This window comes from Arachis hypogaea, chromosome 13 (genome assembly GCF_003086295.3).
Source record: "Arachis hypogaea cultivar Tifrunner chromosome 13, arahy.Tifrunner.gnm2.J5K5, whole genome shotgun sequence".
Classification (NCBI taxonomy): Eukaryota; Viridiplantae; Streptophyta; class Magnoliopsida; order Fabales; family Fabaceae; genus Arachis; species Arachis hypogaea.
The window spans coordinates 79,950,516-80,022,604 of NC_092048.1; the positions used below are offsets into that span (position 1 = coordinate 79,950,516).

At 38.3% G+C, this 72,089-nt stretch overlaps 2 non-coding genes across 2 annotated transcripts; one reads left to right on the plus strand and one right to left on the minus strand.

The window, feature by feature from the left end:
* Positions 1-13,321: 13,321 nt before the first annotated feature.
* On the minus strand, positions 13,322-13,425 carry LOC112739102 (small nucleolar RNA R71). Its single transcript, XR_003170042.1, has one exon. It is a non-coding gene; the product is annotated as a small nucleolar RNA R71 (small nucleolar RNA).
* A 12,306-nt stretch (positions 13,426-25,731) lies between these two features.
* Positions 25,732-25,839, plus strand: LOC112739026 (small nucleolar RNA R71). Its single transcript, XR_003169968.1, has one exon. It is a non-coding gene; the product is annotated as a small nucleolar RNA R71 (small nucleolar RNA).
* The last annotated feature ends 46,250 nt before the right edge of the window (positions 25,840-72,089 follow it).

Below are 72,089 nucleotides of genomic sequence, written 5' to 3' on the forward strand. Positions count from 1 at the left end.
TTACAAGAAATTATAATTCATTCACTTAAGATTGCCAAGGAGATCAATGAGTGCATTGATTAAGGAAGAGATAAAAATGAGATTGATCCGGAGAATGCAACATCTCCTAAGCCCAATGAACTCCCCATTTCTGATCTTACCCATTCTCTTTAATTTCTGTCATTTACATTTGTGATCAATTCCCCCATTCCCATTTAAGATTCTGCAATTTACTTTCTGTCATTTACTTTCCCGCATTTAACTTTCTGTAATTCTCAACTAAATTTCCGATTCGCTCAACTAGAACATTCCTCTAATTAAAGTTGCTTGATCAATCAATCCTTGTGGGATTTGACCTCACTCTATTGTGAGTTTTTACTTGACGACAAATTCGGTACACTTGCCGAAGGAAATTTGTTGCGAGACAAGTTTTCCGTGCATCAAGTTTATGGCGCCGTTGCTGGGGATTGATTGTGCATCAACAATGATTAGATTGGAGGATAACTAGATTGAGCATTTTATTTTTGTTTGATTTAAATTTCTGTTTGAGTTATTTACTTCATGTTTCAGTTAATTTCTTCCCTTCCCCCTACTTTTTCTTTGTTATTTACACTTCATCGCACTAACCCACTAATTGTTTGATATATTGCATCACTCACACTAACAGTAATTCTGACAGATATACTTTCTGCACCTATTCTCTTTGCTTGTACTTGTTGGTTGTATGACAGGGAGAAGAAGCGGGGCTTCAACTTCCTTTGATTCTGAACCTGAGAGAACCTTCCTTAGACTAAGGAGGGAGGCAAGAGAAAAACGTGTAGTAGGTGGTGAAGAAGAGGAGGAACACTTTGAGGAATACTTTGAACCAAACATGGAAGAAAACATGGAAAACCATCATGAAGAAGAGGCTCACAACCATGGCGGAAGAGGTCGAGCAAATCATGCTGGGGAGGATAGAAGAGTTTTAGGCTCTTACATCAATCCAAACCCAGGAAACTGTGGAAGTAGCATGATGAGTGGATATTTTATACGCTTTTTGGGGTTAATTTCATATAGATTTTAGTATGTTTTAGTTGGTTTTTCGTTTATTTTCATTAGTTTCTAGGCAAAATCCACATTTCTGGACTCTACTATGAGTTTGTGTGTTTTTCTGTAATTTCAGGTATTTTCTGGCTGAAATTAAGGGAGCTGAGCAAAAATCTGATTCAGGCTGAAAAAGGACTGCTGATGCTGTTGGATTCTGACCTCCCTGCACTCAAAATGGATTTTTTGGAGCTACAAAACTCCAAATGGCGTGCTTCCAATTGCGTTGGAAGGTAGACATCCAGGGCTTTCTAGAAATATATAATAGTTCATACTTTGCTCAAGGATAGACGACGTAAACTGGCGTTCAACGCCAGCTCTCTGCCCAATTCTGGCGTCCAGCGCTAGAAACAAGTTGCAAGTTGGAGTTTAACGCCAGAAAAGGATCCAAAGCTGGCGTTTAATGCCCAAAACAGCCCCAGACACGTGAGAAGCTTTAGTCTCAGCCCCAGCACACACCAAGTGGGCCCCAGAAGTGGATTTTTGCACTATCTGTTATAGTTTACTCATTTTCTGTAAACCTAGGTTACTAGTTTAGTATTTAAACAACTTTTAGAGATTTATTTTGCATCTCATGACATTTTTTAGATCAAAACTTTATACTCTTTGACGGCATGAGTCTCTAAACTCCATTGTTGGGGGTGAGGAGCCCTGCTATGTCTCGATGAATTAATGCAAGTATTTCTGTTTCCCATTCAAACATGCGTGTTCCTATCTAAGATATCCATTCGCGCCTAACTATGGAGAAGGTGATGATCAGTGACACTCATCACCTTCCTCAATCCATAAACGTGTGTCTGACAATCACTTCCGTTCTACATCAGATTGAATGAATATCTCTTAGATTCCCTAATCAGAATCTCCGTGGTATAAGCTAGATTGATGGCGGCATTCATGAGAATCCGGAAAGTCTAAACCTTGTTTGTGGTATTCCGAGTAGGATTCTGGGATTGGATAGCTGTGACGAACTTCAAACTCGCGAGTGCTGGGCATAGTGACAGACGCAAAAGGATAGTAAATCCTATTCCGGTACGACTGAGAACCTGCAGATGATTAGCCGTGCGGTGACAGCGCACCTGGACCCTTTTCACTGGAAGGATGGATGGTAGCCATCGACAACGGTGATCTACCTACACACAGCTTGCCATAGGAGGACGTGCGTGCATGAATCAGAGGACAGAGGAAAGCAGAGATTCTGAAGACAAAGCATCTCCAAAACTCCAACATATTATCCATTACTGCATAACAAGTAACCTTTAATCCATGCTCTCTTGTTTATTCGCAACTCAACTGATAAATATAATTGACTTCCTGACTAAGAATGGCAAGTTACCATAGATTGCTTCAAACCAACAATCTCCGTGGGATTCGACCCTTACTCACGTAAGGTATTACTTGGACGACCCAGTGCACTTGCTGGTTAGTGGTACGAGTGTGAAAAGTGTGATTCACAATTCGTGCACCAAGTTTTTGGCGCCGTTGCCGGGGATTGTTCGTGTTTGAACAACTGACGGTTTATTTTGTTGCTTAGATTAGGAAAATTTTTCTTTTTGGTTTAGAGTCTCTTATTATTGTTCGTGGTTAAAATTTTATACTTCTTCAAAACAAGTATTACATTTACTGCCCAATTGGCTAGAGCGTTGGTCTAAGTCCGTGGCAGTTTGGTATACTCTTTTTAAAAATCTTTTTCAAAAATAATAATTTCTTTATTAAATTTTGTGCCAAACTTTAAGTTTGGTGTTTTCTTGTTGATTTCCCTTTTGGTTTTCGAAAATTTTAGTTTAGTTTTCTAAAAATTTTAAGTTTGGTGATCCTTGGTGTTTTCCCTCCAAAATTTTCAAAAATAAGGAGCATCAGATCTAAAAATCCTAAATCTTGTGCCATCTTATTATTTTTCTCTCTCCTCTTTAAATTCAAAAATATCTTTTCTCTCTATTTTAATGCAAATTTTTGAAATTTACCTTTAAAAATTCAGATTTTTTTATTAAAATTTAAAACCTTTTTCAAAAATCATCATATCCTTTTTAAAACTTCCTAACCGCTTTCTCTCTCCTCATTTTTTTGAAAATTTTCAACCATTTTTGTTTATTTTATTTTAATTTATTTCATTTTCGAATTAAATAAATAAATAAATAAATAAAAATAAATTTTTCTTATTTGACATCATCTCCCTTTCTCCATTATGGATCTAAGTGGAAATGAACAGTCTAGGAGGACTCTGGGGTCATATGCTAACCCCTCTACTGCTTCATATGGGAGTAGTATCTGCATACCCTCCATTGGAGTCAGTGGCTTTGAGTTGAATCCTCAGCTCATTATCATGGTGCATCAAAGTTGTCAGTATTCCGGTCTTCCACAGGAAGAACCTACAGAGTTTCTGGCACAATTTTTACAAATTGCTGACACAGTACATGATAAGGAAATAGATCAGGATGTCTACAGACTATTACTGTTTCCATTTGCTGTAAAAGATCAAGCTAAAAGGTGGTTAAATAACCAACCTAAGGCCAGCATAAGGACATGGAAACAGCTGACAGAAAAATTCCTGAATCAATACTTTCCCCCAAAACAGATGACACAGCTAAGGCTGGACATCCAAGGCTTTAAACAAGGAGATAAGGAATCTCTTTATGATGCCTGGGAGAGATACAGAGAGATACAACAAAAATGCCCCTCTGAAATGTTTTCAGAGTGGGTTCAGTTAGACATCTTCTAATATGGGCTTGCAGAAGGAGCTCAGATGTCTCTAGATTACTCAGCTGGTGGATCTATCCACATGAGAAAGACAATTGAAGAGGCTCAAGAGCTCATTGATACAGTTGCCAGGAGTCAGCATCTGTACCTAAGCAGTGACCCTTCCATGAAAGAAGAGGTTAAAACAGTAACTGCTTAACTCAGCCCTGTAAAACAAGCTGCTGAATTCAATCAGCAATTGGACTTTCTAACAAAGCAGTTAGCCGAATTCAAGGATAAACTACAAGAGACAAGGATGGCTAATATAAATATGGAAGAACAATTGAAGCAAACAAAGCAGCAGCTGTCAAGACAAATAACAGAAGAATGCCAAGCAGTTCAATTGAGAAGTGGGAAAACATTAAATACCCCACCTCAAGGCAGCAAAGAGCCAAGGAATGAGCAAACCACCCAAAATTCACCTGAGGACAGTAAGAGCCCAGGGAAAAGTAATTCTGGCATTAAAACGCCAGCAATCTGGTGGAAGACTGGCGCTGAATGCCCAAACCATGCCCAAGACTGGCGTTCAACGCCAGAAACAAGCAAGGATCTGGCGTTGAACGCCCAAAATGGGCACAGTTCTGGCGTTCAGACGCCAGGAACAGACAAGGAGTTGGCGTCTAACATCACTCCAGCTTCTAACTCTGGCACTCAATTGCCAGTGAGGGATCAGACACACACAAGTGCTGATGACAACCCCTCTAAAAGGGCTTCTTCAACCACCTCTGTAGGCAATAAACCTACAGCAACTAAGGTTGAGGAATATAAAGCCAAGATACCTTATCCTCAAAAACTCCGGAAAGAGGTGCAGGATAAGCAATTTGCTCGCTTTGCAGATTATCTCAGGACTCTTGAAACAAAGATTCCATTTGCAGAGGCACTTGAGCAAATACTTTCTTATGCCAAGTTCATGAAAGAGATCCTGAGTCATAAAAAGGATTGGAGAGAAACAAAAAGAGTTCTCCTCACTGAAGAATGCAGTGCAGTCATTCTAAAAAGCTTTCCTGAAAAGCTTAAACATCCTGGGAGTTTTCTGATACCATGCATATTAGAAGGTAATTGCACAAAGACAGCTTTATGCGATCTTGGGACAAGCATCAACCTAATACCTGCATCCACTATCAGAAAGCTTGGCTTAACTAAAGAAGTTAAACCAACCTGGATATGTCTCCAACTTGCTGATGGCTCCATTAAATACCCATTAGGCGTGATTGAAGACATGATTGTCAGAGTTGGGCCATTCGCCTTTCCCACTGACTTTGTAGTGCTGGAAATGGAGGAGCACAAGAGTGCTACTCTCATTCTAGGAAGACCCTTCCTAGCAACTGGACGAACCCTCATTGATGTCCAACAAGGGGAAATAACCCTGAGAGTCAATGATGATGAGTTTAAGTTGAATGCTGTCAAAGCCATGTAGCATCCAGACACATCAAAAGACTGCATGAAAGTTGATCTTATTGACTCTTTGGTAGAACAGATCAACATGGCTGAGAGTCTCGAATCAGAGTTGGAAGACATCTTTAAAGATGTTCAGCCTGATTTGGAGGATTCAGATGAGATGAAAGAGCCTCTGAAATTTCCTCTGGAAGAGGAAAAACCTCCTAAACCCGAGCTCAAACCATTACCACCATCCCTGAAATATGTATTTCTGGGAGAAGGTGACACTTTTCCAGTGATCATAAGCTCTGCTTTAAATCCACAGGAAGAGGAAGCACTTATTCAAGTGTTAAGGACACACAAAATAGCTCTTGGGTGGTCCACAGGTGACTTTAAGGGCATAAGCCCAGCTAGATGCATGCACAAAATCTTATTGAAAGATAATGCTAAACCATTGGTTCAACCACAGAGGCGGCTAAATCCAGCCATGAAGGAAGTGGTGCAGAAAGAGGTCACCAAATTACTAGAGGCTGGGATTATTTATCCTATTTCTGATAGCCCCTGGGTAAGCCCTGTCCAAGTCGTCCCAAAAAAGGGAGGCATGACAGTGATTCATAATGAAAAAAATGAACTGGTTCCTACAAGAACAGTTACAGGGTGGCGCATGTGTATTGACTACAGAAGGCTCAATACAGCCACCAGAAAGGATCATTTTCCTTTACCATTCATAGACCAGATGCTAGAAAGACTGGCAGGTCATGATTATTACTGCTTTTTGGATGGCTACTCAGGCTATAACCAGATTGCAGTAGATCCCCAGGATCAAGAGAAAACAACATTCACATGTCCATCTGGAGTGTTTGCTTATAGAAGGATGCCATTTGGACTGTGTAATGTGCCTGCAACCTTCGAGAGATGCATGCTCTCTATTTTCTCTGATATGGTGGAAAAATTTCTGGAAGTCTTCATGGATGACTTCTCAGTATATGGAGACTCATTCAGCTCCTGTCTTGATCACCTGAAACTTGTCTTGAAGAGATGCCAAGAGACCAACCTAGTCTTAAACTGGGAAAAATGTCACTTCATGGTGACTGAAGGGATTGTCCTTGGGCATAAAATCTCAAACAAGGGAATAGAGGTGGATCAAGCAAAAATAGAGGTAATTGAAAAATTACCACCACCTGCCAATGTTAAGGCAATCAGAAGCTTTCTGGGGCATGCAGGATTCTATAGGAGGTTTATAAAGGATTTTTCAAAAATCGCAAAACCTCTAAGCAATCTGCTAGCTGCTGACACGCCATTTGTGTTTAACAGAGAGTGTCTGCAGGCGTTTGAAACGCTGAAAGCTAAGCTGGTCACAGCACCAGTTATTTCTGCACCAGACTGGACATTACCATTTGAGCTAATGTGTGATGCCAGTGATCACGCCATTGGTGCAGTATTGGGACAGAGGCATGACAAGCTTCTGCATGTCATTTATTATGCTAGTCGCATTTTAAATGATGCCCAGAAAATTACACAACCACAGAAAAAGAATTACTTGCAGTGGTTTATGCCATTGACAAGTTCAGATCATACTTAGTAGGGTCAAAAGTGATTGTGTATACTGACCATGCTGCTCTTAAATATCTACTCACAAAGTAGGATTCAAAACCCAGGCTCATCAGATGGGTGTTGCTTCTGCAAGAGTTTGATATAGAAATAAGAGACAGAAAAGGGACAGAGAACCAAGTGGCTGATCATCTGTCCCGGATAGAGCCAGTAGAAGGGACGTCCCTCCCCTCTCTTGAGATCTCTGAGACTTTTCCGGATGAGCATTTATTTGCCATCCAGGAAACACCATGGTTTACCGATATTGCAAACTATAAAGCTGCAAGGTTCATACCCAAGGAGTACAACAGGCAACAAAAGAAAAAATTAATCACTGATGCAAAGTACTACTTGTGGGATGAACCCTATCTCTTTAAGAGATGTGCAGACGGAATAATCCGTAGGTGTGTTCCTAGAGAAGAAGCGCAGAGGATCCTATGGCATTGCCATGGATCTCAATATGGAGGCCATTTCGGGGGTGAACGAACAGCCACCAAGGTCCTCCAATGTGGCTTCTATTGGCCCACACTCTATAGAGATTCTCGAGAGTTTGTACGTAACTGTGACAGTTGCCAAAGAGCTGGTAATCTGCCCCATGGTTACGCCATGCCTCAACAAGGAATCTTGGAGATTGAGTTGTTTGACGTATCGGGAATTGACTTCATGGGACCTTTCCCACCATCATTCTCAAACACTTATATTCTGGTGGCAGTTGACTATGTATCAAAATGGGTTGAGGCCATTGCCACACCCACCAATGATACTAAAACAGTGCTGAAGTTCCTCCAGAAATATATCTTTAGCAGGTTTGGTGTCCCTAGAGTACTGATCAGTGATGGAGGCACTCACTTCTGCAACAAACAGCTTTACTCTGCCATGGTTCGGTATGGGGATTCGCCACAAGGTAGCTACTCCATATCATCCACAAACTAATGGGCAAGCTGAAGTCTCTAACAGAGAATTAAAGAGAATCCTAGAATGGACAGTAAGTACCCGTAGAAAGAATTGGGCACGGAGCTTGGATGATGCTCTGTGGGCTTACAGAACAGCATTCAAGACCCCTATAGGGACCTCTCCATACCAACTTGTGTATGGTAAGGCATGTCACCTGCCCGTGAAACTGGAACATAAATCCTACTGGGCAGCCAGATTCCTAAACTTTGATGCCAAATTAGCAGGAGAAAAAAGATTGCTCCAGCTGAATGAGCTAGAGAAATTCAGATTCACTGCTTTCGAAAATGCCAAGCTTTATAAAGAGAAATAAAAAAAGTGGCATGATAGAAACCTGTCATCTAGAATCTTTGAACCAGGACAGAAAGTTCTACTGTTTAACTCTAGACTCAGGCTATTCCCCGGGAAACTGAAATCCCGGTGGAGGGGACCATATTTGATTACAAGTGTATCACCATATGGTTATGTGGAGCTTCAAGATATTGATTTTGATAAGAAGTTCATTATCAATGGACAGAGAATCAAGCATTATCTTGAAGGCAACGTTGAGCAAGAGTGCTCAAGGCTGAAGCTAGATTAAAAGCTCAGCAAGGTCCAGCTAAAGACAATAAAGAAGCGCTTGCTGGGAGGCAACCCAGCCATGGGGCATCAATCCTCTAAGCATTTTGCCCTATTTTTATTTTTATTTGTTTATATAAAGTTCATTAATAACAAGGTAAAAAATCAATTGCATAAGTTCACAGGGTTACAGAAGGAATCTGCACACAAAACAGAGAAAAAGAGTTCACTGGCAAGAAAACGCCAGTAAGAGCCTGTTTTGGGCGTTCAGCGCCCAAAAGAGGCATCCAGTGGGCGCTGAACGCCAGTAAGGATAGCAATCTGGCGTTCAACGCCAGAAAAGGGCAACAACTGGGCGTTGAACGCCCAGGAGAGCAGCATTTGGGCGTTGAACGCCCAAAACAGGCAGCGTTTGGGCGTTCAAACGCCAGGATGATGGGACGGAGGTAAATTCGTTTCTTCTTCATATTTTTCATTCTAATTTTAATTTCCATGTTCCAAATCATGATTTCTTGCATACACATGTTAAGAACCTTGATTTCTAAAATCCTTAATTTCTAAAAATCCTACTTTAAAAATATCAAATGTATCTTAATCCATAAGCACAAATCCTCTTTTTCAATCCAATTCAACTCTTTTCCAAAAATCTTTTCAACTCATCAATATCTTTTTCAAATCTCCACATTATCTTTTTCAAAATCTAGATTTATCTTTTTCAAAAATTTTTCATATCTTTTCAATTTTAAACTATATCCTCTCTTATCATATCTTCTATCTTATCTTTTCCAAATCAATCTTTTTTATCATATCTTTTCTAAATTTTTGAACCCACCCCCCTCCCTTTAAATATGGGTTCGGCTTCCCCCCCTCCATCAACAATTGCACCTAGCTCTCCTTCTATCCCTCTTCTTTCTTTTCTTTTGCTTGAGGACAAGCAAACCTCTAAGTTTGGTGTGTTTATCCGTGATCACTAAGATCATGGCTCCTAAGGGAAAACAACCCACTTCAAGAGGCAAGAAAGAGAGCGTTCCAAAACCACTTTGAAATCAAGGAAAGTTCTTATCTAAAGAACATTCATACCATTATTACAAAATAATGGGTCTAAGATCAGTGATCCCGGAAGTTAGATTTGATCTGAAAGAAGACGAATATCCGGAGATCCAGGAGCAAATTCGAATCAGGAACTGGGAGGTCCTAGCTAATCCCGAGACGAAAGTGGGAAGGAATATGGTCCAGGAGTTCTATGCTAACATGTGGCAGACAGACAAGCAAAAACTATCTGGAACTGCTTTCTATGAATATCGGACCGTGGTCAGAGGAAAGATTGTTCATACCAACCCTGACAAGATTAGGGAGATCTTAAAGCTACCTCAGCTGAAAGATGATCCAGACTCTTTCAACAGGAGAATGATGAGAACAGACAAGGGCCTAGATAAGATTCTAGAGGATATATGTATCTCTGGAGCCAGGTGGACCACCAGCACGAAGGGTGTCCCAAATCAACTCAAAAGAGAAGATCTCAAACCAGTCGCCAGAGGATGGCTGGACTTCATTGGGCATTCTCTGCTGCCCACCAGCAACCGTTCTGAAGTCACTGTTAAAAGAGCAGTGATGATCTATTGCATCATGATGGGAAAAAAAGTGGAAGTTCATCAACTGATTTCAACTGAATTCTACAAAATTGCTAATAAAAATTCTAAAGAGGCCAGGTTGGCTTACCCAAGCTTGATTTCTCTGCTCTGCAAGGACGCTGGAGTAAGGATGGGAATAACTGAGTATATCTCAATTGAGAAACCAATCACCAAAGTATCAATGGAAAAACAACAAGCACAGGATGACCCCATCAAGAAGAAAACACAGGAATTTCTCCCAGAAATTCCTCAATCTGAATATTGGGAGTATCTTGAAACATCAGTTACCAAGATGCAAGAAGCTATGGAACAAATAATAAAGGAACAGAAGGAACAAAGTCAAATTCTTTGCTATTTGATTAAAGAACAGGAAGAGCAAGGGCGTGACTTGAGGGAATTGAAGTGCCAGAAATGATCTCTTGAAGGACCAAGCACCCCACAAATCCGAGGAACATCCACTTCCCAGAACAAAGGTTGTTAAATTCCAATTTCTGCTTTAACTTTGTGATAGTTGTCGTTATAAGAGTTTACCTTAGGAGTCATATAGTAGTAATTAGTGTCTATTTTGATTTTACCTCCAATTAAGTTATAGTCTATTTTTCTCATCATCAGCAAACATGAATAAAATAGTAGATCTTTTGAATAAGAGGCAATAAAATTCAAGTTTTTAATAAGAAAAATTCTAATTAGTAACATGTGGTGGCAATGCTTTCTGTCTTTTGAATGAATGCTTGAACAGTGCATATGTCTTTTGAATTTGTTATTTAAGACTGTTAAATATGTTGGCTCTTGAAAGAATGATGAACATGAGACATGTTATTGATAATCTGAAAAATCATAAAAATGATTCTTGAAGCAAGAAAAAGCAGCAAAGAACAAAGCTTGCAGAAAAAAAAAAGAGAGAGAAAGAGAAAGCAAGCAGAAAAAGCCAAAGCTCTTAAAACCAAAAGGCAAGGGTAATAGAAAGGATCCCAAGGCTTTGAGCATCAGTGGATAGGAGGGCCTAAAGGAATAAAATCCTGGCCTAAGCGGCTAAACCAAGCTATCCCTAGCCATGTGCTTGTGGCGTGAAGGTGTCAAGTGAAAACTTGAGACTGAGCGGTTAAAGTCAAGGTCCAAAGAAAAAAGAAGAGTGTGCTTAAGAACCCTGGACACCTCTAATTGGGGACTTTAGCAAAGCTGAGTCACAATCTAAAAGGGTTCATCCAATTATGTGTCTGTGGCATTTATGTATCCGGTGGTAATACTGGAAAACAAGGTGCTTAGGGCCACGGCCAAGACTCATAAAGTAGCTGTGTTAAAGAATCATCATACTGAAATAGGAGAATCAATAACACTATCTGAATTCTAAGTTCCTATAGATGCCAATCACTCTGAGCTTCAATGGATAAAGTGAGATGCCAAAACTGTTCGGAAGCAAAAAGCTACTAGTCCCGCTCATCTAATTAGAATCTGAGCTTCACTCAAAAACTCTGAGATATTATTGCTTCTTGACTTATTAGTCTTCTATTTTATTTGTCTAGTTGCTTGAGGACAAGCAACAGCTCAAGTTTGGTGTTGTGATGAGCGGATATTTTATACGCTTTTTGGGGTTAATTTCATATAGATTTTAGTATGTTTTAGTTGGTTTTTAGTTTATTTTCATTAGTTTCTAGGAAAAATCCACATTTCTGGACTCTACTATGAGTTTGTGTATTTTTCTGTAATTTCAGGTATTTTCTGGCTGAAATTAAGGGAGCTGAGCAAAAATCTGATTCAGGCTGTAAAAGGACTGCTGATGCTATTGGATTCTGACCTCTCTGCACTCAAAATGGATTTTCTGGAGCTACAGAACTCCAAATGGCGTGCTTCCAATTGCGTTGGAAAGTAGACATCTAAGGCTTTCCAGAAATATATAATAGTCCATACTTTGCTCAAGGATAGACGATGTAAAGTGGCGTTCAACGCCAGCTCTCTGCCCAATTCTGGCGTCCAGCGCCAGAAACAAGTTGCAAGTTGGAGTTCAATGCCAGAAAAGGATCCAAAGCTGGCGTTGAACGCCCAAAACAGCCCCAGGCACGTGAGAAGCTTTAGTCTAAGCCCCAGCACACACCAAGTAGGCCCCAGAAGTGGATTTCTGCACTATCTGTTATAGTTTACTCATTTTCTGTAAACCTAGGTTACTAGTTTAGTATTTAAACAAATTTTAGAGATTTATTTTGCATCTCATGAAATTTTTTAGATCAAAACTTTATACTCTTTGACGGCATGAGTCTCTAAACTCCATTGTTGGGGGGTGAGGAGCCCTGCTGTGTCTCGATGAATTAATGCAAGTATTTCTGTTTCCCATTCAAACATGCGTGTTCCTATCTAAGATATCCATTCGCGCCTAACTATGGAGAAGGTGATGATCAGTGACACTCATCACCTTTCTCAATCCATGAACGTGTGTCTGACAATCACTTCCGTTCTACATCAGATTGAATGAATATCTCTTAGATTCCCTAATCAGAATCTCCGTGGTATAAGCTAGATTGATGGCGGCATTCATGAGAATCTGGAAAGTCTAAACCTTGTCTGTGGTATTCCGAGTAGGATTCTGGGATTGGATAGCTGTGACGAACTTCAAACTCGCGAGTGCTGGGCGTAGTGACAGACGCAAAAGGATAGTAAATCCTATTCTGGTACGACTGAGAACCTGCAGATGATTAGCCGTGCGGTGACAGCGCACCTGGACCCTGTTCACTCGAAGGATGGATGGTAGCCATTGACAACAGTGATCCACCTACACACAGCTTACCATAGGAGGACGTGCGTGCATGAATCAGAGGACAAAGGAAAGCAGAGATTCTGAAGACAAAGCATCTCCAAAACTCCAACATATTATCCATTACTGCATAACAAGTAACCTTTAATCCATGCTCTCTTGTTTATTCGCAACTCAACTGATAAATATAATTGACTTCCTGACTAAGAATTGCAAGATAACCATAGATTGCTTCAAACCAACAATCTCCGTGGGATTCGACCCTTACTCACGTAAGGTATTACTTGGACGACCTAGTGCACTTGCTGGTTAGTGGTACAAGTGTGAAAAGTGTGATTCACAATTCGTGCACCATAGCATTCAAAAGCCAACCATCCATGCCAACAATTTTGAACTGAAGCCACAGCTCATCACCCTTGTACAGAACAACTGTTCGTTCGGAGGAAGTGTCCAAGAGGACCCAAATCAATATTTAACCACCTTCCTGAGAATATGTGACACAGTGAAGTCTAATGGTGTTCATCCTGACGCCTATAGACTACTCTTATTTCCATTCTCACTCAGGGATAAGGCAGCCAAGTGGCTGGAATCTTTTCCAAGGGAAAGCTTGACAACTTGGGAAGACGTGGTGAACAAATTCTTAGCAAGATTTTACCCACCTCAAAGAATCAATAGGCTGAGAGCTGAGGTCTAAACCTTCAGGCAACAAGATGGTGAGACTCTATATGAAGCATGGGAGAGGTTTAAAGACCTGAGAAGGAGGTGTCCACCTGACATGTTCAACGAATGGGTGCAGCTGCACATTATCTATGAAGGGCACTCTTATGAGTCAAAGAAGGCCGTAGACCATTCATCCGGAGGATCTTTGAACAAGAAGAAAACCATTGAGGAGGCTATAGATGTCATTGAAACAGTAGCAGAGAACGACTACTTCTATGCTTCCGAAAGAGGGAACACAAGAGGAGTAATGGAGCTAAACAATGTAGATGCTCTGTTGGCCCAAAACAAGCTCATTACCCAACAGCTGGCTGACCTCACCAAGAAGATGGAGAGGAACCAAGTGGCAACAATCTCCACTTCATCAACAACCCAAGAAGGAGTGAATGAAGAAGCAGAGGGTAGTCAGGAGCAAGCCAACTAGATTGGGAATTCACCTAGGCAGAACCATGATCCTTACTCCAAGAACTACAACCCTGGATGGAGGAATCACCCAAACTTTGGGTGGGGAAATCAACAAGACCAAAGCCTTGATCAAAGGCGCCCAAATCCAAACAATGCATCCCACCAACACTTCACCTCTAGACCATATCAACATCCCAATAACAACACCTCTCCACATTCATATCAAGGCCAGAACAACCCTCCTCAACCTGACCTATCATCATTTGATGAAAGAATCTCAAGGATTGAAAATCTAGTTGAAGGTATATGCAAGGACATCCAGGACAGTAAAGCATTCAGAGAGGAAGTGCAGTCAAATATGCAGAATTAGGATCCTGCCATCAAGAAACTTGAGACACAAATTGGCTATTTATCCAAGCAAATTCCCAGCCACAACCTTCGCAGTAAAACTAACTCAACCAAAAGGGAGGAGTGTCAGGCTATCACCCTTTGGAGTGGGAAGGAACTAAAGGAAACCCCCCCAGAAACCACAAGAAGAGGACTCAAATAAAGAGGAAGAAGAGCAGGACGAAGCTCAAGTTCTGACTTTGAGTTCACAAAAAGGGGGAGGAGTGCCGAAACCAGACATCCCAAGAGTCCCATACCCTCAGCAACTAAAGAAGAAGGGAGATGACAATCAGTTTTCGAGATTTTTGGAAATCTTCAAGAAGCTGCAAATCAACATACCCTTTGCTGAAGCAATAGAACAAATGCCACTCTACGCCAAGTTCTTGAAGGAGCTCATGACTAAGAAAAGAAGTTGGAAGAACAACGAGACTGTGATACTAACAGAAGAATGTAGTGCTATCATTCAGCACAAACTGCCCCAAAAATTGAAGGATCCTGGGAGTTTTCAGATCCCTTGCATTATAGGGGAAATCACAGTGGAGAAAGCCCTTTGTGACTTAGGAGCCAGCATCAACTTGATGTCAGTAGCTATGATGAGGAAGATGAAGATAGAGGAGGCTAAACCAACAAAAATGGCCCTACAGTTGGCAGACAGATCGTTCAAGTTCTTGCATGGCGTCGTAGAAGATTTGCTGGTGAAAGTGGGAGATTTTATCTTCCTAGTAGACTTTGTAGTGCTGGACATGCAGGAGGAAGCCAAGGCTTCCATCATCCTGGGAAGGCCGTTCTTGGCCACAGCTGGAGCTGTCATTGATGTGCAAAAAGGTGATCTTACCTTAAGACTACACAATGAAAAGATGACATTCAATGTGTTCAAGGCCATGAGTTACCCACAAGAACAATTAGGGGAATGCATGAGGTTAGATGTACTTGAGGAGGAAGTGCAAGAGAATTTTGGAGAAGAAGAACCTGAAGAACCTGAGAGATTGGTAGATGAGGAATCTGAATCAATTGAAGAGGTTGCAACAGCAGAGATTCATATACAAGGTGCACCAAAGGAAGAAAACGAAAAGTCAGAAGCACCCAAACTTGAACTTAAAGCACTACCACCCACTCTCAAATATGCATACTTAGGAGAACATGAAAGTTACCTAGTGATCATAAGTTCATGCCTCAGCCAAGATCAAGAGGAAGAATTGCTCAAAGTACTGCGACAACACAAAGATGCCATTGGTTGGACTCTTGCTGACTTAAAGGGGATAAATTCAGCCATATGCATGCACAAGATACTGCTGGAAGATGATGCCAAACCATCCATTCAATCCCAAAGAAGGTTGAACCCTATCATGAAGGAAGTAGTACAGAAAGAAGTTATGAAGTTATGGCAGGGAGGGGTGATCTACCCGATCTCAGACAGCCCCTGGGTTAGCCCCGTGCATGTTGTCCCAAAAAAAAGGAGGAATCACCGTGGTTCCCAATGAGAAGAACGAATTAATTCCTACAAGGACAGTCACAGGATGGTGGATGTGCATAAACTACAGGAAGCTCAATGAGGCTACACGAAAAGACCATTTCCCCCTTCCATTCATGGATCAGATGTTGGAAAGACTTGCAGGGCACGCATATTATTATTTTCTCGACGGTTATTCAGGATATAACCAAAAAGTGGTTGATCCCAGAGATCAAGAGGAAACCTCATTCACTTGCTCATATGGAGTATTTGCCTACAGGCGCATGCCATTTGGGCTATGTAATGCACCTGCAACTTTCCAACGCTGCATGCTTTCTATCTTTTCAGATATGATAGAAAAATTCATTGAAGTTTTTATGGATGATTTCTCGGTATTCGGAGATTGCTTCCCTAGTTGTCTACATCACCTCGCCTTGGTATTGAAAAGATGCCAAGAGACCAATTTGGTCTTGAACTGGGAGAAATGTCACTTTATGGTGACAGGAGGAATAGTCCTGGGTCACAAGGTTTCTAACCAAGGCATTGAGGTTGACAAAGCTAAAGTAGAACTCATTGAAAAAATGCCTCCACCCAGTGATGTCAGGGCAATTAGGAGTTTTTTGGGGCATGCTGGTTTCTACAGAAGATTTATTAAAGATTTTTCAAAGATAGCCAAGCCCTTAAGCAATCTCCTTATATCTGATACACCATTCATCTTTGATGAAACATGCATGTTAGCCTTTGAAAATTTGAAAATGAGGTTGTCCTCTGCTCCTATCATTTCCCCACCTGATTGGAATTTACCGTTTGAATTGATGTGTGATGTATCTGATTTTGCAGTTGGGGCAATGTTAGGACAGAGGAAAGACAACTTAGTCCATGTGATATACTATGCTAGCAAAGTTCTTAATGATACTCAGAGAAATTATACTACTACTGAAAAGGAGTTACTAGCAATAGTTTTTGCATTTGACAAGTTTAGATCATACCTAATTGGTGCTAAAGTGATTGTTTTTACAGATCACACAGCACTTAAATATTTGTTTGCCAAGCAAGAATCAAAACCAAGACTAATAAGATGGATCTTATTGTTGCAGGAATTCAATATTGAAATCAGAGACAAGAAAGGAGTGGAAAACAAGGTAGCAGATCACCTATCCAGGATCCCTCATGATAAAGGTGGAGCACATGATACAAGTGTGAACGAACTCTTCCCAGATGAGCAGTTGATGACAGTTCACAAAGCACCATGGTTCGCAGACATTGCCAACTTCAAGGCATCTGGAGCATTACCTCCAGAGATAAATAAACATCAAAAAAGGAAGCTCATGAATGATGCAAAATACTTTGTCTGGGATGAGCCATACCTCTTCAAGAAGTGTTCAGATGGGATCCTTAGAAGATGTGTTTCAGTAGAAGAAGGACGAGAGGTCCTATGGAATTGCCACGGCTCATGTTATGGAGGACATTTTAGAGGAGATAGAACTGCAGCAAAAGTGTTACAAAGCGGATTCTTTTGGCCTACCCTTTTCAAAGATGCAAAAGAACTGGTAAAGAGCTGCAATGAATGCCAAAGATCTGGAAACTTGCCCAAAAGAAATGAGATGCCACAGAATTTCATCTTGGAACTGGAACTGTTTGATGTGTGGGGAATTGATTTCATGGGACCATTCCCAACCTCATATGCAAACAATTACATTTTGGTGGCAGTAGATTACGTCTCCAAGTGGGTAGAGGCTATTACAACCCCAACAAATGATAACAAGGTTGTCATGAACTTCCTCAGGAAGAATATCTTTAGCCGGTTTGGAGTCCCACGAGCACTCATCAGTGATGGAGGGAGCCATTTTTGTAACAAACCACTAGAAGATCTTCTCCTACGATATGGGGTAAAACATAAGGTAGCTATACCATATCATCCCCAAACAAGTGGACAAACTGAGATATCCAACAGAGAGCTAAAGAGGATTCTGGAAAAGACTGTGGGTGCATCAAGAAAGGATTGGTCGAAGAAGCTAGATGATGCTCTTTGGGCATACAGAACAGCATTCAAAACACCACTGGGGATGTCCCCTTATCAACTGGTTTATGGGAAAGCTTGTCACTTACCACTGGAGCTGGAGCACAAGGCTCTCTGGGCTATCAAGATACTAAACTTTGACAGCATTGCTGCTGGTGCAAAGAGGATCTTGCAGCTGCAAGAGATGGAGGAATTCAGGTCACAAGCCTATGAAAACACCAAGATGTATAAAGAGAAGGCAAAGAGAAGACATGACCTGCATCTTGCACCTAGGAGTTTCAAAAAGGGGCAACGAGTACTCCTCTACAATTCCAAATTGAGACTATTCCCAGGAAAACTCAAATCAAGGTGGTCCAGACCTTTTCTTGTCACAAAAGTTTCACCTTATGGACATATCGAAATCATGGATGAAGGCTCTGAAAGGACTTTTACAGTGAATAGACATAGACTCAAACATTATCTGGGCAACATGGGGGAACACCCCAGAGTAAATTACCACCTCAAGTAAAGGAGGAACCGTCGAGCTAGCGACGATAAAAGAGCGCTCTGTTGGGAGGCAACCCAACCTCAGGTAGTTTCCTTTTCATCTATATTTCAATAAGGATCACAAGTTGTTTCCCCTGGTATTGTGAGGAGCTAAGTTTGGTGTTCCACACCAAAACAAGTCAAGAGTGAAAGTGTGATTCTAAGTTTGGTGTTCCACAAAAGACATTAGAATTACACCCCACTCCCAAAACACATTGCTAGCTCCAACCAATCAAGGGAAACCACTTAGATGTAGCTAGACTTTAGTAATAATTGTTATATTAATAACAAGATATGAGGTTCTCTGCATATATGCAATGTTTTGTACTGGGCAAGGAACTAAGTTTGGTGTTCGCACACCAAAGTAAGTTCAACAGCCACAAGCACACATACAAGCTAACTATGTCTCAAGTGCTTTGGGAACAAGCAACTTCCAATAACTTTACAGGAATCTTATGAGGAAATAGTGCATCTTCACCCAAGGAAGTGAAGTAGCAAGGACTAGGATGATGACAAAGAAAGAGAGCAACTAGATATCATCACCCGAAGGTTGTATTGTCACTTAATTCCATTATACTCAGAATTGTTGAAAATTGGAAGTCCGAATGCACTTTTCATTAGTAGATACTCGTAGTTGGAACCTTTTTCAATTCTGTCTTTTAAGTTTTTGGTGTTGAAGAAGGTCTCTGTGTGCTAGTCTTTATGTTACCACATCATCTCCCTACTTAATTGTATGTTTGTCCCTTTAAATCAGATGAAAAAGAGAATGAGTGTGTTTCAAAAAGACCAGAGTGGAGTTCATAATATGGAAGTGCATTCATGAGTTTTTGGTGTGATCATAAGTTAGCTAAGTTAGTTCAACCATAAGGTGGGAAGACAACTATCTGTCATGAATACTGGTATGCGAAATTGTTACTCAGGTTGTGAATTACTGTTCGAAATTGATTCCCTGGCGATGGCACCAAAAACGGATGCACATAACTATGGTCTAAACATATCTTCACAACTTCGCATAACTAACCAACAAGTGTACTGGGTCGTCCAAGTAATAAACCTTACGTGAGTAAGGGTCGATCCCACGGAGATTGTTGGTATGAAGCAAGCTATGGTCACCTTGTAAATCTCAGTCAGGCGGATATAAAATAGTTATGGAGTTTTCGAAATTAATACTAAAATAAGGATAGAAATACTTATGTAAATCATTGGTGAGAATTTCAGATAAGCGTATGGAGATGCATTCATTCCTCTGAACCTCTGCTTTCCTGCTGTCTTCATCCAATCCGTCTTACTCCTTTCTATGGCTGGCTTTGTGTAAGGATGTCACCGGTGCCAATGGCTACTTTCAATCCTCTCGGGAAAATGGTCCAAATGCTCTGTCATAGCACGGCTAATCGTCTGGAGGCATCACCCTTGTCGTTGGTTGCATCCTATTCCTCTCTATGAAAATGGTCCGATGCGCTGTCACTGCATAGCTAATCATCTTGGAGGTTCTCGATCATACTGGAATAGAATTTACTATCCTTTTGCGTCTGTCACTACGCCCAGCACTCGCGAGTTTGGAGTTCGTCACAGTCATTCAATCCCAGAGTCCTACTCGGAATACCACGGACAAGGTTTAGACTTTTCGGACTCTCATGAATGCCGCCATCAATCTAGCTTATACCACGAAGATTCTGATTAAGAGATCTAAGAGATACTCATTCAATCTAATGTAGAACGGAAGTGGTTGTCAGGCACGCGTTCATAGGGAATGATGATGATTGTCACGTTCATCACATTCAGGTTGAAGTGCGAATGAATATCTTAGAAGCGAAATAAGATGAGTTGAATAGAAAACAGTAGTACTTTGCATTAATCTTTGAGGAACAGCAGAGCTCCACACCTTAATCTATAGAGTGCAGAAACTCTACCGTTGAAAATACATAAGTAATGAAGGTCCAGGCATGGCCGAATGGCCAGCCCCCAAACGTGATCAATAGATCAAAAGATAATCCAAAGATGATTCCAAAGATGATTCCAAAGATGATAAATATAATAGTAAAAAGTCCTATTTATACTAAACTAGTTACTAGGGTTTACAGAAATAAGTAATTGATGCATAAATCCACTTCCGGGGCCCACTTGGTGTGTGCTTGGGCTGAGCTTGAAGTCTACACGTGGAGAGGTCATTCTTGGAGTTGAACGCCAGCTTTTATGCCATTTTGGGCGTTGAACTCCACTTTGCAACTTGTTTCTGGCGCTGGACGCTAGAATTGGGCAGAGAGCTGGCGTTGAACGCCAGTTTGCATCATCTAAACTCGGTCAAAGTATGGATTATTATACATTGCCGGAAAGCCCTGGATGTCTACTTTCTAACGCAATTGGAGGCGCGCCATTTTGAGTTCTGTAGATCCAGAAAATCTAGTTTGAGTGCAGGGAGGTCAGAATCCAACAGCATCAGCAGTCCTTCTTCAACCTCTGAATCTGATTTTTGCTCAAGTCCCTCAATTTCAGCCAGAAAATACCTGAAATTACAGAAAAATACACAAACTCATAGTAAAGTCCAGAAATGTGAATTTAACATAAAAACTAATGAAAACATCCCTAAAAGTAACTAGATTCTACTAAAAACATACTAAAAACAATGCCAAAAAGCGTATAAATTATCCGCTCATCACAACACCAAACTTAAATTGTTGCTTGTCCCCAAGCAACTGAAAATCAAATAGGATAAAAAGAAGAGAATATACTATAAATTCCAAACTATCAATGAAACATAGCTCCAATTAAATGAGCGGGACTTATAGCTTTTTGCCTCTTGAATAGTTTTGGCATCTCACTTTATCCATTGAAGTTCTGAATAATTGGCATCTATAGGAACTCAGAGTTCAGATAGTGTTATTGATTCTCCTAGTTCAGTATGATGATTCTTGAACACAGCTATTTTATGAGTCTTGGCCGTGGCCCTAAGCACTTTATTTTCCAGTATTACCACCGGATACATAAATGCCACAGACACATAATTGGGTGAACCTTTTCAGATTGTGACTCAGCTTTGCTAAACTCCCCAATTAGAGGTGTCCAGGGTTCTTAAGCACACTCTTTTTTTGCTTTGGACCTTGACTTTAACCGCTCAGTCTCAAGTTTTCACTTGACACCTTCACGCCACAAGCACATGGTTAGGGACAGCTTGGTTTAGCCGCTTAGGCCAGGATTTTATTCCTTTGGGCCCTCCTATCCACTGATGCTCAAAGCCTTGGGATCCTTTTTATTGCCCTTGCCTTTTGGTTTTAAGGGTTATTGGCTTTTTGCTCTTGCCTCTTGGTTTTAAGAGCTTTTGGCTTTTTCTGCTTGCTTTTTCTTTTTCTTTCTATTTTTTTTCTTTTTTTTTTCGCCTATTTTTTTTTCTGCAAGCTTCGTTCTTTGCTGCTTTTTCTTGCTTCAAGAATCATTTTTATGATTTTTCAGATTATCAAATAACATGTCTCCTTGTCATCATTCTTTCAAGAGCCAACATATTTAACATTCTTAAACAACAACTTCAAAAGACATATGCACTGTTCAAGCATTCATTCAGAAAATAAGAAGCATTGTCACCACATCAATATAATTAAACTAAGTTCAAGGATAAATTCGAAACTCATGTACTTCTTGTTCTTTTGAATTAAAACATTTTTCATTTAAGAGAGGTGATGGATTCATAGGACATTCATAACTTTAAGACATAGTTACTACTACTAATGATCATGTAATGAAGACACAAACATAGATAAGCACTTAACATATAGAAAACGAAAAACAGAGAAAGTAAGAACAAGGAATGAGTCCACCTTAGTGATGGTGGTGTTTCCTTCTTGAGGAACCAATGATGTCCTTGAGCTCTTCTATGTCTCTTCCTTGTCTTTGTTCCTCCTCTCTCATTGCTTTTTGATCTTCTCTTATTTCATGAAGGATGATGGAGTGCTCTTGATGTTCCACCCTTAGTTGTCCCATGTTGGAACTTAATTCTCCTAGGGAGGTATTGATTTGCTCCCAATAGTTTTGTGGAGGAAAATGCATACGAGGCATCTCCGGGATCTCATGGTGATGAGGTTCCTGCGCCTCTTGAGCTCTATGAATGGGCTCTCTTGCTTGCTCCATCTTTTTCTTAGTGATGGGCTTCTCTTCCTCAATGTGAATGTCTCCTTCTATGGAAGCTCCAGCTGAGTAACATAGATGGCAGATAAGATGAGGAAAAGCTAGCCTTGCCCCAGGAGAGGGCTTTTCGGCTATTTTGTAGAGTTCAAGGGAGATAACTTCATGAACCTCTACTTCTTCTCCAATCATGATGCTATGGATCATGATGGCCCGATCCACAGTAACTTCAGATCGGTTGCTAGTGGGGATGATGGAGCGTTGGATGAATTCCAACCATCCTCTAGCCACAGTCTTGAGGTCCAATCTTCTTAGTTGAACCGGCTTGCCTTTGGAGTCAATCTTCCATTGAGCTTCTTCCACACATATGTCCATGAGGACTTGGTCCAACCTTTGATTAAATTTGACCCTTCTAGTGTAGGGGCATTCATCTCCTTGCATCATAGGCAAGTTAAACGCCAACCTCACATTTTCCAGACTAAAATCCAAGTATTTCCCCCGAACCATTGTAACATAGTTCTTTGGATCCGGGTTCTTACTTTGATCATGGTTCTTGGTGATCCATGCATTGGCATAGAACTCTTGAACCATTAGGATGCCGACTTGTTGGATGGGATTTGTTAGAACTTCCCAACCTCTTCTTTGAACTTTATGTCGGATCTCCGGATACTCATTTCTTTTGAGTTTGAAAGGGACCTCGGGGATCACCTTCTTCTTGGCCACAACATCATAGAAGTGGTCTTGATGAGCTTTGGAGATGAATCTTTCCATCTCCTATGACTCGGAGGTGGAAGTTTTTGTCTTTCCTTTCATTTTTCTAGAGGATTCTCCGGTCTTAGGTGCCATCAATGGTAATGGAAAAACAAAAAGCTTATGCTTTTACCACACCAAACTTAGAATATTGCTCGCCCTCGAGCAAGAGAAGAAAGAATAATATGAAGAAGAAGAAGAAAATATGGAGAAGAGGGGGAAGGTGTGTTTCGGCCAAGAAGAGAAGAGAGGGTTGTGTTGTGTGAAAATGAGGAAGAATGGAGGGCTATATATAGGGAAGGGAGGGGGGTTTAAGTTTCGGCCATATGGGTGGGTTTGGGCGGGAAATTGATTTGAATTTTGAAGGTAGGTGGAGTTTATTGGGTAGGTTTATGGGGAAGAGTGGGTGGATGTGAATGGTGAAGGGTTAATAGGGAAGAGTGTTTATTAGGAATAGAGGATGATTGAGAAGAGAGAAGAGAGTGAGTGGAGGTAGGTGGGGATCCTGTGGGGTCCACAGATCCTGAGATGATTCCGTGGGGTCCACAGATCCTGAGGTGTTCAAGGATTTACAACCTTGCACCAAATTAGGCATGTAAAATGCCCTTGCACACAACTCTGGGCGTTCAGCGCCAGGTTGGTGCCCATTTTGGGCGTTCAACACCCATTTGTTGCCCATTTCTGGCGTTGAACGCCAGAACCATGCTTGTTCTGGGCGTTCAGCGCCAGCTCCTCTCCAGGGTGCAATTCTGGCGTTCAGCGCCCAGATGATGCCCATTTTGGGCGTTCAGCGCCCAGATACTGCCCATTTTGGGCGTTTAGCGCCAGAACCATGCTCTGTTCTGGCGTTGAACGCCAGGCAGGTGCTTCCTCCAGGGTGTGATTTTTCTTCTGCTGTTTTTAATTCTGTTTCTAAATTTTTCGTTTATTTTGTGACTCCACATGATCATGAACCTAAGAAAACATGAAAAATAAAAATAAAATTAGATAAATAAACATTGGGTTTCCTCCCAACAAGCGCTTCTTTAATGTCAATAGCTTGACAGTGGGCTCTCATGGAGCCTCACAGATTTGTAGAGCTTTGTTGAGACCGCCCAACACCAAACTTAGAGTTTGGATATGGGGGTTTGACACCAAACTTAGAGTTTGACTGTGGGGGCTTTGGTTGACTCTGCTTTGAGAGAAGCTTTTTCTGCTTCCTCTCCATGGATGCAAAGAGAGATCCTTAAGTTGTAAACACAAGGTTGTCCTTATTTAATTGCAGGATCAATTCTCCTCTGTCCACATCAATCACAGCACTTGTTGTGGCTAGGAAAGGTCTTCCTAGGATGATGGATTCATCCTCTTCCTTTCCAGTATCCAGGACTATGAAATCAGCAGGGATGTAAAGGCCTTCAACCTTTACTAACACGTCCTCTACTTGTCCATAAGCCTGTTTTCTTGAATTGTCTGCCATCTCTAATGAGATTTTAGCAGCTTGCACCCCATATATTCCCAGTTTCTCTATTACAGAGAGGGGCATGAGGTTTATTCCTGAACCAAGATCACACAGAGCCTTAAAGATCATGGTGCCTATGGTACAAGGTATTATGAACTTTTCAGGATCCTGTCTCTTCTGAGGCAATGTCAGTTGATCCAGATCACTTAGTTCATTGGTGAACAAGGGAGGTTCATCTTCCCAAGTTTCAATACCAAATAATTTGGCATTTAGCTTCATGATTGCACCAAGGAACTTGGCAGCTTGCTCTTCAGTAACATCCTCATTCTCTTCAGAGGAGGAATATTCATCCGAGCTCATGAATGGCACAAGGAGATTCAATGGAATCTCTATGGTCTCTAGATGAGTCTCAGATTCCTTTGGTTCCTCAGAGGGAAGCTCCTTATTGATCACTGGACGTCCCAGGAGGTCTTCTTCCTTGGGATTCACGTCCTTCTCCTCTCTTGTGGGTTCGGCCATGGTAATTAATTCAATGGCCTTGCACTCTCCTTTTGGATTCTCTTCTGTATTGCTTAGGAGAGTACTAGGAGGGATTTTAGTGATCCTTTTACTCAGCTGGCCCACTTGTGCTTCCAAATTTCTAATGGAAGACCTTGTTTCATTCATGAAACTCACAGTGGCCTTAGATAGATCAGAGACTAAATTTGCTAAGTTAGATGGATTCTTCTCAGAAATCTCTGTCTGTTGCTGAGTGGATGATGGAAAAGGCTTGCTATTGCTAAACCTGTTTCTTCCACCATTATTAAAGCCTTGTTGAGGCTTTTGATCCTTCCATGAGAGATTTGGGTGATTTCTCCATGATGGATTGTAGGTGTTTCCATATGGTTCACCCATGTATTTTAACTCTGCTATTGCAGGGTTCTCAGGATCATAAGCTTCTTCCTCAGAAGATGCCTTTTGAGTACTGTTGGATGCAGCTTACATTCCATTCAGACTCTGAGAACTCATATTGACTTGCTGAGTCAATATTTTATTCTGAGCCAATATGGCATTCAGAGTATCAATTTCAAGAACTCCCTTCTTCATAGGCGTCCCATTACTCACAGGATTCCTCTCAGAAGTGTACATAAACTGGTTATTAGCAACCATGTCAATGAGTTCTTGAGCTTCTGCAGGCGTTTTCTTTAGGTGAATGGATCCACCTGCAGAAGTATCCAATGACATCTTTGGTAGCTCAGATAAACCATCATAGAATATATCCAGGATGGTCCATTCTGAAAGCATGTCAGAAGGACACTTTTTGGTCAGCTGCTTGTATCTTTCCCAAGCTTCATAGAAGGATTCACCTTCTTTCTGTCTGAAGGTTTGAACATCCACTCTAAGCTTGCTAAGCTTTTGAGGAGGAAAGAACTTGGCTAAGAAAGCCGTGACCAGCTTGTCCCAAGAGTTCAGGCTATCTCTGGGTTGAGAATCCAACCACACTCTAGCTCTGTCTCTTACAGCAAAAGGGAAAAGCATGAGCCTGTAGACTTCAGGATCTACTCCATTAGTCTTAACAGTATCACATATCTGCAAGAATTCAGTTAAGAACTGAAAAGGATCTTTAGATGGAAGTCCATGAAACTTGCAGTTCTGCTGCATCAGAGAAACTAGCTGAGGTTTCAGCTCAAAGTTGTTTGCTCCAATGGCAGGAATGGAGATGCTTCTTCCATGTAAATTGGAATTAGGTGCAGTAAAGTCACCAAGCATCCTCCTTGCATTATTATTATTTTCGGCTGCCATCTCATCTTCCAGTTCGAAAATTTCTGAAAGGTTATCTCTGGATTGTTGTAATTTAGCTTCTCTTAGTTTCCTCTTCAGAGTCCTTTCAGGTTCTGGATCTGCTTCAACAAGAATATTCTTGTCCTTGCTCCTGCTCATATGACAAAGAAGAGGGCACAGAAAAAATAATAATAATAATAATAATAATAGGGATCCTTTATACCACAGTATAGAAGTCCCTGTGTGAGTGGAAGAAAGGAAGGGGACAAAGAATGTAATGTAAGGAAAGAAACACAAGGGTGAGGAGAGCAGAGATGTGAGATGAAGAGGAGTGTTAGTAGATGAATAAATAAATAGAATGAGATAAGAGAGAAAGGGAATTTTCGAAAATAATTTTTGAAAAAGAGTTAGTGATTTTCGAAAATAGTTTTTGAAAAAGGTTAGTAATTTTCGAAAATTAAAATAAAAAAAATTAAAATAATTAGTTAATTAAAAAGAATTTTCGAAAAAGAGGGAAGATATTTTCAAAAATTAGAGAGAGAGAGAGTTAGTTAGGTAGTTTTGAAAAAGATAAGAAACAAACAAAAAGTTAGTTAGTTAGTTGAAACAAATTTGAAAATCAATTTTGAAAAGATAAGAAGATAAGAAGTTAGAAAAGATATTTTAAAATCAAATTTTGAAAATGATAAGGTAAGAAGATATTTTTGAAGAGATATGATTGAAATTAGTTTTGAAAAAGATTTGATTTTAAAAATCACAATTAATGACTTGATTCACAAGAAATCACAAGATATGATTCTAGAACTCAAAGTTTGAATCTTTCTTAACAAGTAAGTAACAAACTTGAATTTTTGAATCAAAACATTAGTTGATGATGTTATTTTCGAAAATTATGATATAAAATTAAGAAAAAGAATTTTGAAAAATATTTTTGTAATTTTCGAAGATAACTAAGAAAAATGAAAAAGATTTGATTTTTGAAAAAGATTTTGAAAAAGAGAGGATTTTTAAATTGAAAATTTGATTTGACTCATAAAAACAACTAGATTTTCAAAAATTTTTGAAAAAGTCAAATCTAATTTTCGAAATTTTGAGAGAGAAAAAGGGAAAGATATTTTTTTGATTTTTGAATTTTTAATGATGAGGGAGAAAAAACATGAAAATGATGCAATGCATGAAAATTTTGGATCAAAACAATGAATGCATGCAAGAATGTTATGAATGTCAAGATGAACACCAAGAACACTTTGAATGTCAAGATGAACACCAAGAACATATTTTTGAAAAATTTTTAATGCAAAGAAAACATGCAAGACACCAAACTTAGAAATCTTTAATGCTTAGGCACTAAGAATTCAAGAATGCATATGAAAAACAAGAAAAGACACAAAACATGAACACATCAAGATCAAACAAGAAGACTTACCAAGAACAACTTGAAGATCATGAAGAACACTATGAATGCATGAATTTTTCGAAAAATGCAAGATGAATATGCAATTGACACCAAACTTTAAATCTGACTCAAGACTCAAACAAGAAATACAAAATATTGTTTTTTATTTTTATGATTTTATGATTTTTTTGTATTTTCTTTTAATTTTTTTCGAAAATCATTTTGAAAAAGAAAAATAAGGATTCCAAAATTTTTAATATGAATTCCAGAAATCTTATGCTCTTTAGTCTAAAGCTCCAATCAAAGGGTCAGGCATGGCTTAATAGCCAGCCAAGCTTTAGTAGAACTTTACATTCAGCAGCCAATTTGCTAAGAAAGATAAAGAAGCTCTTCTCTTGAGTCCAAAAGAATTGAGACATGGCTTTACAGCCAGCCAGGCTTTAACATGCTTCATGAAACACTAGAATTCATTCTTAAAAATTCTGAAGAAAAATATATTTTTGAAAACAATTTTTTTATTTTTTTCGAAAACAGATGAGAAAATTTTTTGAAAGATTTTTGAAAATTTTTTGAAAAGAAAACAAAAAGAAAATTACCTAATCTGAGCAATAAGATGAACCGTCAGTTGTCCAAACTCGAACAATCCCCGGCAACGGCGCCAAAAACTTGGTATGCGAAATTGTTACTCAGGTTGTGAATTACTGTTCGAAATTGATTCCCTGGCAATGGCACCAAAAACGGATGCACAGAACCATGGTCTGAACATATCTTCACAACTTCGCATAACTAACCAGCAAGTGCACTGGGTCGTCCAAGTAATAAACCTTACGTGAGTAAGGGTCGATCCCATGGAGATTGTTGGTATGAAGCAAGCTATGGTCACCTTGTAAATCTCAGTCAGGCGGATATAAAATAGTTATGGAGTTTTCGAAATTAATACTAAAATAAGGATAGAAATACTTATGTAAATCATTGGTGAGAATTTCAGATAAGCGTATGGAGATGCATTCATTCCTCTGAACCTCTGCTTTCCTGCTGTCTTCATCTAATCCGTCTTACTCCTTTCTATGGCTGGCTTTGTGTAAGGATGTCACCGGTGCCAATGGCTACTTTCAATCCTCTCGGAAAAATGGTCCAAATGCTCTGTCATAGCACGACTAATCGTCTGGAGGCATCACCCTTGTCTTGGTTGCATCCTATTCCTCTCTGTGAAAATGGTCCGATGCGCTGTCACTGCATGGCTAATCATCTTGGAGGTTCTCGATCATACTGGAATAGAATTTACTATCCTTTTGCGTCTGTCACTACGCCCAGCACTCGCGAGTTTGGAGTTCGTCACAGTCATTCAATCCCAGAGTCCTACTCGGAATACCACGAACAAGGTTTAGACTTTCCGGACTCTCATGAATGCCGCCATCAATCTAGCTTATACCACGAAGATTCTGATTAAGAGATCTAAGAGATACTCATTCAATCTAATGTAGAACGGAAGTGGTTGTCAGGCACGCGTTCATAGGGAAAGATGATGATTGTCACGTTCATCACATTCAGGTTGAAGTTCGAATGAATATCTTAGAAGCGAAATAAGATGAATTGAATAGAAAATAGTAGTACTTTGCATTAATCTTTGAGGAACAGCAGAGCTCCACACCTTAATCTATGGAGTGCAGAAACTCTACCGTTGAAAATACTTAAGTAATGAAGGTCCAGGCATGGCCGAATGGCCAGCCCCCAAACGTGATCAATAGATCAAAATATAATCCAAAGATGATTCCAAAGATGATTCCAAAGATGATAAATATAACAGTAAAAAGTCCTATTTATACTAAACTAGTTACTAGGGTTTACAGAAATAAGTAATTGATGCATAAATCCACTTCCGGGACCCACTTGGTGTGTGCTTGGGCTGAGCTTGAAGTCTACACGTGGAGAGGTCATTCTTGGAGTTGAACGCCAGCTTTTATGCCATTTTGGGCGTTGAACTCCACTTTGCAACTTGCTTCTGGCGCTGGACGCCAGAATTCGGCAGAGAGCTGGCGTTGAACGCCAGTTTCTGTCATCTAAACTCGGCCAAAGTATGGACTATTATACATTGCTGGAAAGCCCTGGATGTCTACTTTCCAACGCAATTGGAGGCGCGCCATTTTGAGTTCTGTAGCTCCAGAAAATCTACTTTGAGTGCAGGGAGGTCAGAATCCAATAGCATCAGCAGTCCTTCTTCAACCTCTGAATCTGATTTTTACTCAAGTCCCTCAATTTCAGCCAGAAAATACCTGAAATTACAAAAAACACACAAACTCATAGTAAAGTCCAGAAATGTGAATGTAACATAAAAACTAATGAAAACATCCCTAAAAGTAACTAGATTCTACTAAAAACATACTAAAAACAATGCCAAAAAGCGTATAAATTATCCGCTCATCAAATACTATACTTGAGACACACCCCATGAGACTAAATAAATAAGAAGATCCTAATAAGAAAAAGGGAAAGAACAATCAAAGTTGAGGAATAAAAGAAAAAGACTAAGCAATAAGGCTAGGCACCAATGGTTTTAAATCTTGAAGCATGTGTCTGTGGTGTTCCTGTGTGAGGGATCTAATTGGATGAATAAGCTCTTAGGGGTGCCTTATCACTTGGTAACTTGGGTTAACTAACTAGAGATTATCAGCTGAAAGTCCACTATCAAGAGTAACCCTCACCACAGAACATTTAGTAACCGAAAGAGGTGCTGGACACCAAGTCCTCAAGAAAAGAAAATGAATAAACTATATGCCTGTGGTGTGTATGTATGGGGGAGAGACTTGAGGGAGTAAGTCCTTAGGGGTGTCTCAACACCTAGCACCTTGAACCAACTGGTTCGGGAGTGTTGGCTGAAAGCTTATCTTAAAGAGTTGCCCCCTTACAGAACACTTAGCCTGAAGAACACCAATAAGCCCTGAAATGACAATAAAAGGATCAATGAATAAAAGTCTCATGGGATGTAAGCAAAGTGAGTATTGTAGGGCATGATAAAGGTCTGAAAGCCAGGAATGAACCTAAGTTGCTATGCATGAAACCACCATAAAATCAGTGACATGACTTCCACAAGAATGACTCATTTCTCTTGGCATTTCATTCATCATTCTCTTGTTCTAGTACTTGCTTAGGGACAAGCAAGCTTTAAGTTTGGTGTTGTGATGCCAGGGCATTTTGGCCAGTTTCACTGACCTTTTCTTTACTGTTTTTAGGGTAGTTTCATGCATTTTCTTAGGAAATAAGCTAGTTTTGGGTAGATATTCACTTACACCTGGATTCAAGCATACATTGTGCATTTTACATGATTTCATGAGGATTTTGAATGAGTTTAGTGACAAATTGTATGCTGCATTACCCATGACTTGGACTAGAACTTTGATGCACTCTATTGCCTGATTTCAGGACCAAAGGAAGCAAGGAATGGGAGGTGACTTGCAAAGTTAATGAGAAAAGTGACTGCCAATAACGCTCTCGAAGCCATCATTACCCACGTTAAGAGTCCACGTTAACTAAGTTAACGTGAACTCTAATGTGAAGAAGGAAATTTGAGCCAACGTTAGTGACACTTAACATTATCACTAACGTTGGCCAATGCTCATAAGTGGCCACGTTAGAGTCCACGTTAACTAAATTTGAGCCAACGTTAGTGACACTTAACATTATCACTAACGTTGGCCAATGCTCATAAGTGGCTACGTTAGAGTCCACGTTAACTTAGTTAACGTGGCCTCTAACGTTAAAAGTGGGAAAGGAAGCAAACGTTAGTGACATTCAACATTGTCACTAACGTTGGCCTAAGTGCACAATGCCACGTTAACTCCCACGTTAACTTGGTTAACGTGGAAGCTAACGTGAAGAGGCAAGGGTGGTCGACAACGTTAGTGACACCGAACATTGTCACTAACGTTGGAAGCAACCACACAACCCCAAGGAGCCACGTTGACTTCCACGTTAACTTAGTTAACGTGGAGGCTAACGTGAAAGAAGAAGGTGATGGCCAACGTTAGTGACACTCAACATTGTCACTAACGTTGGAAGGAGCCACACAAGCCACTATGAGCCACGTTAACTCCCACGTTAACTTAGTTAACGTGGAAGCTAACGTGGATGAGTAAAAGATGAGCCAACGTTAGTGACACTCAACATTGTCACTAACGTTGGGGATGGCTAAGCAATGCCATGTTAAAGAGCCACATTAACTAAGTTAACGTGGGCTCTAACGTGAGACATGGGGGCACATTGGAACGTTAGTGACAATGTTGAGTGTCACTAACGTTCTCGAAGGATGGCAAGCCCACGTTAAAGAGCCACGTTAACTAAGTTAACGTGGGCTCTAACGTAGGAGCAAGGGGGGCTTTTCAACGTTATTGGGAAAGTTAAGCCCCCAATAACGTGTGCGAAGGACCTAGAGGCAACGTTAGTGGCAACGTTTGTGCCACTAACGTTGAAGTTAACGTGGCTTTTACTTAGGAACGTTAGTGAGAAAGTTGATTGTCACTAACGTTCTCGAACTCATATTTTCACTAAATGTTAACACCCCTAACGCCATGAGCTAAAGTCTCTGCCCACTTCACACTTTCTCTCTGCAAGTAGAGCCAAGCCCAAATAAAGAAAAGAACTGCTTCAAACTCAAGATCTAAAGGCCCAAGACTTGAAGAGCCAACTAGAAGATGAGAAGAGTAGTACATATAGGAGTAGCTTTGAATTATTTTGGGAGTTCCAGGAGTTGGAAAATAGCATAGAACTACTTCCTGTATTTACTTTCTCTGCACTTCTAGTTTTCATTATGTATTCTCTATCTTTGTTTTCATTTTCCAGAGCTATGAACAACTAAACCCCTTTCATTGGGTTAGGGAGCTCTGTTGTAATTTGATGGATCAATACTAGTTTTCATTATTCTTCTTCTATCTTTTCTCTTGATTTTACTTGAAAGCTTTCGATCTTCATCCAATTGGATAGTGATCTTGGAAAAGAAACTATTCATACTTGGATCTCTTCTGAACCTTGGAAGAGGAATGAAGAGATCAAGCTAGAAATGCTTTCTCATGCTGGACCAAATTGGGTTTGGATGGATATGTGACTATAATCCTCTCAATACTTGATTTGGAAAATGCATGTGGTATAATCAGTGACCATACTTCATCTCTTCTCATGAGCAATTGACCAAGGAATTGGCTATTGATCAAGATTTGAGAGATTCAATTACAAGAAATTGTAATTCAATCACTTAAGATTGCCAAGGAGATCAATGAGTGCATTGATTGAGGAAGAGATGAAAATGAGATTGATCCGGAGAATGCAACATCTCCTAAGCCCAATGAACTCCCCATTTCTGATCTTACCCAATCTCTTTAATTTCTGTCATTTACATTTATGAGCAATTCCCCCATTCCCATTTAAGATTCTGCAATTTACTTTCTGTCATTTACTTTCTCGCATTTAACTTTCTGCAATTCTCAACTAAATTTCTGATTCGCTCAACTAGAACATTCCTCTAATTAAAGTTGCTTGATCAATGAATCCTTGTGGGATTCGACCTCACTCTATTGTGAGTTTTTACTTGACGACAAATTCGGTACACTTGCCGAAGGAAATTCGTTGCGAGACAAATTTTCCGTGCATCAGTATGAGAACTAGACGTCCTATCCTAGTTATCCTTATCAATTGTGACATCAATTGTCCATTGCTACCACTTAATTAACCTCTAACTATGAAGGAAAGTCAAGTGGATGAATCAATTTGATTCCTCAAGTCCTAGTCAACTCCTAAGGAAATACTAGCCCTAGAGGTATCCAAATCAATCATCACCTTTCAATTATCAATCAATAAAGGAGTTTGATAACTCAAGAGTCTCCAATTACTCTATAAAAGCTAAGGATATAAAAATCTAACTTAAAACCCTCCCAAGCATTTTGTCAAATACTTGGAAGGCATAACATAAAAACATAGAAAAACCAACAATTGCAAGCATCAATGATAACAATTAAAGCATGAAGCAATAAACATGAAATACCTCAAATTGCATTAAATAGGAAATTGAATCTAACATGAAGGGTTCATAAACTAAATTGGGAAAATAAATAAACCAACAAGAGAAATAGATAAACTAACGTTATAGAACTAATAAGAGTAGAAGAAAACTAAATTAAACTAAGATGGAAATCTAAAATTGAAAATAGCTAATCCTAAGAATCCAAAAACCTAGAGAGAGGAGAGATCCCCTCTCTCTAGAAAACTACATCTAAAACTTAAAATTATGTGAATGAAAGTTGTGCCTTATTATTGGTTATTGTGAATATTGTGAATAAATTTGATTTTTTGTTTCTTTCTTAGTCGTTTCTATTTTTAGGAGTTTGATTTCATTATTTCTTCTCAGTGTTTGTTTTTATTTTCTATTGATACTATGAATTCTCACCCCTTTGGCTATGAGTTTGGTTACAATCATGTTGTAGGAAGAGGAAATTACAATTAGAGCTTGGATCAAGGATGGGACAATCAACGATAGGAGGAGCCACAAGGATTTGATCAACCCTCTTAGCAACAACCACCTCCAAGGTATTATCAACAACCATTCTATGATGCTTACCAAGACAATAGTTATAGTGGACCTCTTCGTGACAATCAACACCCACCATAATATACGTTTAAACCCCCTATTCAACATAGCTTTGAACCACTCTACTTACAAGCCCCTTTCCACCATTCACCCACACATCACCCTCACACCGCAGCCACCACCGGCGACCCCGAACCGCCACCGACTGCCCCCTCTCCCTCCTTTCTTCTTCTTCTTTTCCTACTTCTCTTCCCCTTCTCCCTACCATCGTTGCAACCAGAGCAGAAGCCACGCTTCCCTGCTCTACATTCCACTGCACTATCATCCGCTTCTCAGCCAGTCTACCATCTAGTGCACCGCCTCTTTGAGCGCCTTAATCAGATGGAGCGCCGCAATCAGCGGCGTTATGAGCAGTCTGAGTGTCGCAATAAGCGACGCTATGAACATCTGAAGTTGATTGTGAGGTCAGCGCATCCTGACATCCCCTCCGAGCCTGACACACCATCGGAGCACTTTGAGGAGGAGGAGGATGAGCAGGAGGAGGATGCACAAGAGGAGGACCAGCAGCAGGCACAACACGAAGAGCCTCAGCTTGAGCAGCTTGCAGAGCCACAGGCACCTGCACAGTCACCGCCGCCAGAGCTAGCAGCACACCCTTCAGTAGGCGATGACCCGTCACACCCAGCTTGACAGAGCATCGAGGACGATGCTATGATATAAGTGTGGGGAGGTTGCCGTCTCCGACAGATTTTATTTTGGTAAACTATTTCAGAATTTTGTCCTATTTTACTTTATTTTGTATTTTGCTTTATTTTATTTTATTTTATTTCTCTTTTAGTAGTTGCACATTTCTATTTTATTATACTTCTGTTTATTTTTACTTTATTGCATTTTGCACTTTGGGCTTGTATATATCTTAGATATTTAGCTTAAAATGCACTTTTAGTTTATTAGTTGTGATGTGGAAAACATGGATCATTGAACTTAGTTTACCCTTTGGCATATGAGAAATTGATTTGATTGAAAAAAGGGATAAACTAAAAACTTTTAGTTTTTCATTATCACAACATTTCATTTAGTATATATATATATATATAATAATAAATGTTGGTCAATTGATAAAATTTTCAAGAAATATATTTATCTTTTAGGAAAGGCATTTAAGATTCACATTGATTTGAGTTAAAACCTTTTGGTAACTTGCATGATATATATATATATATATATATATAATTGGAAGATGGTTTTTAAGCTAAAGAACACACAACCCGTGAGTTTTTGAGATTAATAGCATGGTTACATTATTTAACCATAATATTTTATTCTTGTGTGTTTCTTATCTATGATTGCAATCTTTGCTTTGTTCCAGTCTATATGTCCATTATTTAGTGTAAGTTCATGCTTATATGTGATTGAGGCCATCATTTGTTGTTTGCTCACTTATACCAAATAGCCTACCATTCTAATTACCTTCGTTTGCCACTTTGAGCCTTTTAATCCCCATTTATTCTTTATATTACCACATCACTAGCCTTAAGCGGAATAATAATTAATTATCCCAGTTAAATTTTTGGTTAGCTTAAGATAGAGATTGTATATCAATTAGGTGTGGGGAATTGTGGGGACATGGGTTAATGGGAATGTGCTATGTTTCTAATTTATTTGAATAGTGAGAATTTGGGTGGACACTCATGTGAGACCAGGAAAACCATATGCATTAATATGTTGTGTTTTGCTTTCAAAAAAAAAAATTTATTACAATATAAATAAATAAATAACTAAATAGGGGACAAAATTACCTCAATGTTAAGTTTAATAAAAGATCAATGCATATGTGGTGAAATTAAAGAAAAATTTAATACATGAGTATGTGATGCAAAAGTGGGAATTTTGGGTAGCTAGGCATGATTTTAGAGTTATATAGAGTGTGTGTATGTTAGGTGAGAACTTAGGTTAGTCAAAGATTCATATTATAGCTCACTTGGCCATACATATATCCTCACCTTTACCTTAGCCCCATTACAACCTTGAAAAGACCTCATGATGTCTGTGATAAACTACTATTTTATGGTTTATCTTGTGCTCAATTGAGTGATTTTTATCAACTCTTTACCCACTTATTCATACTATTTACATGGTTTTACGTTTTCCTTCCTAATTTTGTGCTATGATTGAAAACATGTTTCCTGGGACTTTAAATTGCTAATATTAATCCTCTCTTATTACCATTAGATGCCTTGATATGTGTGTTAAGTGATTTCAGAGTTTATAGGGCAAGAATGGCTTAGAGGATGGAAAGGAAGCATGCAAAAATGGAAGGAATACAAGAAGTTGAAGGAACTGCAAAGCTGTCAGCCTGACCTCTTCGCACTCAAACGATTATAACTTTAGCTACAGAGGTCCAAATGATGCGGTTCTAGTTGCGTTGGAAATAACGTCCGGGGCTTCGATTTGATATATAATTTGCCATAGTTTCCCTGACGATAAGTGACGCAAACGCGTGATCTACGCGGACGCGTCGCAGTGGCGAAAAAACCAGCGTGTTTGAATTCGAAACCAGCGAATTCTGGGTTGTTTCTGACCCAGTTCTCGGTTCAGAAAACACAGATTAGAGGCTATAAAGTGGGAGAATGCATCCATTCACAAACACAAGCTCATAATACACAATTTCATGATTTAGATGTAGTTTTTAGAGAGAGGTTCTCTCTTCTCTCTCTTAGGATTAGGATTTAGGATTTAGGATCTTTCTTGCTTTCATGATTGTCCCTTTTTATCAGGTTCAACTTTCCTTTTTATTATCTTCTCAATTTAATTTATGAACTTCTCTATGTTACAGATAATTCTCTTAATTAATGTTATTTGAGGTATTTCAGTTTATGATTGCTCTCTTTTGTTTATGTTACTGTTACTTCCAACCTGGAGATATTTTTATTCGAGTAGATTTACTTTTCCCCTTTTGGTCTTGGTTAAGAAATCAGTAATTCAGGAGTTATCAAACTCAACGTGATCGATAATTGTTATCTTTGCTAATTGAATTGAACTTCAATAATTCCAGTCCTTTCTTAGGAATTGACTAGAACCTGAAGATCAGACTAATTAATCCACTTGATCTTCCCTTGCTTTAGTAAAGGCTAACTAAGTGGGATTAAGATGCAATTCTCGTCTCCATTGATAAGGATAACTAGGATAGGACTTCCAATTTCTCATACCTTGCCAAGAGTTTATTTTACAGTTATTTATTTATTTTACTTGTCATTCAAATTACTTGTTCCTTACTTTCAAAACCCCAATTTACAATCTTCATAACCAATAGTAAGAACATACCTTCCTGCAGTTCCTTGAGAAGATGACCCGAAGTTTAAATACTTCGCTTATTAATTTTAAAGGGGTTTGTTACTTGTGACAACCAAAACTTTTATAAGAAAGGTTGATTGCTTGGTTTAGAAACTATATTTGTAACGCGAATTTATTCTAACTTCTAAACCAACAATCTTCAGTTCTTCAAAATGGCGCCGTTGCCGGGGAATTGCAAACATGTGCCTTATTATTGGTTATTGTAAATATTTGCTTTTTGCTTGTTTATTTTTTTTATTTTTGTTTTTATTTTTGCTTTTTCATAAATTAAGAGGTTATTGGTTTTTATTTAGTTATTAAATTTTTTTTTTCAAAAAATTGTTCTTGGTGTTCATCTTGATCTTCAAGTTGTTCTTCATGTTCATCTTGACCTTCAAGTTGTTCTTAATTGTTTTCTTCGTTTTGATCTAAAAATTTTAAGTTTTGTGTCATTTTATTGTTTTTTCTTTCCTCATTAAATTCAAAAATTCAAAATTTAAAATTCAATTTCAAAATTTCAAATTTCAATTTTAAAAATTCAAATTTTAAAAAAAATTTAAAATTCAAAATTCAGAATTTCAAAATTTAAAATTTCAAAATTTAAATTTCAAAATTCAAATCTTTTTCAAAAATCATGTCTTTTTCAAAATCTTATCTTATCTTATTTCAAAAATCAAATTTCAAAATTCATTATTTAAATTTCAAATTTCAAAATTTTAATTTTCAAATTTTAAAATTTAAAATTCAAATTTCAAAATTTAATTTTTAAATTTAAAATTTAAATTTCAATAACCTTTTAATTTAAATTTATTTTTATTTTCATTTTTAATTTTTATTTGCTATTATGAACTCTCACCCCTTTGGCTTTGAGTCTGGTTACAATTATGTTGCAGGAAGAAGAGATTACAATGAGAACATGCATCAAGGATGGAACAATCAAAGATGGGAGGAGCCACAAGGATTTGATCAACCCTCATGGCAACAACCACCTCCATATGCCTATGAACCCCCTGCTCAACATGACTTTGGACCACGATACTCACAAGCAAGCCCTTTTCCACCATTCACCTCCATATGACCCTATCCCTGATCCACCATACCAACCACCTTATGAACCATATATAGAACCAACCCAATTTCAACCCAATTACTCCTAAGAACCACCACCTCCATATGAACCATATCCATATCCATCAATCCAAGAGCCTTATGGTCCTACTTATGATACCCAAGCGAAACAAGAATCAACGGACCGTGTCAAGAAAACAGTGGATCAATTTCATGCAACTCTATATCAACTAAATCAAGCGATAAATCAATTAGCTTCCCGACGTTCGGACACTCAAGGAACCCCCATGGCTTCATGTGGACAATCTAATGAAGAACGTAGCATGAAGGAGACATTAGAAACTCCAGTGGACAGTAAGGAGCATGAATTTGTACTGGAACAAGTGGAGGAAGCCGGAATAATTGAAGAAGAAGAAATGGTTGAAGACTTGCGAGATGCTGAACCTCCATGGGAAAGTCATGACATAGAGCCTCCTTCCAAGACGGTTGCATTTGATGTTGAGGAGGGTGTACAACCTCCAAGGCATATCATGGCTAGAGACCTGGAAGAGGTTGATCAAGAGATGGAGAATCAACAAAAAGAGGCACAGCCTCCCATGCCCTTGGTGAGAAATGAAGAAGAGATTGAATTGGAAGAAAGCTACCAAGAGGAAGAGGTTGAAATTGAAGAAGCTTGCAAAGAGGTGGAAGTTGTCTGAGAAAAGCACAAGGGAGTGGAGCCTGCAAATTCGTTAGAAATACTTCCCCCTAAGTTGCCATCATCCTTCACAACATTCAAGTGGGTAAAATTCATATCCCTTAGCTTTCTAATTCCACTTGAATATGGGCTACTGGAGACGGATGGTCAACTTAGAGCTCTTTGTGGCATTAAGAGTAAGAGGAAGATGGTTAGTGGTTGGAGTTGTCAATCAAGGTTCAATATGGTTGCATACTCAAATTTTAACTGCAAAGTTTGGTGTAAAGCTCAACTGAATGGGTCTAGGAAGTTGGTTGGCCGCTTTAGTGAGAATTCAGATTGCTTGCCACCCGAATGGAATCATGATGATCAACAAGAAGACGGGTGCAAAAGCAAGGTTTGGGATCCTGGAATCTGTTCGGACATTCAACACCCCGGGAGCCTAAGAATCTGTTTGAAGCTGCTCAAAGGCTTTACTTGCCTAGTTTGGGACCCCGGAGGCTGTTGGAATTCCAAACATTGGCGGAGATTTTTGGATGAATTCAAGCATAAGCCACCATAACAGGAAGCTCATCAAATGTCCAACTTAAGGACTTTAACTAAAAGTGCTAGGTGGGAGATAACCCACCATGGTATGATCGTTTCTTTTTCAATTTTATTTCGTGTTGTTTGTTTTTATTTTATTTTATTTTCATTGAACCTAGAAGTATTCATAGCATCTACATTAGCACTGCATATTGCATACTGCATAATTACATATAAAAAAAAGCACGCACGCGACGCGGCAGCGTAGTTGACGCGTCCGCGTCACCAGTGCATTGGGAAGAAAAGAAATCGAACAGAAAGTCATGCGAGAGCGTGGCTAGAGGCGTGCCTTTGGCACAAATTGATCCACGCGACCGTGTTGCTGACGCGTCCGCGTCATATGGGAAAAATTCCTCCCACGCGTTTGCGTCACCCACGCGAACGCGTGGCTCTGTAAAATCGACGTAAAGGGGTGTATGGCAGTATGTTGGGCTGGACTCATGCTGGAAGCCCAAGCCCTACCACACGACCGTGTGCCCCACGCGGCCACGTCATTTTAAGAAAATGGCCATTGACGCGTTCGCGCCAACCACGCGACCGCGTCACCCAAAATTTGGCAAAAGAATTTCGAACAGAGAGTTGCGCGAACGCGAGGCTGCACTCGCGCTAATAGCACAAATCAGGCCACGCAATCGCGTGACCCACGCGTCGGCATCACCTGACCTTATCGCGCACCACGCGATCGCGTCACTCACGCGTCCGCATCACATGCGGCGCACATCTTATCCAGATCAGCCAGATATATTATATTTTCTTCCCCAATCCTAATTTCTTCTATCTTTTCTTCTTTCTTCTTTCTTTCTTACTTTCTTTCTCTTCATCTTTTTATCTTCTCATCCTTTTTTACTTTCATTTTATTTTATTTAATTTAATTGCTTACTTTCATTCATTGCATTTTAATCTTGTGCATATTTTTATTTTCTTTTCTAAATTTATTATTTCACCATTGGTGTTCAAATGTTCTTATTCAACTGTTATGTCTTTTCTGGTATTATTTTGGTGCTCAGTGACTTGTTTTACACTGTTAGGTAATATTATTTAAGTCAATGCTAATCTTTTATGATATTTGTATTAATTTTGTATTGACATAAATTTATATTATCTTTCCTTCCACACTCTCTTCCCTATTGTTGTAACTTTTTGCACTCTTGATTTGCCATGTACTTCTACTGTTTTCTCACTTGCATGTTGTAGGTACCATGTAATTGAGACCCTCATTATTTGGCATTAACCCAACCATATTTTATTTATTATCTTTATTTTTGGGTTACTTTTTCTTCTATTTCCTCTTCTTTCAGGCTGGCCACCGAAGAAGGAAAAAGGGAGAAACTTCTAAAAGAGGAGACAGACAAGTCCATCTGCACATTCCTTGATGAGAAAAGCGTCAGTTGAAGCAACCCGTCCACTTACACATCTTAGTATGCACCGAGGACGGTGCAATCTTTAAGTGTGGGGAGGTCGATACCGATCTCCATGGGTTAGTTATTTTCTTCTCAACACCAATATTTTATTTTCTTTGTTAATTGCTACATTTGCATATTTAATTGCATGTTTGTTTGATTTTGTGCATATTTTACCACTTGGTTGAAGAAATATTTTCTTTTTCAAAAACTTTTAGAGCATTTCACTAATTTGAAAAAAATTTAATGTTACACTTGTTTGAAGAAATATTATACTAGAACATGGTTTAGAGCTCGAACATACAAAACCTGTGAGATTTTTTAGCCTATTTGAATTGGTTGCATTTTACCAACCAATATTTTATTTTTGGTGTGTGTTTTTCTCTCTAAAATTGTGATCTTTGTCTTGCTTAATTCTATATTTCCATGATTTGATGTATGCATACACATACATGATTGAGGCCTTTGTTTCACTGAGCTTACATACCCATATGGCCTTACCCTTTCATTATTCTTTGCAAACCAATGTTGAGCCTATTATACCCCTTTGTTCTTTACTTTAGCACATCATTAACTCTAAGCGGAAAACAATAATGTCCTTAATTTGAATCCTTGGTTAGCTTAGACTAGTGAGAGTGCTCATGAATTAAGTATGGGAAAAGTTGAATTTGGAAACATTTGGTTTGAGAATTGAGTATGTTAGAATTTTATGAAATGTGAAAAAAATTTTTAGGACATGATTCATGCATCCAATAATTTAATAGATAGCAAATAAGAAAAAGGGGACAAAATGCCCCAAAGTAAATGGTGAAAGCAATGCATATGTACTGTACTTGAAAATTAGAATGCATGAATATGTGGAAAACATGGTTAATAGATAGTTAGATGTGGTATTATGATTACATGGATTGTCTAAAGTTAGGTGGAAAGTTTAAGTTAATTAAGGATTCAGATTTTAGTCCACTTGGCCAAATACAATCCTACCTTGACCCTAACCCCATTACAACCCTTAAAAGACTTCTTGATATGTGTATCTGTGCATTAAATTTATGTTGATTGTTAGATGAAGAGAAAGCCTTAGAAAGCAAGGTTAGTAGAGAATTGAGAGAATCGAACTTAAAACACTTGAGTGATTAGAGTGCATACACTCCCAGTGAGGGTTCGATGCTCGATTCTTTGTTCCCGGCTTTCATGAGCTATTTTCTTCTACAAGCCTATTTGCACTTCATTTTTATGATTTGAATTTGTGAAATCCAGTTCATATTTACTCTTGGAGAATTTATTTACTTTTAAACCAAGTAGGAAAAAGCATTCTTCGTGTAGTTGGATTCATATAGATAGGTTGCATTTCATACATTCTACCATTCCTCTTCACCCCTTTATAGTTTCTCTTGAGCTTAGTGATGAGCGGATAATTTATACGCTTTTTGGCATTGTTTTTAGTATGTTTTAAGTAGAATCTAGTTACTTTTAGGGATGTTTTCATTAGTTTTTATGTTAAATTCACATTTCTGGACTTTACTATGAGTCTGTGTGTTTTTCTGTGATTTCAGGTATTTTCTGGATGAAATTGAGGGACTTGAGCAAAAATCAGATTCAAAGGTTGAAGAAGGACTGCTGATGCTGTTGGATTCTGACCTCCCTGCACTCAAAGTGGATTTTCTGGAGCTACATAACTCAAAATGGCGCGCTTCCAATTGCGTTGGAAAGTGGACATCAGGGGCTTTCCAGCAATATATAATAGTCCATACTTAGAACGAGTTTAGATGACGTAAAAGGGCGTTGAACGCCAGTTCTATGCTGCTGTCTGGAGTTAAACGCCAGAAACAAGTCACAAACCAGAGTTGAACGCCAGAAATACGTTACAACCTGGCGTTCAACTCCAGAAAGAGCCTCTGCACGTGGAACATTCAAGCTCAGCCCAAGCACACACCAAGTGGGCCCCGGAAGTAGATTTATGCATCAATTACTTACTTCTGTAAACCCTAGTAACTAGTTTATTATAAATAGAACTTTTTACTATTGTATTAGACATCCTGGATTGTATTCTGATCCTGTGATCACGTTCTAGGGGGCTGGCCTTTCAGCCATGCCTGGACCTTTCACTTATGTATTTTTAACGGTAGAGTTTCTACACTCCATAGATTAAGGTGTGGAGCTCTGCTGTTCCTCAAAGATTAATGCAAAGTAATACCGTTTTCTATTCAATTCATCTTATTTCGCTTCTAAGATATTCATTCGTTCTTCAACCTGAATGTGTTGAACGTGACAATCATCATCATTCCCTATGAACGTGTGCCTGACAACCACTTCCGTTCTACCTTAGATTGAATGAGTGTCTCTTAGATCTCTTAATCGGAATCTTCGTGGTGTAAGCTAGAATGATGGCGGCATTCAAGAGAATCCGGAAAGTCTAAACCTTGTCTGTGGTATTCCGAGTAGGATTCAATGATTGAATGACTGTGACGAGCTTCAAACTCGCGAGTGCTGGGCGTAGTGACAGACGCAAAAGGAGGGTGAATCCTATTCCAACATGATCGGGAACCTCAGATGATTAGCCGTGCCGTGACAGGGCATCTTGGACCATTTTCACAAGAGGAGGGGATGTAGCCACTGACAACGGTGATGCCCTTGCATAAAGCCATCCATAGAAAGGAGTAAGACTGATTGGATGAAGACAGCAGGAAAGCGGAGGTTTAGAGGGACGAAAGCATCTCCATACGCTTATCTGAAAATCTCACCAATGAATTATATAAGTGTTTCTATCCTTCTTTTATTACTTATTTTCAAAAACCCCATTACTATTTTATATCTGCCTGACTGAGATTTACAAGGTGACCATAGCTTGCTTCATACCAACAATCTCCGTGGGATCGACCCTTACTCACGTAAGGTTTATTACTTGGACGACCCAGAGCACTTGCTGATTAGTTATGCGAAGTTGTGAAGATATGTTTAGACCATGGTTCTGTGCATCCGTTTTTGGTGCCATTGCCAGGAAATCAATTTAGTACAATAATTCACAACCTGAGTAACAATTTCGCATACCAAGTTTTTGGCGCCGTTGCTGGGGATTGTTCGAGTTTTCGGCAAGCTTTTGGTCCGGTAACATCAGTGCCAAGTTTGATCCGGCAACAACACCAAGTTTTTGGCGCCGTTGCCGGGGATTGTTCGAGTTTGGACAACTGACGGTTCATCTTGTTGCTCAGATTAGGTAATTTTCTTTTGTTTTGTTTTCAAAAAATTTTCAAAAATCTTTCAAAAATTTTTCTTTTGTTTTCGAAAAAAAAATGTTTTCAAAAATATATTTTTCTTCAGAATTTTTAAGAATGAATTCTAGTGTTTCATAAAGCTTGTTGAAGCCTGATTGGCTGTAAAGCCATGTCTAAATTCTTTTGGACTAAGGTTTCACTTATACTCAAGAAAAGAGCTTCTTTGTCTTTCTTAGCAAATTAGCTGATGCATGTAATAGCATACTAAAGCTTGGCTGGCTATTAAGCCATGCTTGACCCTTTGATTGGAGCTTTAGTTTAAAGAGCATAAGATTCCTGGAATTCATATTAAAAATTTTGGAATCCTTATTTTTCTTTTTTCAAATGATTTTCGAAAAATATAAAATAAAAACAAAAAAAAATTTCATAAAATCATAAAAATAAAAAATATTTCATGTCTCTTGTTTGAGTCTTGAGTCAAGTTATAAGTTTGGTGTCTATTGCATATTCATATTGCATTTTTCGAAAATTCATGCATTCATAGTGTTCTTCATGATCTTCAAGTTATAAGTTGATCTTTGCATTTGCATGTTTTGTGTCTTTTCTTGTTTTTCATATGCATTCCTGAATTCTTTATGTCTAAGCATTAAAGAATTCTAAGTTTGGTGTCTTGCATGCTTTCTTTGCATTCAAAATTTTTCAAAAATGTGTTCTTGATGTTCATCATGATCTTCATAGTGTTCTTGGTGTTCATCTTGACATTCATAGCATTCTTGCATGCATTCATTGTTTTGATCCATAACTTTCATGCATTGCATCATTTTTCTTGTTTTTCTCTCTCATCATAAAAATTCAAAAATAAAAAAAATATCTTTCCCTTTTTCTCTCTTAAAAATTTCGAAAATTAGATTTGACTTTTTCAAAAATTTTTAAAATCTAGTTGTTTTTATGAGTCAAATCAAATTTTCAATTTAAAAAAAAATCTTATCTTTTTCTAAATCTTTTTCAAAAATCAAATCTTTTTTCCATTTTTTTAGTTATTTTCAAAAATTTCAAAAATATTTTTCAAAAATATTTTTCTTAATTTTACATCATATTTTCGAAAATAACATCATCAATTAATGTTTTGATTCAAAAATTTCAAGTTTGTTACTTGCTTGTTAAGAAAGATTCAAACTTTGAGTTCTAGAATCATATCTTGTGATTTCTTGTGAATCAAGTCATTAATTGTGATTTTAAAAATCAAATCTTTTTCAAAAAAACTAATTACAATCATATCTTTTCAAAAATATCTTCTTATCTTATCTTTTTAAAAAAATTGATTTCAAAATATCTTTTCTAACTTCCTAACTTCTTATCTTTTCAAAATTTGTTTCAACTAACTAACTAACTTTTTGTTTGTTCTTACCTTTTTCAAAACTACCTAACTAACTCTCTCTCTCTAATTTTCGAAAATATCTTCCCTCTTTTTCAAAAAATTTCTTTTTAATTAACTAATTATTTTGATTTCTTATTTGAATTTTCAAAAAACTATTAACCCTTTTCATAATTAATTTTCAAAAATTACTAACCTTTTTCAAAAACTATTTTCAAAAATTATTTTCGAAAATCCTCTCCCTCTCTCATCTTATTCTATTTATTTATTCATCTACTAACAATAAGGAACCTCTTTACTGTGACATAGAGGATTCCTCTTCTTTTCTTGTTCTCTTCTCTTTGTTATGAGCAGGAACAAAGAAAAAGGCATTCTTGTTGAAGCTGATCCAGAACCTGAAAGGACTCTGAAGAGGAAAATAAGAGAAGCTAAATTACAACAATCCAGAGACAACCTTATTGAAAATTTCGAACAAGTACAGGAGATGGCAGCCGAACCCAACAACAATAATGCAAGGAGGATGCTTGGTGACTTTACCGCACCTAATTCCAATTAACATGGAAGAAGCATCTCCATTCCTACCATTGGAGCAAACAACTTTGAGCTGAAACCTCAGCTAGTTTCTCTGATGCAGCAGAACTGCAAGTTTCATAAACTTCCATCTGAAGATCCTTTTTAGTTCTTAACTGAATTCTTGTAGATCTGTGATACTGTTAAGACTAATGGAGTAGATCCTGAAGTCTGCAGGCTCATGCTTTTCCCTTTTGCTATAAGAGACAGAGCTAGAATATGGTTGGACTCTCAACCCAAAGACAGCCTGAACTCTTGGGATAAGCTGGTCACGGCTTTCTTAGCCAAGTTCTTTCCTCCTCAAAAGCTGAGCAAGCTTAGAGCTGATGTTCAAACCTTCAGACAAAAAGAAGGTGAATCCCTTTATGAAGCTTGGGAAAGATACAAACAGCTGACCAAAAAGTGTCCTTCTGACATGCTTTCAGAATGGACCATCCTGGATATATTCTATGATGGTTTATCTGAGCTATCAAAGATGTCATTGGATACTTCTGCAGGTGGATCCATTCACCTAAAGAAAATGCCTGCAGAAGCTCAAGAACTCATTGACATGGTTGCTAATAACCAGTTCATGTACACTTCTGAGAGGAATCGTGTGAGTAATGGGACACCTCAGAAGAAGGGAGTTCTTGAAGTTGATACTCTGAATGCCATATTGGCTCAGAACAAAATATTGACTCAGCAAGTCAATATGATTTCTCAGAGTCTGAATGGAATGCAAGCTGCATCTAACAGTACTCAAGAGGCTTCTTATGAAGAAGAAGCTTATGATCCTGAGAACCCTGCAATAGCAGAGGTAAATTACATGGGTGAACCATATGGAAACACCTATAATCCATCATGGAGAAATCATCCAAATCTCTCATGGAAGGATCAAAGGCCTCAACAAGGCTTTAATAATGGTGGAAGAAACAGGTTTAACAATAATAAACCTTTTCCATCATCCACTCAGCAACAGACAGAGAACTCTGAACAAAATACCTCTAATTTAGCAAACTTAGCCTCTGATCTATCCAAGGCCACTGTAAGTTTCATGAATGAAACAAGGACTTCCATTAGTAATTTGGAAGCACAAGTGGGCTAGCTGAGTAAAAGGATCACTGAAATCCCTCCTAGTACTCTCCCAAGCAATACAGAAGAGAATCCAAAAGGAGAGTGCAAGGCCATTGACATAAGCACCATGGCCGAACCTGTAAGGAAAGGAGAGGACATGAATCCCAAGGAGGAAGACCTCCTGGGACGTCCAGTGATCAATAAGGAGCTTCCCTCTGAGGAACCAAAGGACTCTGAGGCTCATCTAGAGACCATAGAGATTCCATTGAACCTCCTTTTGCCATTCATGAGCTCTGATGAGTATTCCTCTTCTGAAGAGAATGAGGATGTTACTGAAGAGCAAGCTGCCAAGTTCCTTGGTGCAATCATGAAGCTAAATGCCAAATTATTTGGCATTGATACTTGGGAAGATGAACCTCCCTTGTTCACCAATGAACTAAGTGATCTGGATCAACTGACATTGCCTCAGAAGAGACAGGATCCTGGAAAGTTCATAATACCTTGTACTATAGGCACCATGATCTTTAAGGCTCTGTGTGACCTTGGTTCAGGAATAAACCTCATGCCCCTCTCTGTAATAGAGAAACTGGGAATCTATGGGGTACAAGCTGCTAAAATCTCATTAGAGATGGCAGACAATTCAAGAAAACAGGCTTATGGAAAAGTAGAGGACGTGTTAGTAAAGGTTGAAGGCCTTTACATCCCTGCTGATTTCATAGTCCTGGATACTGGAAAGGAAGAGGATGAATCTATCATCCTAGGAAGATCTTTCCTAGCCACAGCAAGAGCTGTGATTGAGGGTGGAACATCAAGAGCACTCCATCATCCTTCATGAAATTAGAGAAGATCAAAAAGCAATGAGGGAGGAGCAACAAAGACAAGGAAGAGACATAGAAGAGCTCAAGGACATCATTGGTTCCTCAAGAAGGAAACGCTACCGTCACTAAGGTGGACTCATTCCTTGTTCTTACATTCTCTGTTTTTCGTTTTCTATGTTAAGTGCTTATCTATGTTTGTGTCTTCATTACATGATCATTAGTATTTAGTAACTTTGCCTTAAAGTTATGAATGTCCTATGAATCCATCACCTCTCTTAAATAAAAATTGTTTTAATTCAAAAGAACAAGAAGTACATGAGTTTCGAATTTATCCTTGAACTTAGTTTAATTATATTGATGTGGTGACAATGCTTCTTGTTTTCTAAATGAATGCTTGAACAGTGCATATGTCTTTTGAAGTTGTTGTTAAAGAATGTTAAATATGTTGGCTCTTGAAAGAATGATGACTAGGAGACATGTTATTTGATAATCTGAAAAATCATAAAAATTATTCTTGAAGCAAGAAAAAGCAGCAAAGAAAAAAGCTTGCAGAAAAAAAAAAGAAAAAAATAGCGAAAAAAATAAGAAAAAGAAAAAGCAAGCAGAAAAAGCCAAAAGCTCTTAAAACCAAGAGACAAGAGCAAAAAGCCAATAACCCTTAAAACCAAAAGGCAAGGGCAAATAAAAAGGATCCCAAGGCTTTGAGCATCAGTGGATAGGAGGGCCTAAAGGAATAAAATCCTGGCCTAAGTGGCTAAACCAAGCTGTCCCTAACCATGTGCTTGTGGCGTGAAGGTGTCAAGTGAAAACTTGAGACTGAGCGGTTAAAGTCAAGGTCCAAAGCAAAAAAAGAGTGTGCTTAAGAACCCTGGACACCTCTAATTGGGGACTTTAGCAAAGCTGAGTCACAATCTGAAAAGGTTCACCCAGTTATGTGTCTGTGGCATTTATGTATCCGGTGGTAATACTGGAAAACAAAGTGCTTAGGGCCACGGCCAAGACTCATAAAAAAGCTATGTTCAAGAATCATCATACTGAACTAGGAGAATCAATAACACTATTTGAACTCTGAGTTCCTATAGATGCCAATCATTCTGAACCTCAATGGATAAAGTGAGATGCCAAAACTATTCAAGAGGCAAAAAGCTACAAGTCCCGCTCATCTGATTGGAGATATGTTTCATTGATAGTTTGGAATTTATAGTATATTCTCTTCTTTTTATCCTATTTGATTTTCAGTTACTTGGGAACAAGCAACAATTTAAGTTTGGTGTTGTGATGAGCAGATAATTTATACGCTTTTTGGCATTGTTTTTAGTATGTTTTAAGTAGAATCTAGTTACTTTTAGGGATGTTTTCGTTAGTATTTATGTTAAATTCACATTTCTGGACTTTACTATGAGTTTGTGTGTTTTTCTGTGATTTCAGGTATTTTCTGGCTGAAATTGAGGGACTTGAGCAAAAATCAGATTCAGAGGTTGAAGAAGGACTGTTGATGCTGTTGGATTCTGACCTCCCTGCACTCAAAGTAGATTTTCTGGAGCTACAGAACTCAAAATGGCGCGCTTCTAATTGCGTTGGAAATTAAACATCCAGGGCTTTCCAGCAATGTATAATAGTCCATACTTTGAACGAGTTTAGATGACGTAAAAGGGCGTTGAACGCCAGTTCTACGCTGCTGTCTGGAGTTAAACGCCAGAAACAAGTCACAAACCAGAGTTGAACGCCAGAAATACGTTACAACCTGGCGTTCAACTCCAGAAAGAGCCTTTGCACGTGGAACATTCAAGCTCAGCCCAAGCACACACCAAGTAGGCCCCGGAAGTGGATTTATGCATCAATTACTTACTTCTGTAAACCCTAGTAACTAGTTTATTATAAATAGAACTTTTTACTATTGTATTAGACATCTTGGATTGTATTCTGATCCTGTGATCACGTTCTAGGGGGCTGGCCTTTCGGCCATGCCTGGACCTTTCACTTATGTATTTTTAACGGTAGAGTTTCTACACTCCATAGATTAAGGTGTGGAGCTCTGCTGTTCCTCAAAGATTAATGGAAAGTAATACCGTTTTCTATTCAATTCATCTTATTTCGCTTCTAAGATATTTATTCGTACTTCAACCTGAATGTGATGAACGTGACAATCATCATCATTCCCTATGAACGTGTGCCTGACAACCACTTCCGTTCTACCTTAGATTGAATGAGTGTCTCTTAGATCTCTTAATCGGAATCTTCGTGGTGTAAGCTAGAATGAGGGTGGCACTCAAGAGAATCCGGAAAGTCTAAACCTTGTCTGTGGTATTCCGAGTAGGATTCAATGATTGAATGACTGTGACGAGCTTCAAACTCGCGAGTGCTGGGCGTAGTGACAGACGCAAAAGGAGGGTGAATCCTATTCCAACATGATCGGGAACCTCAGATGATTAGCCGTGCCGTGACAAGGCATCTTGGACCATTTTCACAAGAGGAGGGGATGTAGCCACTGACAACGGTGATGCCCTTGCATAAATCCAGCCATAGAAAGGAGGAAGACTGATTGGATGAAGACAGCAGAAAAGCAGAGGTTCAGAGGGACGAAAGCATCTCCATACGCTTATCTGCCTGACTGAGATTTACAAGGTGACCATAGCTTGCTTCATACCAACAATCTATGTGGGATCGACCCTTACTCACGTAAGGTTTATTACTTGGACGACCCAGTGCACTTGCTGGTTAGTTATGCGAAGTTGTGAAAATATGTTTAGACCATGGTTCTGTGCATCCGTTTTTGGTGCCATTGCCAGGAAATCAATTTCGTACAATAATTCACAACCTGAGTAACAATTTCGCATACCACTTAGCATGCTAATGTTTATGTGTGGGAAGGTTGATAAACCACTATTTTATGGTTTATCTGGTGCTCAATTGAGTGATTTTTATCAACTCTTTACCCACTTATTCATACTATTTGCAAGGTTTTACGTTTTCCTTCCTAATTTTGTGCTATGATTGAAAATATGTTTCCTGGTCCTTTAAATTGCTAATATTAATCCTCTCTTATTATCATTAGATGCCTTGATATGTGTGTTAAGTGATTTCAGAGTTTATAGGGCAAGAATGGCTTAGAGGATGGAAAGGAAGCATGCAAAAATAGAAGGAATACAAGAAGTTGAAGGAACTGCAAAGCTGTCAGCCTGACCTCTTCGCACTCAAACAGCTATAACTTTAGCTACAGAGGTCCAAATGATGCGGTTCTAGTTGCGTTGGAAATCTAACGTCCGGGGCTTCAATTTGATATATAATTTGCTATGGTTGCTTTGACGATAAGTGACGCAAACGCGTGGTCTACGCGGACGCATCGAAGTGATGAAAAAACCAGCGTGTTTGAATTTGAAACCAGCGAATTCTGGGTTATTTTTGACCCAGTTCTCGGCCCAGAAAACACAGATTAGAGGCTATAAAGTGGGAGAATACATCCATTCATAAACACAAGCTCATAATACACAATTTCATGATTTAGATGTAGTTTTTAGAGAGAGGTTCTCTCCTCTCTCTCTTAGGATTAGTATTTAGGATTTAGGATCTTTCGTGCTTTCATGATTGTCCATTTTTATCAGGTTCAACTTTCCTTTTTATTATCTTCTCAATTTAATTTATGAACTTTTCTATGTTACAGATAATTCTCTTAATTAATATAATTTGAGGTATTTCAGTTTATGATTGCTCTCTTTTGTTTATGTTACTGTTACTTCCAACCTGAAGATATTTTTATTCGAGTAGATTTACTTTTTCCCTTTTGGTCTTGGTTAAGAAATCAGTAACTCAGGAGTTATCAAACTCAACGTGATCGATAATTGTTATCTTTGCTAATTGAATTGAACTTCAATAATTCCAGTCCTTTCTTAGGAATTGACTAGAACCTGAAGATCAAACTAATTAATCCACTTGATCTTCCCTTGCTTTAGTAAAGGCTAACTAAGTGGGATTAAAATTCAATTCTCGTCTCCATTGATAAGGATAACTAGAATAGGACTTCCAATTTCTCATACCTTGTCAAGAGTTTATTTTACAGTTATTTATTTATTTTACTTATCATTCAAATTACTTGTTCCTTACTTTCAAAACCCCAATTTACAATCTTCATAACCAATAGTAAGAACATACCTCCCTGCAGTTCCTTGAGAAGACGACCCAAGGTTTAAATACTTTGGTTATTAATTTTAAAGGGGTTTGTTACTTGTGACAACCAAAACTTTTGTAAGAAAGGTTGATTGCTTGGTTTAGAAACTATACTTGCAACGCGAATTTATTCTAACTTCTTAAACATCAATCTTCAGTTCTTCAGTCTGCATTTGTACACTTAATATTTGTTGACTGGTTAGATGAAGAACAAAGTTTTAGAAAGCATGACTAGAGAAGAGTAGAATGGTTTAACCCCAAACGCTTGAGTGATTAGAGTGCATATACAAATCTAGTGAGGGTTCAATGGCTCATTTCCATGTCCATATTTGATCATTTCTTGTCTTGCAAGTTTGTGAACTCTTTTGATTAACTCAACTCAATTGTGAATGTGTTTTGATATGATTGATTTAGTCCTTGATTGTGCATATATGATTTCTTGGAAAGTTGACTCAATTTGACCACATGTATGCTTATATATATATATATATATATATAGATAGATAGATAGTAATTAGAATAGCATGATACATGTAGGTAGCTCACATCTATATTGGTTGCATTGCACAAGTTCCACCATTCTGCCTTCACTCTTTTGGTTCTCTTAAGCTTAGCATGAGGACATGCTAATGTTTAAGTGTGGGGAGATTGATAAACCACTATTTTATGGTTTACCTTGTGCTAATTTGAGTGGTTTTTATCAATTCTTCACTCACTTATTCAGATAATTTGCATGGTTTTACAAATCCTTCCTAATTCTGTGATATAATTGAAAACATGTTTCCTGGGCTTTTAAACTGTCAATTTTAATTATCCTTTATTACCATTCGATGCCCTGATCTGTGTGTTAACTGTTTTCAGACTTTATAGGGTAAGAATGGCTTAGAGGATGGAAAGGAAGCATGCAAAATTGGAAGGAACGCAAGAAAATGAAGTTTTGAAAAGCTGGTAGCGATGCGCACGCATGTGCGACGTGTATACGTGCCTAGCGCAGAAGACAAGCGACGTGTACCCATGACCTACGCGTACGCGTGACATGCGCCACGTACAGAAATTGCAGAAAGCGCTAGGGGCGATTTCTGGGCTCCTTTTTGGCCTAGTTCCAAGCCCGAGAACACAGAATAAAGGCTGCAGAGTGGAGGAATCATTCATACACTTCCCATCATTCACAAATTGTTAGGTTTTAGATGTAGTTTTCTAGAGAGAGAAGAGAAGGTTCTTAGGTTTCTAGGTTTATTTCTTCCCAATTCCAGGTTCAATGTTCCTTTACTTTAGTGCTCTTATACTTTTATTTATTCTATTACTTTAGTTTATCTTCTTCTCTTGTTAATTTATCAATGCAAAGAGTATTTTTCTAATTAATATCTTTATTTGCTTGATTATCTCGACTCAATTCCAATTATCATGTCTTCTTTCTACCCCCTTTACATGTATGCGAGATTGGCATCCATGTCAATGGAGTAGGCTTCCAACTTGGCTTTGGAGTTGATTAATATTTAACAGGAAAGTCTTGAGTTGGAAGACTCAAGAGTTAAATTGTAATTGGAAGTTGTTGGCTGGCTCTCTAACTACTAACGCTAATCTTTTCCAAAGGAGAGGATTAGGACTTGTGAATAAAAGTTGGCTCAACTACTTGACTTTCCTTTATTCGGTAATGGTTAACTAAGTAGAAACAACATCCTATTACTATTAATCTTGGGAAATCCAATAAGGATAGAACTTCCGACTCTTCTCCTAGCCAAGGCTTTTTATTTTAATTACATAAAACCTCTTGTTAATTTTCATTGCTTTAATTTATAATAATTTATTTTTCCATTCCTCATTCAAAATTTCTCATAAAATTCATAACCAATAACAAGAACACTTCCCTGCAATTCCTTGAGAGATGACCCGAGGTTTAAATACTTCGGTTTAATTTTATTGGGTTTGCTTAAGTGACAACCAAATTTTTGTATGAATTGATTCTTTGTTGGTTTAGAAACTATACTAGCAACGAGAATTTATTTGTGAAATTCTAAGCCGTCAAAAATCCGTTCATCAATTTAAAGAATTACATTGAAGAACAGATCAAATAGAGAGGTTGGGTATTTCCGGAGAGAGATCTGACAGAGGTTAATGCATCATGGGTCCATGAGTTCTATTGTAACTATTACAAGACAACTCTTGATGCAGTACAGCTTAGGGGGAAGCAGATCTTGGTCACAGAGGAGGTGATAGACGATATCCTCCACTTTCAGCCTAAAACAGATGATGCCGATGGTTATCAGAAGGCTGAGGAGTCCATTAGATTCATGAGTTTTGATTGGGATGCTGTCAGGCGCACTATAGCCATTGATCCTGATATTCCATGGGCTATGGGAAAGTCAAAGCTAACTCCCAGGGGTTTAAAGATTATTTATCTCAATGATGTATGATGACAAGTCATCTTATGCTAGTTTCACAAGCATTTTTCATTGGTTTCATTAGGTTTTATGGACTTTCTTGCACAATAAGTAAGTGGTTGGAGTGGAATTTCATGATCATTTTCATCCAATCAAACATCATTTATTTTATACAAAAATCATGAGATTTAGGCAATAATTAAATGATTATTATGATTGATGCAAATTCTTGTGATTTTGGTGAGACTTTGATTGCTTATTTGGTTGAATTCAGGTGAGAAAATGAGGAAAAGAAGAAGCCATACAGTATAGCGTTGTGTTCAAATAATGAACGCCATGCTCAATTGGGACGCGCACGCGCATGAGAAGCTTACGCGTCAGGGGCACTCTTCGAAGACCCACGCGTACGCGTGCATGACGCGTACGCGTGGAAGTGTTTGGCACTCGTTTCAAAAGAGAGCGCTAGGTTCACTTACTCAGTGTTTTCGGGCAAGATTCAAAATTGGAGGCAAAGTTTTGCAATCGACGCGCAAGCGTGCTTGACGCGCACACGTCGATGGGTCACCTGGGACAAAGCACGCTCACGAGTGGCTGGCACTGAAGCCTGAATTGAGATTTTGCTACCCATGCGCACGCGCAGAGGACATGCACGCGTGGGCAGCGTTCACTAAGCCAACGTAGTGCTCACTAAATTAACGCTATCAACGACGCGTACGCGTGAAAGGGGCGTGCGATCATGTTTGGAGCTGAAGACTAATAGTGACGCGCACGCGTACATGACGCGCATGCGTTGGTGAGCAAAGAGGCAAAAAGACGCGCACGCATCTGAGATGCATACGCGTGGATGAATAAATGCTGCGCTCACTTAGAGAACGCAACGTTCCACTGGGAGCAGCAATCAGGAGCCATTTTGATCCACTTCTTCATAGGCCAAAAAGCCCACTCCAAGTACTGGATGTCACAATTGGAAAGTGTATAAATAGATAGGAATTTGATTTCAAAGGGGGGCTCTCTTTTAGTTTTCATTTTTAGAATTTTAGAATTGAAATCAGATCTGAATTTCCTTTCTTTTTTTGTTTTCTCTCTTCTGCAACCTTTTACTTTCTGTTTTGGATCTGAGAACTTGGATTGGAGAATTCTTCTAAACTCCTTCAATTTGAAGTTATCTTTTACTTTTCCTTTTTGTATTTTGAAGAACTGGAGATCTGACCTTAGCTTTCCTTCCACTTTTATTTCATTTGCAATTTTCTGTTTTCTGTTTTGTTAAGAGAGCAATTAAGATCTAAATTTTCTTTCTATTTTCCTTATTCTTCTGCAATTGTCAATTTCTCTTGTAAGATTTTAGAATTGATCTAAGTTTTCATTCTGCTTTGATTCTTCTGTTTCCATTTCTGTTTTGGTAGTAAAATCCTAACTGATCTATTTTCTAAATTTCTTCATCTGAGCATTCTATAGCTTACTGCAATTTACTTTTTCCAGTTCTGTTTTGATTTCCAACACCCAAATCCCTTTACTATTCATGTAATTTAAGTTTCCCAGCAGTTTAGATTCAGCAATTCACATTACTTGCACTTTAAGTTTCAGTTATTTACTTTTCTTACAATTTAAGTTTCAGCTCTTTTAATTTCTTGCACTTTAAGTTTCTGCACTTTTACTTCTTCTGCATTTAAGATTCTGCAAATTTCCTTTCTGCTCTTTAGTTTACTTGCAATTTCACTTCTGTTAACCGAATTTCACTCAAACCATCAACTATTCGCTTAACTAAATTCGTCACCAAACTAAAGTTGCTCAATCCATCAATCCGTGTGGGATCGACCTCACTCCTGTGAGTTATTACTACTTGATGCGACCCGGTACACTTGCAGGTGAGTTTGTGTGGAATCATTTTTCCCTCATCAATGAGGCTAGGCTGTGGCAGCAGATATTGAGTAATTATGTTATGCCTAGTACTCACGAGTCAGAGGTGCCAGCTGCCATGATCATCCTTATTTGGTGCGTTATGGAAGGAAATGACCTATACCTTCCACGGTTCATCAGAAAGTACATGTCTCGAGTTCATATCAGAGGCACCCTGCCATTCCCTTATCTGATCACCTAGTTGGCTCGCCGAGCTGAGGTGCCTTGGGAGCCAGAGGATGAGAGGCCACCGATTGCCGACTGCAAGAAGGTTATTCTGCACGACAAGCGGTTCGGACCTCTAGGCCACAGACTACTTGCTTCTACTACTTCTATTGATGCGGCCACATCCTCCGCAGCACCTTCAGCGCCTGCAGCACCACCCGCATCCACAACACCATTATCCGCCTCTCAGCCTGTTTACCTTCTTGTGCACTGCCTCTTTGAGCGCCTTAATCAGATGGAGCGCCGCAATTAGCAGCGTTATGAGCAGTTTGAGCGTCGCAATAAGTGACTGATGCACCACTATTTCATGGTACATCTTATGCTTAATTGAATAAATTTTATCCACTAAACTCAAACTTATTCATATAATTCGCATGCTTTACATTTTCCTTCCTAATTCTGTGCTTTGATTGAAAATATGCTTCTTTGGCCTTAAATTTGATATGTTTAATCCTCTCTTATTACCATTTGATGCCTTGATATGTGTGTTAAGTGTTTTCAGGATTTATAGGGAAGGAATGGCTTAGAGGATGGAAAGGAAGCATGCAAAAGTGGAAGGAATACAAGAAATTGAAGGAATTACTAAGCTGTCTAGCCTGACCTCTTCGTACTAAATCGATCATAACTTGAGCAATAGAGATTCAAATGAGGCGGTTCCAGTTGTGTTGGAAAGCTAACATCCGGGGCTTCGAAATGATATATAATTTGCCATAGTTACCATGCTGTTAGGTGATGCGCACGCATGGATCACGTGTATGTGTGACCTTGCGAAAGCTCAATCGACTCGTATGCGTGGACGACGCATACGCGTGACAGAGCCACGTGCTGGACGTATCGGTAATTTCCGGGCTATTTTTGACCCAGTTTTTGGCCCAGAAAAGATAGATTAGAGGCTACAGAGTTGGGAAATCATTCATTCATTCACACAACTTCTTATTATTCACAATTTAGGTTTGAGATGTAGTTTCTAGAGAGAGAGGCTCTCTCCACTCCCTATGTTTTAGGATTTCTCTTAGTTTTAGGTTTATTTCTTCTCAATTCTAGGTTCAATGTTCCTTTAATTTAGTTTCTCTTCTACTTTTATTTGTTCTCGCATTTGATGCGGGGAAAACTTGTCTCTCAACAAATCTCCCTTCGGCAAGTGTACCGAAGTTGTCGTCAAGTAAAAACTCACAATAGAGTGAGGTCGAATCCCACAGAGAATAACGGATTAAGCAATCAATGGTTAATTGATTATCCTAGTTAGACGAATCATAATGGAGTGACAAGTAACGAGGAAATGTATATTGATAGAAAAGTAAAGAAAGCAATAAAGTGCAGAAAAGTAAAATGGCAAGAAAAGTAAATTTAAGAATTAAAAATAAAATGAACATTGGGATCAAGAGATATTGCAATCCTTCGGATCAAGTTCATTCCCATCTCTTCCTCAATCAATGCACTCATTGATCTCCTTGGCAATCTTAAGTGATCAAATTACAATTTCTTGTAATTCAATCTCTCAAATCTTGATCAATAGCCAATTCCTTGGTCAATTGCTCATGAGAAGAGATGAAGTATGGTCACTGATTATACCACATGCATTTCCCAAATCAAGTATTGAGAGGATTATAGTCACATATCCATCCAAACCCAATTTGGTCCAGCATGAGAAAGCATTTCTAGCTTGATCTCTTCATTCCTCTTCCAAGGTTCAGAAGAGATCCAAGTATGAATAGTTTCTTTTCCAAGATCACTACCCAATTGGATGAAGATCGAAAGCTTTCAAGTAAAATCAAGAGAAAAGAAAGAAGAAGAAGAATAAGAACTACACTTAATCCATTGAATCACAATAGAGCTCTCTAACCCAATGTAAAGAGTTAGTTGATCATTGCTCCACAAAAATAGAAAAGAAAGAAAGTGCAGAAAAGTAAGATGAAGATTAAAACTAAAAATAAAACTTCAAAATTCATAAATGAAAAGTACAAAGAAAGAAAAGGAAAAGTATGTGAGGGAAGGGAGAGCGAAGACCCCTCTTCCATCCCTCAATTCCCCAATTTCCAGCCTTGTCTAGCCTAAGATGATCTCAATGTAAAAACTAAGGCCTTTATATAGGCTCTCCTAAATTACAAAATGAAATTAAAAGCAAATTACAATTAAATGAAAATTCCTATTCTAGATGCTTCTTGTGGCCTTGATTGGTTGACAATTGTGGGCTTGCTTGCTTGAGCTTTGAAGTGGGCTTGAGAGAGAAGTGATTCAAGTTGAGGCCTAGGTGCTAAAGTTAGTGCCAAAGTTAGCCACACTAACGCTACAAGTGTGGCGTTAGTGCTAAAGTTATTGTGGCTAACGTTGCACTTGCTGCCCAGTTGGTGTTTTTGGGGCTTAAGAGATGCATCTTGTTTGTGCTCCAATTTCATGCCCACTATAGAGTATTATATATCGTTGGAAAGCTCTGAATGTCAACTTTCTAACGCAACGGGAATCACCTCAATTGGACCTCTTTAGCTCAAGTTATGCTCCTTTGAAGTGGACATGGTTGCTGGCATATATGCCAACGTTACTGGAAATGTTGATTGCCAATAACGCTATCGATTTCTCGTTTCTGAAGCTCAAACTTAGTGTCCACCCCATACTATTATATATTGTTGGAAAGCCCTGGATGTCTACTTTCTAATGCTTTTGGAAGCGCATCATTTGGAGCTATACAACTCGAGTTATAATTCTTGGAAGGTGAAGAGGTCAGTTGGCCAAAATACAGGCTGATACCATGTTCATCATTGCACTTTCGGGGCAGGTTTTCTCCCTCAAATTTAGTGTCAACTATGTAGTGCCATATATGCTTGGAAAGCTCTGGAATCCTACTTTCCAATGCCACTGGAATCACCTCATTTGGAGCTTTGTGCCTCAAGGTATGCGTGTTTGAAGAAGGCATGGTCAGGCTGCCAGGTGGGACTTTTGCCCACGTTAACTACCACGTTAACTAAGTTAACGTGGGAGTTAACGTGGCTCTTTGTGGCTTGTGTTGGAAACGTTAGTGACAATGTTTGGTGTCACTAACGTTGTCGACAACTTGTTCTTCCTCACGTTAACTTCCACGTTAACTAGGTTAACGTGGGAGTTAACGTGGCTTCTTGGGGATATGTGGTTGCTTCCAACGTTAGTGACAATGTTGGGTGTCACTAACGTTGTCGACCACTCTTGCCTCTTCACGTTTGCTTCCACGTTAACTAAGTTAACGTGGGAGTTAACGTGGCTTAATGTGACTTGGCCAACGTTAGTGATAATGTTGAATGTCACTAACGTTGGCTTCCCCCCTTTCTTCTTAACGTTAGAGGCCACGTTAACTAAGTTAACGTGGCAACTAACGTGGCCACTTATGAGCTTGGTCCAACGTTAGTGATAATGTTAAGTGTCACTAACGTTGGCTCCATTTCCTTTCTTCAAACTTAATGCCACTAACTTTTCTCACTAACATTGGGGCTTTCCTTCCTTCCACGTTAGTGCCCACTAACGTAGCCACTAACGTGGCTTCTTCTTTTCTTCTTTTGGCCTGAAATCAATCAAACAAAGTGCATCAAAGTCTTGCTCTTAATCAAGGGATCATGCATCATCCAATTTATCATATAATTCATGCAAAATCTTGATGAAATCACATAAAATGCACAATGTATGCTTGAATCAAGATGTAAGTGAATATCTACCCAAAACTAGCTTATTTCCTAAGAAAATGCATGAAACTACCTTAAAAACAGTAAAGAAAAGGTCAGTGAAACTGGCCAAAATGCCCTGGCATCAGCATTCTAGTTTATTTATTTTCCTTGTTGATTACTTTATGTTGACAATTTGGTTCATGAATTCTCATGTTAGATTTGATTTCCCTTATTAATGCAATTTGAGGTATTTCATGTTTATTGCTTCTTCCTTTATTTGTTATCATTGATCTTTCAATTATTGGTTTTAGATCTTATATTCTATTATTAGTTTTCTATGCTTTTATTTTGCGCCTACCAAGTGTTTGATAAAATGCTTGGAAGGATGTTAGAGTAGGATTTTATGTTCTTGGCTTGGGATGGTAACTTAGGAACTCTTGAGTTACTAATGTCCAAGTAATTGATGATTGGAGCCATTAACTCTAGTTCTCACTAATTGAATTGGTAGAGAGCTAGGACATATGGACTTGGATTGATATAGCTCATTTAACTTTCCTTTACTACTAGTTAGAGGATGATTTAATGGGATTGGTCCTTGCCAATTCTCATGTTGTGGTTAGTGATAAGGATAGAGATCCTTGACCACCAAACCTTGCCAAGACCTCTTTATCATTTGATTTTCATTACTATTTACTTTTTCATGTTCTCTTATTCACAAAACCCCAAAATATACCTTTGCATAACCAATTATAAGAACACTTCCTTACAATTCCTTGAGAGACGACCCGAGGTTTGAATACTTTGGTTATTATTTTTAGGAGTTTGTTACTTGTGACAACCAAATTTTTGTATGAAAGGGTTATTGTTAGTTTAGAAACTATACTTGCAACGGGAATTAATTGTGAATTCTTTACTAGCAAAAATCCGCTCATCAGCGGCGCTATGAACATCTGAAGCTGATTGTGACGTCCGTGCGTACTGACATCTCCTCTGAGACTGACACACCATCGGAGCACTCTGAGGAGGAGGATGCACAAGAGGAGGACCAGCAGTAGGCATAGCATGAGGAGCCTCAGCTTGAGCAGCCTACAGAGCCACAGGCATCTACACAGCCAGAGCCTACAGAGCCAGCAACACACCTTTCAGTAGGCAATAATCCTTCACACCCGGCTTGACTGTGAGCATCGAGGACGATGCTATGATATAAGTGTGGGGAGATCGCCATCTATGGCAGATTTTATTTTGGTAAACCATTTCAGACTTTTAATCAATTTTGCTACTTTTTGTATTTTTCGCTTTATTTTATTTTATTTTATTTTATTTTTCTTTTAGTACTTGCACATTTCTATTTTATTATACTTCTATTTATTTTTACTTTATTGCATTTTGCACTTTGGGCTTGTATATATCTTAGATATTTAGCTTAAAATGCACTTTTAGTTTATTAGTTGTGATTGGAAAAACATGGATTATTAAGTTTAGTTTACCCCTTTGGCATATGAGAAATTGGTTTGATTGAAAATAGGGATAAACTAAAAACTTTTAGTTTTTCATAATCACAACATTTTATTTAGTATATATATAATAATAAATATTGGTCAATTGATGAAATTTTCAAGATATATATTTATTTTTTAGGAAAGGCATTTAAGATTCACATTGATTTGAGTTAAAATCTTTTGATAACTTGCATGATATATATATAATTGGAAGATGGTTTTTGAGTTAAAGAACACACAACTTGTGAGTTTTTGAGCTTAATTGCATGGTTACATTATTTAACCATAATATTTTATTCTTGTGTATTTCTTCTCTATGATTGCAATCTTTGTTTTGTTCTAGTCTATATGTCCATTATTTAGTGTATGTTCATGCTTATATGTGATTGAGGCCATCACTTGTTGTTAGCTCACTTATCCCAAATAGCCTACCATTCTAATTACCTTTGTTTGCCACTTTGAGCCTTTTAATCCCATTTATTCTTTATATTACCACATCACTAGCCTTAAGTGAAAAAATAATTAATTACCCCAGTTGAATCTTTGGTTAGCTTAAGATAGAGATTGTGTATCAATTAGGTGTGGGAAATTATGGGGACATGGGTTAATTGGAATGTGCTATGTTTCTAATTTATTTGAATAGTGGGAATTTGGGTGGACATTCATGTGAGACCAGGAAAACCATATGCATTGATATGTTGTGTTTGCTTTCAAAAAATAAAAATTTATTACAATATAAATAAATAAATAAGTAAATAGGGGACAAAATTACCCCAATGTTAAGTTTAATAAAAGATCAATGCATATGTGGTGAAATTAAAGTAAAATTTAATATATGAGTATGTGATGCAAAAGTGGGAATTTTGGGTAGCTAGGCATGATTTTAGAGTTATATAGAGTGTGTGTATGTTAGGCGAGAACTTAGGTTATTCAAAGATTCATATTATAGCTCACTTGGCCATACATATATCCTCACCTTTACCTTAGCCCCATTACAACCTTGAAAAGACCTCATGATGTCTGCATTTGTACACTTAATATTTGTTGATTGGTTAGATGAAGAACAAAGTTTTAGAAAGCATGACTAGAGAAGAGTAGAGTGGTTTAACCCCAAACACTTGAGTGATTAGAGTGCATATACAAATCCAGTGAGGGTTCAATGGCTCATTTCCATATGTCCATATTTGATCATTTCTTGTCTTGCAAGTTTGTGAACTCTTTTGATTAACTCAACTCAATTATGAATGTGTTTTGATATGATTGATTTAGTCCTTGATTGTGCATATATGATTTCTTGGAAAGTTGACTCAATTTCCACCATTCTGCCTTCACTCTTTTGGTTCTCTTAAGCTTAGCATGAGGACATGCTAATGTTTAAGTGTGGGGAGAATGATAAACCACTATTTTATGGTTTATCTTGTGCTAATTTGAGTGGTTTTTATGAATTCTTTGCTCACTTATTCAGATAATTTGCATGGTTTTACAAATCCTTGCTAATTCTGTGATATAATTGAAAACATATTTCCTGGGCCTTTAAATTATCAATTTTAAAGCAAAATACAAAATAAAGCAAAATAGGACAAAAGTCAGAAATAGTTCACCAAAATAAAATCTTTCGGAGACGGCGACCTCCCAACACTTATATCACAGCATCGTCCTCGATGCTCGCAGTCAAGCCGGGTGTGAAGGATCAACGCCTACTGAAGGGTGTGCTGTTGGCTCTGTGGGCTCTGGCTGTGTAGGTGCCTATGGCTCTGCAGGCTGCTCAAGATGAGGCTCCTCGTGCTGTGCCTGCTGCTGGTCCTCCTCCTGTGCATCCTCCTCCTACTCATCCTCCTCCTTAGAGTGCTCCGATGGTGTGTTAGGCTCGGAGGGGATGTCAATACGCCCGGACATCACAATCAGCTTCAGATGTTCATAGCGTCGCTTATTGCGACGCTCAGACTGCTCATAACGCCGCTGATTGCGGCGCTCTATCTGATCAAGGGGCGCAAAGAGGCGGTGCACAAGAAGGTTGACAGGCTGAGAGGCAGATGATGGTGCTGTAGATGCGGGTGGTGCTGCAGGCGCTGAAGGTGCTACGGAGGATGTGGTCGCATTAGTAGAAGTAGTAGAAGGAGGTAGTCTGTGGCCTAGAGGTCCAAACCGCTTGCCGTGTGGAATAACCTTCTTCCAATCGGCAATCGGTGGCCTCTCATCCTCTGGCTCCCAAGGCACCTCAGCTCGGCGAGCCAACTGGGTGATCAGATAAGGGAATGGCAAGGTGCCTCTGACATAAACTCGAGACATGTACTTTCTGATGAACCGTGGAAGGTATAGGTCCTTTCCTTCCATAATGTACCAAATAAGGATGATCATGGCAGTTGGCACCTCTGACTCGTGAGTACTAGGCATAACATAATTACTCAGTATCTGCTGCCACAGCCTAGCCTCATCATTGAGGTAAATAATCTTTAAACCCCTGGGAGTTAGCTTTGACTTTCCCACAGCCCATGGAACATCAGGATCAATGGCTATGGTGCGCCTAACAGCATCCCAATCCAAACTTATGAATCTAATAGACTCCTCAGCCTTCTGATAACCATTGGCATCGTCTGTTTTAGGCTGAAAGTGGAGGATATCCTCTATCGCCTCCTCTGTGACCAAGATCTGCTTCCCCCTAAGCTGCACTGCATCAAGGGTTGTCTTGTAATAGTTACAACAGAACTCACGGACCAATGATGCATTAACCTCTGTCAGATCTCTCTCTAGAAATACCCAACCTCTCTGTTGATCTGTTCTTCAGTGTACTTCTTTAATTCGGTTGGTATTTTGATTGTCCTTTCCAAGTAGAGGTGCCTTTTTTCAGCAAAGACCGGAAATTTGAGTTCACAGTAGAGATTTGCAAATTTAACTGGGTCATTAGCCGGCACAATTTGATCAGCCTTTTCTTGCTCAGTTAAATTCTTTTCGCGCCAAGATTCATCCAAAAGAACATCCGCTAGAGTGATGGATGACTGTCCTCTCTTCCTCTTACTTTACTGGCCGTAGCCTTGCCTTTGCCTTTCCTATCAGACATCCTATAAAATAGAAATTCCAGTGTACAATTTATCAAACTAAAGAAGAAAAACAGAAAGGAAAATAATATGCAAGCATAACAAGCAGTCGATAGAAAAAAAGAAGTGAAAGCCAAAGCATGAAGTAAGTCATAAAGAGAGAAAATCTTGGACTAAACGAAAGGTAGGATTCAAAGAAATCAATCCGAAATCACAATCAAGAATTTATACAGTGAAATCTAGAATTCTTGTTTGTTAAGAAACAACAATTATCATGCCGTGAAAGGAATTAAAAGAGTTAGTTTGAAATAAAATGAAAACGAAAAAGAAAAGTGAAAAAGTCAATTTAGTTAAAAGTTAGAGAAGTAAGTTAGAATTAGTGGCATGGTAATGGAGTTCCTAATTAAAAGAAGTTCAAAAGGTTTAGGAATAAGCAAGCTCACAGTCAAGCATATAATGCAGATTATTGATGATAAATCATGAGTGTTGATTTTTGATGATCGGATCTTTGACGGTTTAGAATTTCAGAAATGAATCCTCGTTGCAGGTATAGTTTCTAAACCAACAAATAATCCTTTCATACAAAAGATTGTTTGTCAAAAGTACAAACCTCTAAATTTATAAACCGAAGTATTGGAACCTCGGGTCATCTCTCAAAAGAATTGCAGGGTAGTGTTCTTGTTATTGGCCATGGACAAGTATATTTTGGGGTTTTGATTGAGGAACAAGAAAAGTAAATGACAATGGAAATGTAAATGATAAAGCAGTCTTGGCTAGGTTTGGCAGTCAAAGATCTCTATCCTTATCACTAACCACAACATGAGAATTGGCAAGGATCAATCCCACTAAGTCATCCTCTAACTAGGTAAAGGAGAGTCAAATGAGCTATATCAATCCAAGTCCATAAGTCCTAACTCTCCACCAATTGAATTAGTAAGAACTAGAGTCAATGCCTCCCAATCATTAATTACTTGGACATTAGTAACTCAAGAGTTCCTAAGTTGCCTTGCCAAGCTAAGAGCATAAAATTCTACTCTAAAATCCAACCAAGCATTTCATTAAACACTTGGAAGGTATAAAAGGAAAACATAGTAATTTGACAACAAGAATAGAATCTAACAACAACTAATTACAAAGAATTAATAACAACAATTAAAAGAAACACAATTATTATGAATTACCTCAAATTGAATTGAAAGAAAATAGAAGGAACAAGAGTAGATCTATAACAAAGCATAGAAACAACATAAAGGAAATTGCAACAAAAGAATAGAAGAATGATGAATGTAACAACAAGAAATTAAGAAGCAAAAGTAGATGAAAGCATGAATTGAAATCTAGATCTAAGATTATTACCCTAAGCCTAATCCTAATATTAATCCTAGAGAGAAGTGGGAGCTTCTCTCTCTAAAACTAACTAAAACTAGATCTAAAGTGTGTAAAAAATCTCTATTGATGGATTGATGCCTTCCCCTTCAATCCTTGGTTTCTCTTATCGTTTCCCGCCAAAAACTCAGCTCCAAATGGGGCCAGAAACCCTCCAAAATCACTAGGCACGAGTTCTTCTTTAAAAATCAGATGCGGCCTTTGGCACATACTCGTACAGCGTGCGTACGCGTCCCTGGAGCATTTCACAATCCGCACGTAGGCGCATAGTGCACGCGCGCGTCCATGAGCTTTTTCCAAATCTTTGGCTTTTCATGATTTCTCCACTTTGTATTCTTTCCTTTCACTCCTTTGATCCTTTCCTAGCCCTTTTCAATCTGAAATCACTAGCAAACACATCAAGGCATCTAGTGGAATCAAAGGAAGATTAAAACTATCAATTTAAGGGTCTTAAAAGCATGCTTTCACATCTAAGCACAAACGAGGAGACAATCACAAAATCATGCTATTTCATTGAATAAATGTGAGAAAAGGTTATCAAAATGGTCTAAATTCAAGACAAGATAAATCCTAAAAACGTGGTTTATCAACCTTCCCACACTTAAACCTTAGCATGTCCTCATGCTAAACTAAGAATGAAGCAAAGGGTATGACATTTATTCAATGCAACTAAACTATCTAAATGCAAACTATCTAAATGCAACTAACTATATGAATGCAAATGCTTGGTCAAAACAAATCAACTTCCAAGAGAATATATGTAAGCACAAGGGTTCAGACAATGGAAATCAAATCCAACCCACAATTGTACAGAATTATCAAAAGGAATTACAAACATGCATGAATATAGATGATAGTGGTGAATACACGTAATTGAGCAATCGAACCCTCACCGGATGTGTATCCACTCTATTCACTCAAGTGTTTAGGGGTTGATTCACTCAATTCTTCCTTAATCATGCTTTCCAAAATTTGTTCTTCATCTAACAATCAACAATCATTCAATGCATGCATACAAATATTATGAGGTCTTTCTCAAAGGTTGTAATGGGGCTAGGGTCAAGGTAGGATCATATATGGATAAGTGGACTATAGTTTGAATCCTTGATGAGCTTAAACTTTCCCACCTAAACTATATAATAGCCTATACAATTAAGTACTAACCTAACTACCCATCATTCACTTTTCACATACTCATGCATTTTCTTTTGATTTTCACAACACTTATGCATTGACTCTTATTGGACTTTACTTTGGGGAATTTTGTCCCCTTTTTATTGTTTTTCTTCCTTTTTTCTTTCTTTTTCGTCTAAGCATATTTTTTTTCTTTTCTTTTCTTTTCCATATTTTTTTTCTTTTTTTATTTTCTTTTGTTTTTCTCATTTTTTTTCTTTCTTTCAAAACTATATACAAGATCATAAATGCATAAGGTTTAACATTTGATTAATACATGAGTATGTATCCAATTTTCAAATACAAAAATACAAAGCACCCTTTTATCCCAACCAGTGTTCCTAATCTCCCCAAACTTGAATATAAAACACTCTCACTAGCCTAAGCTAATCAAAGATCCAAACAAGGGACTTTATTGTTTTTCGCTTTAGGCTTGTAATGTGCTAAAATAAAGAACAATTGGGTTAAGTGTAGGCTCAAAATTGGTTAACAATGGAGAGTACAAGGTAGGCTATTTGGGTAAGTGAGCTAATGAAATAATGGCCTAAATCATAGAAATGCATGAATACAAGGAATAATGGACATAAAGAATCAAACAAATCAAAGATCACAGTCATAGAGAAAGAATAATGCACACAAGAAGAAAAATAAGTGGCTATAAGATGTAACCACGCAATTAGGCTCAAAGCTCACAAGCTTGTGTCCTTAGCTCAAAACATGATCCACAAAAGTATAAATCCTTGTAGGTTCCACAAAAAATTTTCACTCAATTGGGGTGGTGCCTTTTTTTTTATAAATTCCTTGGAAAAATTCATTGTTTTGATTAAGCTTATTCTAAATGCAATGTTGTGATTAAAAAAATCTAAAACTCCTTAGTTTACCCTCTTTTCCAATCAAAACAAATTCTTTAATGCACAAAGGGTTTAACTAGGTTTTCAACAATTCAAAACATTTTTCAAATCACAACCAGAAGGTTAAAATGCAATATCTACATTAAAAGTTTGCAATAACCAAAATAAAAGTATCCACAATAGCAAATATGTACAATAATCCCAAAATAGTGCGAAATAAACCAAAATAAGATAAACTAAGTGATAGTGTCTGAGAATGTTCACCAAATCCACCGACGGCGACGACGGTGACCTCCCCACACTTAAGATGAAGCATCGTCCTCGATGCTACTGATCGGGCTCATGGTGAAGGTCAACAGTCGCATCTGCCTCCTGCTGAATCTCAGTCTGGGGTACTGGCTCCTCGGGAGGCTGCTGGGTATCCTGCGTCTGTGGAGGTGCCTCCTGCTGAGTCGGCTCCTGATGAATGGAAAATTGATGGTATAGAATTTCACAATTGAAATCTCGTCGAAGTATAGTTTCTAAACCAATCAATAATCCTTTCATACAAAAATTTTGTTTGTCACAAGTACAAACCCCTAAAATTATAAACCAAAGTATTTAAACCTCGGGTCGTTCTCTCTAGGAATTACAATAAAGTGTTCTTGTTATTGGTTGAGGTATGTTTTGGGGTTTTGGGAATAAGGAACAAGAAATATAAATGGCAAAGAAAATAAACTAACAACTAACAAAGCTCTTGACAAAGTATGAGAACTAGAAGTTCTATCCTAGCTATCCTCCTCAATTGTGATGGAATTGTCCATTGCTACCACTTAGTTAACCTCTAACCATAGAGGAAAGTCAAGTGGATGAATTAACTTGATTCCACAAGTCCTAGCCAACTCCTAAGGAAAGACTAGCTTTAGTGGTATCCAAGTCAATTAGCAATCTCTAATTATCAATCAACAAAAGAGTTTGATAACTCAAGTGTCACTAATTACTCTACCTAGCCCAAGAGGAACAAAATCTAACTAATAACTAGAAGAAGCATTTCATCAAACACATAGAAGGCAATAAAAGTAAACAATATGAATTGCAAGAATTAAAGAGAGATCTACCTAGAATAGTAAAAGATCAACAATAGAAAAGGAAAACAATTATGAAACAACAAAGAACTTACCAATTGCATTAAAAAAGAAATGTAGATCTACAAAAGAAAGTTCATAAACTACAACTAACAATACAAAGGAATTACAAGAGAAGAAGAATTCTACAACTACAAGAGAACAATTAAGGAAGGAAAAGGAAAATTAGAAGAGAGAAGAAGAACTAGATCTAGGTCTAAACATAATCCTAATTCTAGAGAGAAGAGAGCTTCTCTCTCTAGGAACTAACCCTCACTAAAACTAACTAAAAACTAAACTATGACTAAAGATGTTGATTCCCCTCCAATCCTTGGATTAAATAGCATCAGAAATGAGTTGGATTGGGCCCACAAGGTTTCTAAAATCACTGGCCACGAGTTGCATTAAGGGAATCATGTGCAACCATCGGCATGTACGCGTACAGTGCGCGTACGCGTCCTTATACGCACGGAAACTATGGCAAATCTTATATCATTTCGAAGCCCCGAATGTTAGCTTTCCAATACAACTGGAACTGCATCGATTATGTGCGAAGAGGTCAAGCTTGACAACTTTTGCGATTCCTTCATTTCTTCATGAGTTCTCCATTTCTACATGCTTTTTCTTCATTCCCTCATTCCAATGTTTGCCTCCTAAATCTGAAATCACTTAACAAACATATCAAGGCATCTAATGGAATCAAGGTGAATTAAAATTAGCTATTTTAAGACCTAAAAAGGATGTTTTCACTCTTAAGCACAATTAAAGGAGAATTTACAAAACCATGCTATTTCATTGGATATATGGGAGAAAAGTTGAAAAAAATCCTCTAAATTTAACACAAGATAAACCCTAAAAATGGGGTTTATCAACCTCCCCACACTTAAACCATAGCATGTCCTCATGCTAAACCAAGAAGGATAAGAGAAGGGGTATGAACATTTATTCAATGTAAGGAAACTATATAAACTTATCTACATGCATGTAACTAAATGCCAAATGATTCTACCTACTTGGTTAAAAATAAATCAATCCTCCAAGAGCATACATGCACAAGTAAGGCCAAGATCATATAACGATTCATAAATCCTACGAATTCGAGTATAAAAATGAAGTTCAAATAGACTTGCAAGAAGAATGCTCATGAAAGTCGGGAATCAAAGAATTGAGCATCAAACCCTCACCGGAAGTGTTTGCACTCTAGTAACCCAAGTGTATAGGGTCGATTCTCTCAATTCTCCCCTAACCATGCTTTCCAAGATTTGTTTTTTTATCTAACAATCAACAATTATTTAATGCATGCATACATTCATCATGAGGTCTTTTCATAGGTTGTAATGGGGCTAGGATCAAGGTAGGATTGCATATATGGTCAAGGGGATTAGAATTTGAATCTTTGATCAACTTAAACTTCCCACCAAACCTATGACAACCTATACAATTTGAGTGCTAACCTAACTACCCATTCTTCACTTTTTCACATACTCATGCATTCTCTTTTTCATTTCACAACACTTATGCATTGATTCTTTTATTGAACTTTACTTTGGAGCATTTTGTCCCCTTTCATTGCTTTTCTCTTTTTCTTCTTTTTTTCTTCTATATATATTTTTTTCTTTTCTTTTCCTTTGGGCTTTTATTTCTTTTCCTTTTGTTTTTCTCATTTTTCTTTCTTTCGAACTACATACAAGAACATTAATGCATAAGGTCTATACATTTAATCAATACATGAGTATGTACCCAATTCTCAAATATAAAAATACAAAACATTTATCCCCACCCAATGTTCCCAAATCTCTCCAAACTTGAAAATAATAAGTACCCTCACTAGCCTAGGCTAATCAAAGATCCAAACAAAGGACTTTCATTGGTTTTCCGCCTTAGACTTGTAATGTGCTAAAATAGAGACTAAGTGGGTTAAGCGTAGGCTCAAAGTTGGCTACAATGGGGAGTAAAAGGTAGGCTATTTTGGTAAGTGAGCTAATGAATTGATGGCCTCAATCATATGAATGCATGAATACACAAAATAATGGACATATAGATTCAAACAAATCAAAGATTACAATCATAGAAAGAGAACAATTACACACAAGAATGGAAAATAAGTGGTTATAAGATGTAACCACGCAATTAGGCTCAAAACTCACATACTTGTGTTCTTAGCTCAAAAGCGATGTTCCAAAATAAATTCTTCAAGCAAGTTCAACCAAAAAAATTTTTTTTTCTTTCAAATTGGTAGGGTGCCCTAAAACAATTTCTTGGAAAAGAAATCATCACCCTAACCAAGTAGTCCTAATAAGAAAGAAGTGATAAAAATATGTACAAATTCTAACTAACATGCAACCTATCATGCAATGCAATAACTAATCTAACAAATAAAACATAGGCGGGGGCTAATGCCAAATAAGAGTAAGGTTCTCACTATATGTTAGCTACACATGTAAGTGAGAGAGCAATATAGGCAAAGGGAATA